Here is a 72,089-nt window from a genome sequence, read left to right as displayed (position 1 = left end):
TTTATCGATATTAGTGGTGATAATTTAGGCCTTAGTCTAACTAGCTAGAGGAATTGCCTGGACAGTTATGGAAATCCCGGTCATATTTAGAGAATATCCGGCAATGATTTTTGTAAATCCAAGTTATAGTTGTTAAACTTCAAAATTTTAGGTGTCTTAGATGTTTTTGATGGTGCTAAATCCATTTCCACCATCAAAAACACGATTCAAACATTGTCTCTACAAGATTTTTTGAACTGCCTCTACAAGATTTTTTGAAGTTTTTTTACCCAGATTCCAGCCATTTTTTATCTTTTATGATAAGGAAACATGTATGTATGTATTGGTACATTACCAAAAACTCATATACCAATAGATGGAAAAATGGATTATGGTTTTTGACAAACATTTTTACAATTATAGGGGAGTGCAATTATAATTTCTAAGGGGGACTTACAAATGGAAAAATCAAACCCTAGTTTAGAGTAAGGGGAAGAAAAAAATTAGTTTTCAAAACCCTAGCACATTATTTAGGATAGTGTATACAATACCTTGCAAAGATTTCGTAGAAAGATTTGCAATAAGACTAGCACATAAAAGCCTTAACAATAACCAGTTCATGCAATAACCATAAAAAGATATTCAAAATATAGAATACGTAAAGTAAATGCATGAACCAATCCTCTATTATCCCGATATGATGTCTCCAAAACAGGAGAATGTGTCCATGAGAAAAAAATATCCACAATATATCACATCTCCACAAATATCCAAGACTATTTCAGCTAGGCTGAAATCCTCTAAGGAAGTTAAGTTTCCACAAGTGATGATAAATATAATTGAGGTGAGCTCTACTTATATGAGGTCTGCCTCAACAAATTTTAACTAATGAAATCCCCTAAAACATATTTAACATAAATTAGACATTGGATTACAAGCCATCCCACTACCTCGATGCTAAAATAAACCATAAATACCCACACATGTGAGCCATAGCCTCAAAATAATTGGCATCAAGCCCTTTTAGGGTTATAAATTCCATGCCAAGGTGTGATGAGGTCTAGAAATGTGTCATAGTGTTAGGATCATACAAAATTTGCATAGTGTCCCTCAAATCCACCTCAAATCATCCTTCAGGGTCCCAAATCTAGTTGGGGTGTCACCCTGTCATCTCTATGGGTCCCCAACTATCAAAATAAGGTCTCCTCTCTTCAAAATTAGGGATTATACAAGTACAAAAATCCCTACCTTGTCTCTCAATGGAATACCATACTCATCTAGGCTTTGAATTAAGCCTTTCACATTATGTTGTGTCTAGGCTAGCCCAGGATCATACTGAGTCCAAAAGTGAAATCATCAAAAATCCTCTATGTTGGGTAAAAATAGGCCACTATTGTGGGTCCTGAGGGTACTCTCATACATTTAACATCTTCTTAAGTCATCATGAGGTCCAACTCTCTCAAGGATACATTTGTTAAGCCATTTATATCTCTTAAAAGGCCTGCATACATGTGGAGTGGGTGTCCTCAAGGCTTGGGCTATTATGGACCACCTAAAAAGTCCAACATGAAATCAAGTGAGAACAACCATCCATTAGAGACTAAGATCATATGAGCAGCTAAATGGACCAAGCTTGGATGTTAAGGCCATATTAATACTTCAAACAAGGATCACCTTTCAATATCTCACTATACCAAGTCCCATAAAGGTATTCCTTCCCTCACTAGAGTTGGGTAATGGTCAAACCTATTAGGTGATTCCCACCATCAAGGGGAATTGGCATTTCCAAGGTCAACCCCTCAATCAATAGGAGTTAGTGAAAATATATGGAAATGGAGGGGAATACTTCATGCCCAAGTGCCATGGTCAAGGAGATCAACTGATGGGGCATCCACATCTTGAGTGTATGAATGTAAGGAGGGACCAATAGTGCAAGCATGAGTTTCCCTACTCGGCATGTTTTTTCCACCCCTCTAGTGCACCTTTTTCTTTTTTCTTGATAATGATTTGTATTATGGCGCATAGCTCAAGGGTTAGTGATTTCTCTTTATGAAGTATCATTTTGTGTTAACACTTAAGATGAGGTCGTTTATCGCTCATCATGGTTGGTGCATGCAAAGGTTCATTTTGATGTAATGGAGAACAATTTTCTCTAATGAGTAGGGTAGAGCTCATGTCATGCTTCTATTCACGTGCTAACTTATGTCCCAACCATATTTTGCACTTTTCTTTTGTTGTGGTCATGATATTATTTTCCATTCATTTAGCTACATCAACCTCCAAGGAAATGTTTTCTAGCCCTACTTAAGGAGTGTGGACATGTGGGTGCCAAATAAAAACAAACCAATGACAATCTAGGCTCAAAGAATTGATGTGGTATATGGGGTTTGTAATGGGGCACTGAAAGTGTGAAGTATAATTAATATGTTATCTCAATCTGAGTTTTCCACGTAGTTCCCCTCCTATGACCCTAAGGACTCAAATGAGGTACCACTGGAATAGGGATTAAAATTAACCCCCATGGTAAGGTGAGAGAATATATTTACAGTCAAGATCAATTAATCTTCCATCTCACCCCTTTATCCATGCTAAATTCCGAAAACAAACAAGTATAACCACCTAATTGCAAAATTATCAAAGTACCTTTTGAATAATAGCCCACCTTCATCTAATTAAAATTGTTGGGTGGTGAGAGATATTTCATTGATATAGATGGAAGAGGCACGTGGCATATCATTATTGAATAATGAATAACAAGGGATATTTCCTGGTTCGATATTCAATTGGCTGTCAAATGTAGGAATTTGTTTTTCTCTTATGGGGTTACCCATTTTGGTGGGTAAGATTTGGCTACCAGCGCGGGGACAGAAGCTCACTGTAGAGCACATGATCCATAAGCTTGAATCTGAAGTTCATGAGAACAATCCCTAGGCTTTGTAGACCTTTTACCTACACATCCAAGTCAACTAGTTTGGGAGCATGTGTACCAGTTTTTGATTATCACCCTAGTTTTATACGGTGATAACTGTCCATACTGAAAATAAAATATATCTAAATAAAATCTAATCTACAATGAAAATAAACAATATTAGAATGTGACGATTGACAATTTTCACACAATATGCAACGCAACTAATTATATGAATAATTAAATTAGTTTCGATCAAATAAAGTTGGCCACCCCTTAGTGTCGAAGGGAAAATTTTACAATCTAGTCTTCAGATGTAAAAGTATCTAATCCCTAATTTTTCATTTACGCTAACTGGGGTAGGATCCTTATCTGCCAAAATGAGATCACCTAATTTGTATTCTCTTCTCATTTTTTGGACGCACTATGTGTTGTCAAGCATCTATTTCTTATTGATGTTTTTTATGTGATAAATGTTCTGAGAAGGATTGAGTTTAAGTATGGGGGTTTACGCAGTGCATTATATTAGATATCATTTTGGGATTCAACTGCGTTAAGTAAGTTATTCATGTATGACCATTTCCATGAGAGGTAGTCGTAACTGACTAATTTCTCATGATTTTTGAATAGTTCACTTAGCACTCGTTGCATCGGGTGATGCTCACAGGGGTGAAGAAGTGGGATTGAAACTAGTGAAATGAATCACATAGCATCAATCATCACTTCCAGGGCTTGCACCCGGTAACCAGGACTTCCCAGCAGGTCACCCATCCCAGATCTCCTCTGGCTCAAGCGCGCTTAACTGTGGAGTTTTCCCCACAATCAAGCCCACTTAGCTTGCTACCCCATTTGCAAAACCTTAGCAAGTATTGTGCCTCATGAACCATTCAAGTAGAGATCCCTTGACTCTTTTTGAATTTAAGTATGGGGGTTTACGCAGTGCATTATATTAGATATCATTTTGGGATTCAACTGCGTTAAGTAAGTCATTCACGTATGACCATTTCCATGAGAGGTAGTCGTAACTGACTAATTTCTCATGATTTTTGAATAGTTCACTTAGCACTCATTGCATCGGGTGATGCTCACAGGGGTGAAGAAGTGGGATTGAAACTAGTGAAATGAATCACATAGCATCAATCATCACTTCCGGGGCTTGCACCCAGTAACCAGGACTTCCAAGGAGGTCACCCATCCCAGATCTCCTCTGGCTCAAGCTCGCTTAACTGTGGAGTTTTCCCCACAATCAAGCCCACTTAGCTTGCAACCCCATTTGCAAAACCTTAGCAAGTATTGTGCCTCATGAAGGATTGAGTTCTTTTAACTTTGGAGCCCCCTTGGATTTATTTTGATCTACACCATTATAATCATTGGTAACCCTTAGCTTTTCAATAGGCTTGGGGAATGGGAAAGGATTTATATCTTCTACATCAGAAGGAATTTGTAGTTTCCTATACAAGAGAAATGGCATTCGATCAAAGGTGGACATGGTTTCATATGACAAATCAATTTTTAATTTTCCTCCAATTGAGCCACACCATGTCCTTAATAATAACATTCCCTAAGAATCATGCACAACTATGACTACAATATCCATCAACACTGATATATATTTATTGGTCGTCGAGGACACCTTAACATCTTATATAAGGTTGTATACATGTATAAATTCTAAATCAAAGCCACATCCATTTTTATCAGGCTTGGTGTTATCCATTTCTAATTGATGCAACACTCTCAAATGTTGTACATTTGTAGAACCACTAGAATCAATCGTGCAATTATGTAGAATGAGATTATTTATCACCCAAGATAATAAAAATCGTTCATGACCCCATCCTTTTTATAAATATACATGTCTTGCAAAATGACCAAAGGATCATCCTCAAACTCTTCTTCAAATTTGAAATACTTTCTAACTTTCCCACTTTTGCACCCAGGTTTAGCTATCTCCAAAAGAGGAACCTGTAGATTCACCTTAGACATAAAATTAGTTAAATCAATGTCTAAAGCAACATCATAATTTCGAGGTTTCTTCTTGTGTACATTCCTAGATTGAGCATGAGGTTTATCATTATTTTGGGAGGTAATGTCAAATATTGAGCTTGCTTGTCCTTGGCTAGCATTCCTTTCTAGAGTATTGCAATCCCTTGAACCTTCCATTGTTTTCCATAGCCATGATCTACTCATATTGATCATTTGTATCATCACCATAGATTTCATTAGGCTCTAGATGTAAGTAAGTGTCACCAATCAATATATTAAGGGATTTGTTATGCAGAATTTATGATTGTGGACATAAATATCTCCCCTAGGTCTAGTGGAATGACATAAAACAAAAGAAAGACAAAGGACCCAATGTTTTCCTTAAAGTAAGTAGATGAAGGGATGAAACATACTTGGAATATGTTGTATCTTTCACTCCTTGTTTGGCTTGAATGCTCCAATCCTAGCTCCAACTGCCAAAATAAAAACTTGCACACCCAAACAACACAAGCCAAGAAACTACAAGATCTATGTAGCATCATCTATTTACTTTATTGAACATATCAACATGGTATTTAAATACATGAAATAACAACATCACATACAGGAAAACAAAGAAATAATTGTATTTGTATAAATGGAGTGAGTTACAACCATAAATAATTGTTGACCTTGTAAAAGAGATCCTCCAAGTTGTTGACTTGTCCTTCCTTTGTCCCAAAGTGCACCTCTAATCAACCTAAATTCATGAAATTATTACTTTCACAACAACAACATAAGGGTAGAATCACTGTCCAAAAACCAACCCCTTGCATATGGAAGGTTGTAAATATATAGAGGAGTGGGGTAAGTTGGGAGTTCTTATCCAATTACCAATCTAAGGTTTTAGATCCACATTTGATGGGGTTATGTGATAAAAGGATAAGGGATGGAAACTCCAAGGTAGGATAAGATAGGATTTGGATGTTTTATCTGAGCTAAATGGTTACAATAGATCCTGGAAGATTATGGAAATGGAGGCTTCAATATTCTCTCTCTTTTTCTTGAATTTCTAGAACAAACGTAGGTGCAAAGGGGAGAAAATTGTAGGTGATCAATGCAGGCCACAATGGAGAAAAATGTAGTTGAACACAGTCTAGCAAGAGGCCAGGAAGTGTTGGTCCTAAAACTAGCTCAAATGATGTAGTTTAGGGCAGGAACTTTAGGGAATGAGAGAGTCATGCATAGGGATTTGTGTAATGATGATGTAAAAGGGGAATATGATGTTGATTGATCCGATTAAGAGACCTATTGATTAGATGTGAAAAAATGGACTACAATAGAGTTCCCCCTAAAATGAAAAGTCAAAGTTGACGACTAATGACTGAAGTCCTTTACCTTGTGACATGTCAGGGTGAAGAACAACCGGCAAGATCATCTTCTGTCACAATAAATTTACATCATGATATCATTTTTCTGAGGGAGGCATACCCATACCTAGCACATATGCTAACATAAAATGTACACTAATCAAAAGGCATGTCCACTTATGATTGATGGTGGAACCATGATTGGATGATTATCAATATGATCATGGCGATCATGATGGAAACTAGATCTCAGGTCTTCTATCTCGTTCACACGACCAACCAACTTATGAGTCTAACCATGTGAATCAACGAGGTGAGCGGGAACATGGTAGACACCATCTGATTACTGGCCAATGACGTAAGTTGTTAACATATGTGAGGGAAACAACAGATGATGTTAATGGCTGTCAAGGTACTCAAGTACAATCTGTATGGTGTGAATAAATCAGTTTGTTTCGAACACCACACATAATATTTCAGTTGAAGGCCAATGATGTAAACCTGTCATTGAGAGCATGTACACTTGCCATTGATGTATGCAAGAACCAAGGTACACATGGGTTTGTTTCTAAGTCAACTTCCTAGATAATATGCTGATGTCAACGGGAAGTGACCCATCACAAGAGGTCTTTGATGTATCCCCCATCAATGACACTAAATGGGTATGATTATTGAGAAAGAATGATCACGATGATGCTAATATGGAACTAGATTAAGAAAGGAAAACATGGAATGAAGGCTTAAGAGTATTGCAAAAAATATAATCTGAATGACTTATCTTGAACACACCGACAACACTGAATGGAGCTAGCTGAATTGACCCAAAATAGAAATGGAGGTTCTGGAAATGGTGTGATAACAAAAATACAATCAAATTACCCAACCCAATAGCCATGGAGATGAAGTGCAAGAGTGTCGCGTTTAAGAGCGACTCGCTGCCATTAACAAATGCAATACCATGTTTTCCCAATTTTTCCCAACCATACTGGTTAGTACCTCTTTATTTTTTAACAAGCTTTAGGATGATAACATATGCTTGATCTATAAGTTCATCCTTCAGATGATTCCCTCTCAAAATATTTAACGAACATAGAGAAGGAGTCATTCGGCCCTGTCATGTTCGATACGTCCATCGTTGTTTGATGTTTTAACGAGTGCAACGAAGGTAAAACTCAACATATTTTTAATATTTAGAGAGTTTGGAAACGAGGCGAAAAATAAAACTCTAGATGTCCCTTCTCGTAGATACTCTATTAATTCCGAAAATGTAGAAAACAATAATCAAGAGATCCTCTTATTCATGTTTGACTAAGGTATTACTTTTTCATAAATAGTCTATCTCAGTCTGGAAAAGGGGTAAAATTATACTGAGTAGATGTCTTTTCATTTAATTTTATGAGTTCGAAAAGACAATTTATCAACAATATTTTCATGTTTTGGGAGTTTGAAATGAGCTAAAAGAGGACTCCACCTAAAGGAATAAGTGGTATAAAAGGTAGGAACTGGTTTCGGTAATGTTGGAACTGCTCAAAACACACAAAGGTCAAGAGGCTGGCTAATAAGCCCACTCATCGCAGTGGTTCCTTAGGAAAGGGTAAAACAACCAAGTGAAAGCATATGATTGGACAAGGAGATGGTGACGATGGAATGAAAAAGCCAAGGCTCATTTGGATTAAACAGTCTAATAAAAAAATGGAAATCATGAGGGATAAGATGGGAATGGTTTCATTTTTATAGAAGCTTGAAACACAGGAAACTATGATTGAAAATGGTTTCATTTTTACACAATCTTGAAACAGAGGAAAAATTATGCTTGAAATAAGTTTGCATGCCCCCAACATAATGACTCAATTTGAGGTACATGCTCCCAAAGCTTCATATCATGCACCTTAGTAGACTATTGGGTTCTAATAGGTGGATGGAATTAAGGATCATTTACGAGATCAAGTGAATGACTCGACTGGGAATTTACGAGATCTAATCGACTCTAACTAAAAGAGGATCTGTTTCACTTTTTAATGAGCTTAACATAGGAAAAGAACTCTGCTCATAGGAACCTATTTCATTTTTTCGCTACGTTGACATAGTAAAAGAACTATCCTCATAAGAGCTTGTTTCATTTTTTAATGAGCTTGACATATGAAAAGGAACTCTACTCTCATACCTTGTTTCATTTTTTAATGAGCTTCACACAAGAAAAAGACCTTTGCTTAATACCTTGGTAATGACCACCAAGAGGCCATGGTTTCCAAGAGGTTCTCATTAGATGGGACAACAATGTTCTGGAAAGGATACATATCAAGTGATCCAATGGAAATATTAGGATCCAATCCCCCTAGTAAATGATTCACCATATCACCTACTGGATCTAGGTCGAAAGAAGTTGAGCAGACATTGAAATTCTCCTCTTCAGCAGTAAGTACATGAATGGGAGAGGTTGCCACATAATTAATCTTTATTGGGGGAGATACCTCTTGCATGTAAGGACCATTTAAGGAAGATGGATGATTTAGAGTCAAATTAGGACCAATGAACGAAAGTTGGTCAATAGTCACGATTCTTCCTTCATGCGAGAAACAAATCACATGAAAGAGTGAAGAGACAAGAGCTCCCATGACATAAACATAGTTATGCCTAAGGAGTAAATTAAAATCCAAAGGGCCTTGGACTACCATCACATTGATATAGACAGTTCTTTCTCCCAAAGTAGTAGGAAACTTAGGAAGGATCCCTAACCGTTGACTGGTTCCTTTGTTAAAAGCCAACATATTCTGGGTAATGAGCACAATTCAATGACAACCTAAATATTTTGAAACAATTGACGACGAAATACTAAAAAATGCACCTTCATCTATGATTTTTCTAGGTATGACCACATTATAAGCCTGTACTATGATATGGAAGGGAACGTAAGAAGGAAGACGATATCCTACCAGTCGACTCCAATGAAAGGTAGTGACCATCCTACTTCGAGGGAGTGTCATGGGAATGGGAGAACCACTCCCTTGTGCTATGGGAATAGGAGAAAATTTCCCCTGTACTGTGGGAATGGGAGGATTTCCCCTCTATCCCATGGGAATGGGAGAACTATCCCCTAGTTCATTGGAACCTGAAGAAATAAGAAGAGCATGAGAAGTATGAAGTTCACTCTCTGCAGGAAAGGTGCGATAAAATGAAGGTGGAATCGAATCAAACATTTTCTCAACCAACGGTTGTTCAGGAACAGACTCATAGTATTCACTTCCAGAGAGAGTGGGATTGATTGGAGATGGATTCCGATCAATCAGTTCATCAACTAGTGGAGCACTGGGAGAAATATTTCGGTAACCAACCAGAAGTCTTGGTTAAGAATTTGTAAGGTTTTCCAACACTTTCGAAGCTTCACCCATATAAGGAAAAAGGTGAATATGATTATTCCTTTCACATAACTTACAGGGAAATTTGACTTTACCTTTTCTCCCATGGACCTTACTATCACTAGTTGAGGGTTTGTCACCAGCATGATATCCAAAATCTAATGACAAAGGTTGATGTGTGCCCATGGAACACACTTCTAATACCTTGTGAATACCAGGAAAATATCTAAGAAGGTGGTCACCCTTACATAACATACAAGGGAATTTAACTTTACGGGGTTGATTGGAATATTTTTCCATACTAGTTGCATCTGTAGGAATGGTTGCTTGGTTTCCCCCCTACTTATTTTTCTTCTTCTTCATCGTCCTTTTCTTCTTCTTCTTAGTTTCCTGGGTACTATTATAAATACTTTCACTAGGCGAAGAGGAAGAAAGGGATGAAGAAATAATAGGTGAAGAAGGAAAAGGGTTAGTTTTAGGATCAATATGATGTTGATGTTGTTCAGGTGGAGGAGAACTGAACTGAGAAGCAGTTTGGACATTTATAACCATATGGGTAAAAAATAACCAAACTAGAAAACCAATGGTAAATCCTGGAAGGGACAATGTTGCCATATAAGGAGCATCAATATTTCCAAAAGAAGGAAAAGGACCAGGATTCTCGTCAAAGGGGTTCCCTTGATTGGTAGACTCCAAAACTGTTTCCATTAGTCTGAACCTATGATCCACTAAGGAGTTGTTCCATAGGGAGGATGTTGTTCCATGGTCAATTAATTGATTTTAGAAATTAAAGACACAAAGAAAACAAACGGATAACTAGGCATAGAGGTTTACCAAGCAACCGTGAAATGTAATATACATCTTGGCGAACCAAGGAATTAATGTACATGCGGTCAATATCTCTGAATGTTTTGTTCGGTGTATCACAATATACAAGGAAACCGACTCGGTTACCTATGGATGGATAAAAACCTATAGGGGACACTGAAAATATACTCAATGATACATGGGAGTGCAATCTGTAGTAATGTTTTCTAATGTGTAACCATTTGATGAGAGCGTTCCCATATACACAAAGTACAATCCTATACACTTACGTATGTGGAACATGATATCACCCCCATGATGCAATGCTAGAAAAAAACGATAGATCCTATGATTAACGATGATGGAACATGTATCTAGCCTAGACCACAATGTGTTTGTGTTAATGTTACAAATGCTCGTTATGTTGATTCAGTAAATTTTAAGTTGATCCTGAATAAAATTTTAGTTTTATGGCTCACCATGAATTCACCTGAATTCCCTAAAATGCAATTCTAGCATGAGGAAACATAATCTTTCTCTTCAATGAAAATCTAGATAAGGAAGGGAAGATACAAACAATATGAAACATAGAAAATGTAGCAATCAAGATGCACAATGCAATTCCCTTTTCATGCCACTGTTCATAAATCAATGTAGATGCAAAAACCCTAAATGCCAATGAAAAAAAAATCTTTTCACCACACATAATTTTTGAAAATGAGGAAAATTAAGATGTAAAGTATAAACATTGATTCAAATGCACTTTTCATAATCTGGACAACAATCAAACAAAACAAGTTTGCAATTGACCTAATGATAAGAACAAAGAAAAAACGAAACCAATTCTTACCAAAGGTAATCACACAAAAATAAAAACCAAATGGAGGCTTTAGAGAGACCACAAGACACTCAAGACTCAGGGAATGTCAACTGAAAGTAGGATGATCAAAGAGACACTCAAAACAAGAGAAAGTTTAGTGCAAAACTAGGGGCCAACTTTGGTGCAAAAGAGGCACTAGTGCTTTGCAACGTAGGCACAGAGAGGGCCCATGTGGGGTGCAACGCTCTGTCAGAGGAACATAGAGTGCGATGGTCTAGGAATAGATGATTCCCTCACAAAAATTGCAAAAGAGACTAAATGAAATGGCTTCCCAGGTCTATTCTTGGTCGGGTAAAGAAACAAAGGTATATCAAGGAGGTAATAAAACACAAAGGATAAATGAAACACCAAGGGAATACATTGTTGCCCAGTGGAGTCACCAATTTGTTATGCAGGATTTATGTCTGCAGACACAAATATCTCCCCTAGGTCTAGTGGATTGACCTAAAATAGCAAAAATACAAAGGACCCAATGTTTTCCTTAAAGTAAGTACATGAAGGGATGAAACCTACTTGGAATATTTCGTATGTTTCACTCCTTGTTTGGCTTGAATGATCCAATCCTAGCTCCAACATCCAAAATTAGAATCTTCACAACCAAACAACACAAGCAAGGAAACTACAAGATATATGTAGCATCATCTATTTACTTTGTTCTACGAATCAACATGGTAGTGAAATACATGAAATAACGACATCACATATAGGAAAACAAAGAACTCTTTGTATTTGATATAAATGGAGTGAGTTACAAACATAAATAGGTGTTGATCTTGTAGAAGAGTTCTTCCAAGTTGTTGACTTGTCCTTCCTTGTCACAAAGTGCAGCTCCAATCACCCTAAATGCATGAAAATATTACTTTCACAATAGGATCATAAGGGTAGAATCACTCTCCAAAAGAAAACCCCTTGCATATGGAAGGCTATAAATATATAGCAAAGTGGGGTAAGTTGGGAGTTCTTATCCAATTAACAATCTAAGGTTTTAGATCCACCTTTGATGGGAGGATGGGATCAAAGGATAAGGGATGGAAACTCCAAGGTAGGATAGGATAGGATCTCGATGTTTTATCTGAGGTAAATTCTTACAACAGATCTTGGAAGCTTCTCGAAATGGAGGCTTCGAGATTCTCTCTCTTTTTTGCAAATTTCTAGAACCAATGCAGGTGCAAAGGGGAGAAACCTGTAGGTGATCAACGCAGGCCATAGTGGAGCAACTTGTAGGTGAACGTAGTCTAGCAAGAGGTCAGGAAGTGTTGGTCCTAAAATTGACTCAAATGATGAAATTTAGGGCAGAAACGGTAGGGAATGAGAGATTCATGCATAGGGATTTTTGCAATGATGATGTAAAAGGGGAATGATTGTATGGACATTTTTCCTAGGTATGATAGTGATCACAAGGTTGATACTATGAAGACTCCTCATGTCCACCAATGTAATTGAAGCAAGGTATTAGGAAAATTTTGTTCAGTAGCATGGTCTCCTATAAGGTCCTTCTTCTTGAAAGGTCTTTCCTTATTAAATTGTACACTAGGAGGGGTGTTTTGGAAATATTGCCTTTTTCTTTCCAACATAGCCAACTTGTTTAACATTTCCGTTTTCCCTTTCATCAACTCATTAGTAACCTTATCAAATTTTTGGGAAAATTATTAAAAGGTAGGATCCACCAGGGCAGTAGCCTTAGATTTAGGTAAAATTGAAGCCTTACAATAGGTGGACAAGTCAATCTAATGCATTCAAATTTTGTTCTATTTGAGTAGACAATACTTTCGATTCATCCAAAAATTGAATCTTTTTGTCTCTAAGAGCATATGTTAGGTGCCCAAGGAAAAAAAACGTAAAATTTGAAACGGGAACTATAAACTCAAAACGGGAACTCTGGCCAAAAAACCCCGAAAAAACATCAAAAGCATTGCTAAAAATTAAAAGTGTGTATACTGGAACGATGATTTTATTTTTTAGGGGTCAATTTTGAACATTTTTTAAAAATGGCAGTGACTACGAAATTTACTATGAAATTTTCATGCAAAATATAGCTTCAAAACAAAAGTGGTGATACTGGAAGAATGATTTTTTTTTTAGGGTCAATTTTCAAACTTCTTAAAAAATGCTAGTAAAACCAATTTTTTATGTGCCAAACAAAGTTGTTTATGAGGAAAAAAACACATTAATGTTTTTGGTAGGATATCTTTTTTCTTTCCTAAGTATAAATTCAACATGTTTTCAACCATAACATGCTAGATACAAAAGAAATTGAAATTTTTTCAACTAAAAAATTAAAAAACCATGACATTATGAACAAATTACATCACTAAATGAATTCAAAAGTCATTATTTGTATATTGAATAAAACATAGATTATATCTCTAATTTTATATTGCATTGTAGATATTTTAAACAATAAAAATTATCATAATTAAGACATATAATCCAACAACATAAAAATGCCTCATAACTTCTCCTTTAACACCATATGGAAATCATTAATTTTATTTCAACATACGATGCATACATCAGTTATATAAACTGTCTTAAACAATTATTCAAAATCACTCATATTTTCTTGCACACCATTAGAATTCATATCTTCAGATGAGTGACTGGATGTTGACGAAGATGTTCCATATTCTTCTCTTTCATCAACTAGTGCCCCATCTAAGTACACATGCATGCCTAACATTTCAGGTTTCAAAATTCTTCTAGATCTACAACTAGTTTCAGCAGACTCCCATCTAAACACTATTCCTTCTGGTAACAACCTTTTTAGAACCTCTATCATCTTGAAGTGAAGAGTTCCTCTCTTTGTTAAATTGAATTCATAAACAAGTATGTCAACATCCTCCAATTTTAATATGTCTGTGCGGCGGCGATTTATATTTGTACCCTTTCTTTTTCTCTTTCTGCCATTTTTTTTGTCAACTACCATCTCTGGCTTATACACACCATTGAATGGGTGTGTATTTATGGCATACCAATGTACTTCAACAATTGTAACATCCTCATTTTCTGTAAAGAGATTTATAACTTTAGCAACCTAGAATTGATAGCCATTGGGATCTCCATCTGCTAGCACTACAATCATGCAACCCTCGTTAATATCCTGTACTAAACCCCTGTAAAGGTCTTCCATGGCTTCACGTTGTGCAAAAGATCTTCTAGAACCAATATACATCTCTCTTTCCTCTGCCTGTGAAGAATTAATAAACCTTGAAATTGTTGCTGTTCAACAATGTTTATTTCCTCATGTTAATTCGACACATTTTGTGGCTAAATAAATGGATTTTTCAAAGGTATATCTTCATTTGTTGTGGTTGAAATGATATCACTTTGAGTATTGAAAAATGACTCCCACCAAACTGAATCAGCAATGTCAAATTACTCATATGTATATTTAATACATTTTTTATTTTCTTCCAGGCAATCAGAATAATTTATATCTCTATTTTGTCTACGTGCATTCTGAACTTCACCAACTGATTGTAATAATAATATTTTTGATGAAAATATTGGATGATCTGGAATGAACTTCAAAAATTGCAAACCTGATGATGGTGCCCATTATGCAGTATTTGAATACTTCTTGCCCCATATTAGTGTTTTCCCATCAATTTTTTTGATACGAAATTGATGTTGGAAGCTAATGTCATTAAGTTGTTCTATGTATCTCCCCTCACCATATGATCCTAGAATAAACCTTCGCATGTCAACAGTTTCTTCCAACACATCAAAAGTAGGCTCTGACATGTATGATTTCTTAATACATTCAATTAGTGATGGCAAGCTCCCAACTTCCTTCCTCCTCAATGTGACTGAAAAACGACTGAACATATGATCAATATGGTCATGAGTGTGCCCAACAAGAAGGAAACCAACCTTTACCTTTTGAAAAATTCTTAATTCAACAAGCATGTTTAGATATCCAAAAACAACCTGATTTTTGTTTTCACCGAAAATGTTGTCCAATTGTAGATACAAAACTTTAGGAAGATTACCATACCAATGAGAAATCACATCATGAATTATGGTTATGGTCAAATTTGCATCATTATGAATATTTGGAGCTGTGAAGTACACCCTTGCCAACATTTTCCCATTGAAGACCATACAACCGACCAAGTGAAACTGAATAAAATTTCCCCCCTGTAAATTTTTCGGTGTGCGAACAAAATGTGGTAAAAGTTTTTTCTTCTGGTCCATACCATCAATTATCAAACCCAAATATTTATTCGGATTATCATAACACTTCTTTCGATGTTTGTACAACTTCTTCCTTTCATTTGTTTGTTGTTCGCGATGCTCCTGAAGTTCATTGACAATTAAATCTACACAACATAAAAGAAATTCATTAAGAAATATGTTTTCATAGTTGATGACTATACAATTTTAAAAGTTAAAGTTATGAATGCTTACCTCTTTCTGACCCTTCACATTTGTCCCTTTTTTATTTAAGAGAAGCAAATGTACTGCAAATCCCCATCCTTGTCTTCTTAGGAATACAGACATTGTTGAAGTCTTTCTTCCATACCTTCACAAAATATTGATATGTAATAAACCGGCCATGTCCCTCAGCACCTTTTGCATATTCTTTGTATAAGTTGTAGATTTCTCGTCTTGAAAAATTATCTTGAATATGTATTGTCTCTCTATTTGGCATACACTCTCCATGCTTTGAAAAGAAATCTTTCATCCATGACATTGCAGTATTTGATAATGGCCCAAACTATCTTTTATGACGTACTTCTGAATAAAATGTGGGATCCTTTTCAAAATTTTCTTGAATTCTCAGGAGACGAAAATTCCCAATCGAATGAAACATTTTGAAAGCTTTTCTATAGATAAATAAAGTCCTAATATGATAATCATAACCTGACAATGTAGATTGCATGCACCAACCTAAATATGAATTTTTCATGCTTTTATTCATTGACAAATATCTCTTCCTACTTTCTAATGCAAATTTGAAATCCATATGTTTCAAGCAATCTTTTTGGAAACATTCACTTGAAATGAGAGCGCTGATAGAACTTCTTCTCGTCAAATATTTTGCTCTACCCCTTGTATAACTAGAACAACTTGCATTGATACGAAAAGGTCTGCTCCTACTCCTCGATACAATATTTCTTGGCAACATCTCCATCATTGGATCGTCATTTGTATAAGGATTTTCATCATCATTAAGAGGAATGTTATCCACACTATTATTAGCTCTGCTTTTCAAATATTGACTTGGAGGATATTCTTCATCTTCCCCTTCTTCAGAGATACTGTCATAGTCCTTAGAATTCGAACTGAATGGAAACTTTGACTCGATGTTTAATGGATATTCTTCCTCACGTGCATTGTCAGTGCTACTCCCATAGTCCATCGAATTAGGACTACGTTGAAAATGTGACTGTTTACTTATTGAAGATGCTACATCCTGTCCTTTGTCACTGCTACCTTTATACTCATTAGAATTAGGACTAAGTGCATCAGCCTGTCCTTCATCACTGCTGCTCTCATAGTCCTTAGAATTAGGACTAAGAGGACACTATGACACTCCATTCTTTTGAAATTCAACATCACGATATTCATAACTGTTGCTCTCATGATCCTTAGAATTAGGACTAAGTGGACATCGTGACACTCCAATCTTTTGAAATTCATTATCTCGCTCTTCATAACTGCTACTCTCATAGTCCTTAGAATTAGGACTAACTGGACACCGTGACACTCCATACTTTTGAAATTCATCATCATGCTCTTCATCACTACTGCTCTCATAGTCCTTAGAATTAGGACTAAGTGGACAATTTGACATTCCATTCTTTTGAAATTTGTTATCACGCTCTTCATCACTGCTGCTCTCATAGTCCTTAGAATTACAACTAAGTGGACACTGTGACACTCCATTCTTTTGAAATTTTCCATCATGCTCTTCAAAATTGCTACTCTCATAGTCCTCAGAATTAGGACTAAGAAGACACTGTGACACTCCATTCTTTTGAACTTCACCATCATGCTCCTCAAAACTGTTGCTCTCATAGTCCTCAAAATTAGGACTAAGTGGACACCATGACACTCCATTCTTTTGAACTTCACCATCATGCTCTTCATCACTATTTCTCTCATAGTCCTTAGAATTAGGACTAAGTGGACACCGTGACAATCCATTCTTTTGAAATTTGTCATCAAGCTCATCATCATTGTTGCTTTCATAGTCCTTAGTATTAAGACTAAGTGCAACCTGTAACTCTCTATTTATTTGAAATTCTCCATCCCGTCTTTCATCAGTGCTGCTCTCATAGTCCTTAGAATCAGGACTAAGTGGAAGAATTGACTCTCTATTCATAGTGGAAGAATTCCCACTATATTCATCAATATGAATAGAGTTGTTACGCGATGAAGATGTTGATGGTGTATAAATCGAAACTTCACTATCAGAACAATCCATCCCTTTCAAATAGAAGATGTTGAATGATACAAATGGAGAGTCTCCTAAAGATATTATATAGCTTAGAGAATGAAATTTTCCCTCCAAAAAATTTCGCAAAAATATTTCCCTCCAAAAAGTTTGTTAGATTTATTTACCTTTATTATTTTATTCTACAATTTATTAAAAAATGTAAACTAAATTTTTTTATGAAATAAATCATTAAAATTAAAATTGTGAACTACAACTTCTACATTAATTGTTTTAATAGTTAAAGTATATAATATTTACTAAATAATTGAATATATATATATGTTATTTTTTATTTTTTATTTTTTTTTAATATATTCTAAAACAAATTAATCCCACATTCAACCCGTTGTAAAACAATTCTACAATATTCGCTTTAAAATATTTTAAAACAAATTATCCCACATTAACCGTACGGTAAAACATCTCCGTAATTTCACTTATATACTAAATTTCATTATCACTATTACTCACATCACATCCTGGTTTTCTGAAGTTCATTGAAAGACTTGTGAATTTGTGGAGCTGCTACATTGTTATCAACAACATATTCAACGAAGAATTCTCGCAATTGAAAGGTAAGTTAATTTTTTTCTACGGAAAATTTTCGTATTAAATTAGTTTAATTAAGAAGATTTTTTTTTTTAATTAATATTTTTTTTGAGCCAAAATAATAGTTAAGTCCATCACGAGCATTGTGGGCCTGACCAAACTCAATCGCCCAACAGCCGTCGGTGGGCCACCGTGGTGTCGCGGGGTGGGCGAGAAAGGCGGGTGGGCAGGCGAGGTGTGAAGGCGCTTGTGGGGCGGTAGGGGTGTGTGGGGTGGGGGTGGGCGGCGGGTGGGCCGGCAGCCCCTCCACCTGCTACGGATGTTGGGCAATACTCAGAATCGCCCAACCCCCGTGGCAGACGGGGGCCGTCGGGCCACCCGCACCCCCCTAGACCCTCACCCCCTCACACTCATTGCCCCCCCACATGCACCCTCCCCCCCGGTCTCGCCTCGCCACCCCCCCCCCCACCCCCCCACACACGCACCCCCCTTCACTCGGCCGCCCCACTCTCACACAACCCCCATCACATGCACCCTCCCCTCTTGCGCACCCTCCCCTACCCCTCACATGCACCGTCCCCTCCCCCCTCTCGCCCACCCCCTCACACACGCACTCCCCCTCCATACCCACCCTCACCCCCCCCCCCCCCCATCTCGCCCACCCCCTGACTCACCCTCTCCCTCACACACCCCCCCCTCCTCACCCACCCTTGCCCGCCCCCTCTCTCCCTCACCTACCCTTGCCCTCACCCGCCCCCTCACCCCCTCACCTACCCTCGCCCACGCCTGCCCCACCCCCTCACCCGGCCCCTCACCCCCCCTCGCCCACACCCACGCCTGCCCCACCCCCTCACCCGCCCTCGCCCACCACTCCCCCTCACCCGCCCTCGCCCACGCCCGCCCCACCCCTCACCCGCCCACGCCCACGCCTGGGGCATGCCACCCCGACTGCCCACCCGCCTGCCTCGCTAGTGGCTGGGCGATTCTAAGAATTGCCCAACCACCAGCCCAACAGGTGAGCGGGCCACTGGGGTGGTGCGCCCTAGGCGTGGGCGAGTGAGGTGGCGGGTGAGGGGGTGGGGCGGGCGTGGGCGTGGGCGAGGGTGGGTGAGGGGGTGGGGCAGGCGAGGGTCAGTGAGGATGTGGGCGAGGGCATGTGAGGGGGTAGGCGAGGGTGGCTGAGGGGGTGGGCGAGGGGATGGGGTGGGCGAGGGTGAGTGAGGGGTGGGGCGGGCATGGGCGTGGGCGAGGGCGGGTGAGGGACCAGGTGAGGGGGTGGGTGAGGAGGTGAGGGGGCGGATGAGGGTGAGGGCGGGTGAGGGGGTGCGGCAGGCGTGGGCAGGTGAGGGGGCGGGTGATTGGTTGGGGTGGGCATGGGAGAGGGCGGGTGAGGGGGTGAGGGGGTGAGGGGACGAGCGAAGGGGTGAGGGGGCAGGCGAAAGGGTGAGGGGGCGGGCGAGGCCGAGGTTGGGCGAGGGGTTGGGTGGGTGTGTGAAGGGGTGGGCGAGAGCGCGGGTGTGCAGGGGTGAGGGGGTGGAGTGGGTGTGGGTGAGGGGGCAGGCGAGGGCGGCTGAGGGTGAGGGGGTGAGGGGGGCGGGCAAGGGCGAGTGCGGGTGAGGGTGTGAGCGGGCGGGCGAGGGCGAGGGCGAGGGCGGGTGAGGGGGTGGGTGGGTGTGTGAGGGGGTGGGCGAGAGGCTGGGTGGGTGTGTGAGGGGGTGGACGAGAAGGGGGGGCATGGTGGGTGCGTGTGAAGGGGGAGAGGGAGGGCAAGGGTGGAGCGTGCGTGTGAAGGGGGAGAGGGAGGGCGAGGGCGGAGGGTGCATGTGAAGGGGGAGAGGGAGGGGAGGGGGCGACAGGGGGGAGGCAGAGGGTGGGCGAGAGCAAGGGGGGCGAGGGAGGGGGGTGCGTATGGGGGTGGTGAGAGTGAGGGGGTGGGCGAGAAGTGGGGGTCTAGGGTGGGTGGGGGCGGAGGGTGGAGTGAGGGGGGTGCGTGTGGGGGGGGAAGGGTCCATTTGGTGGCGGCCCCCTCACCTGCCGCGACGGTTGGGCGATTCTGTGAGGGGGGTGTGTGTGTGGGGGGGGGGGGGGGGGGTGCGTGTGAGGGGGGAGGAGGTCAGGGTGATGGTGTGGGGAGGGGGGTTGGAAGGGCAGGCGGCCACCCCACCCGCCGCGGGTGTTGGGTGATTCTCAAGTGTGGGGAGGGGGGGCCAGTGGGCTGGCGGCCCACCTGCCCTCTGTCGGGGTTGGGCGATTCTCAGAATCGCCCAACCCCCGAGGCGGGTGGGGGTGCTACCGGCCCACCCGCCCCCCCACCCCCCCCCCCCCCCCACCACACCCCATAATCGCGCAACCCCCGAGGCGGGCGGGGGTGCTACCGCCGCCCCCCCCTACCACCCCACCTGTGGCGTCACATCCTGCCCGCCCCCCCGCCTTCCCCGCCCACCCCGCGACACCACGGTGGCCCGCGCACGCCCGCCCACGGTCGCCCACCCACCTGCTTTCGCCCTCGTCTTCCCACCCACAAATAAAAAATTTATGATATATTTTCATTGTTAATTTAAGTTAATATGTTTTTGTTATTTACTAATTTATGTGTTTCTATTTTTCAGGAAAATGGCATCAATGAAGATTTCTGTGAATTTTTCTAGACCAAAGACTCTTAAAGGTGCATCTTCAAGAAACATTGGTGAACGAACTCCACCTGATCTCATGGCTACAAATCTTCAAGTGCCTCAAGTGATAAGAAGAAGATTTCAGATTGGAAGAATTCAAAAGAGATGAAATTTCCATCAAGAATCTGGTATGTGAAAGAAAAAGAAAACGCAAATGTCAATATATATCTATATATTGATATACCGAATGATAATGGAATTTTTGAAGTGATGGGAAGAGTCATAGATATGTGTTCGGTACCGGACATTGAAGTTGTTTACATACTTACAAAAGCTACCAAGTCACATGAAAGGATTAAATACCGACTATCATATTCATTGTATGACATGAGAGAGGTATCTACAAAGTTGTGTAAACAAATCGTAAATGAGATGACACAAAACATCATAAGTATTGTTATTTATATTTGTATTTTGCGTTCTTGAAAGTGTCTCACTATATTTTTTTAACTTTGTATTTTATTGACATATGATATTTTGTTTGGCAGAATTTTGTTGAAAGTTGTTCAATTAGGTTGGGAGGCATTCATTTCATAGAGCATGATATCATGAAAGTTGTGAGCAGTTTTTACTCAGTGTCATAAGAAGATATGGAAAACAAGCAAAATGTAGTAATTGATGATGCTACAAAACTACATCCAAAGAATCAGAAAAAAAGGCCTCTGGTGGATAAATCTAGCAAGGGTAAGCAAGTTACTTTTGAGGATGATGAAGTTGAAACTGACAGTGAATCATATGTTGCCATTATTGAAGATGACATTGGAACTGAGAAGAGCCATAAAAGACCAAAAGTAACAATGCCCAAGAATAAATCTGTTGGGAATGTTATGACGAAGAAAAGTAAAGTTGAAGATTTTGAAGTAGTCATTACCAGCAGTCAAGAACCTAGTTAAACTTCAAAAGAAAGGAGAGAAATCGTTACACCAGGAGCTGATTTAGAGGATGGGATTATTAAAACAAAACAAAATGCCATTCGATAGAATTTGACAAAGAGAAACTTAATTGATGGTGGTCGTACATTTCAGCTTAATGTCAAGCAAACCTATAAGGCAAGTGAAGGACAATGTCAATATCAAGTTAGAAAGCCACATCATCTGCATGTTCACAACTTGAAGACATTGATGAGGTACAATCCATATGCTCATGTGGTTAGTTATGTGCTTCCTGTTGATCCACTTCAAGTTCCCAACAAAGAAGCATTTGATAAGTCAAAATGTTTTGAATACAATTATTATGTGCCTGGGGGGAACCATTCTATAGAAGCTCAAAGACAATTAATGGAGTAATATCCTAATAACCCACATTTTGACAAAATGAAATGTATCATTTACGCTGGTTTATTATATACATAAGCAAAGTTAGTGTCATGGGATCATAATTCAGATAATGAATATAGGATGTCTATGACTTTCATCCAAAGGGTTAGATTTATTCATAGTGAATTTCAAGAAAAATGTGGTGGGGATAGGATAAATATTACTGCAGATTTCCAAAAGGAATGTTGTATGGAAATAGGCTATCAAATTGAAGAGAAAACCAATTCAAAAGGTGTAAAAGGAAACAAAAATAGTGATCTATTCAGAAGTGTTGATAACATTTTCCAATTGGCATTTAGAACTGGAGATGTTTGGAAGTTGATTGATGAGATTTTTAGCATGTGGGAAGACATTGCCATTAAAAACCAGAGGGTCAAAAAGTCTAAGCCATTGATATGTAGCAACAGTAAACCAGCTCCTGAAATGAAGCAGCTTCCTGATAATATGACTATCACACCTTGGAGGGCGATGCAAGGAGTGAAAGATGAAAAAATTGTCAAAACAATATTATCTTGTGTGAGGTCAGGGGAATTATGATTGGAGGAAATGTCTGAAGAATTTAAAAAATAAATTTGTTGAATTATTTTTATTTATTTCTAGATTATAATTATATTTTAAATAAAGCATGTTTTTCTTGGTAGTATTTCTTATACATATCATTATATTAACTTTTTGTTACTTTATCTATGTAGTCACAAAGTTTATATGAAAATTCAAGAACATTTGGTTAGATTGTTGAATGAAGATAGTTGGGATGATGTTATACGCAACTATCCAGATTCAAGTTCTACATCAACATCAAAAGATTTTTATCTTGCATTTAAAAAGGTATCTTGATTTATACATTCATTTTTATTCACTTGTGTACTATTTTTAATTTATAACTTACACATATATTTGTTTATTTTATAAAAGATGAGGAAGGATGATAATTGAGCGCCAGATAGTTTCAAAACCTTTATTGAAAAAATAAAGATCGAAAGACTAAGGAAGCAACATATTAAGAATTTTGAACTTGATCCAACTCTTAATCATTTCATTTGGAATGGGCTATACACTATTCAATATCAAGTAATACAAGGCGACTGTGAAGACATTGCTAAACTCATACCTAAAAGGGATTATGCCCTAGTCATTGCAGATATTCCCCATGGTTTCAATATTCCAAACATTGAATATGATAGTGACCCTTATACTTATCAAGCTCTTAGTAAAGTGGTTACGGGATTTGTAGAAGTCACGTCATCACCATTATGGTGATTTGTGACATTTCATTCAGACACACAATTGGCAATGATATTATCAAGCTTCAAGGGGAAAACAAATTCAAGGATGCAGCTTACATGGTAAGACATTTAAAATGTATATTTGATTAATGTTGAAAAATTCATTTATGTACAAGTTAATTGAACTTTTACTATTTCATGTTATAGGCAAAAGTCAAATCTTCTTAACAATGAAGATCAACAATCTATAAATGATTGTGAGTTCATTCATATTGATAGTTGGGCAAAAGATGATAGCCATATGTCTATGATTTTTAAGCGGGTAGACAGAAAGAGTCATATCCAAATACTGACTTATGATGCTGTTGTGAGAAAACTAACATATGAAGACAAAGAAGCAAAAAGAGAGATAGTTAAGATTTATCAAAAACCACAATTATTGATTAACTATCTTATAGACATATGTTCAAATGAAGGAGATTGGGTTCTGGATTTATTTTCTGGCTCAGGTAAGTTTTATTATATGGAATTGAATTTCAATATGTTATTTTTTAATTAATATGTCATTGTACTAATTTAGTTCATTATTTCTTTTGTGATTGATAATTAGGTACAACACTAACATGTTGCCTTTGAAAAGGAAGAAATTGCATTGCAATTGAAAAAGATCCGTATAGTGAAATTTCATTCAGCAAAGAATTAATGCTCTTCAATTTCTTCCAGATGCAATGCAAGAAATTGGGTTGAAGAAAGGGGACTTTAGTGAATCACGTGTTGCAAAAAAGGCAAAGGAACCCCAACCACCATTACATGGAATGTTGGGAAAGACATACATTGGGAGATTTGTAGACATCGAAGATCCATCAGAAGAGGATAATGAGCAAAAGGAAGCAGAAGATATTGTGGAAGAAGAAAATGATGAAACTCTAGAGGACGAAGAGTTTGGATTACATGACATTGTTGATTAAATTTAAGTTATGCTTGGAAACCAAGCATTGCAATATTTTGACTTTGACATTTTATGAGAAGAATAAACACTCAATTAATGTTTTTATGCGTTTAATATTTGTAATATGTGATTTTCGCATTGATTTTTAAGTTAATCATTATTTTTTGAAAAAAAAGTGATAATTATTTTTTTTTGACATGAAATTCATAAAAAAAAACTATTATTTAACCATTTTTAGTTAAATTTTTCGTATAAAAATTGTGATTTTGACATGTCAATTCTAGCAAAACATTATCAAAACGTGTAGTTTTTTAGTTATATTTATGTTAAAAATGGTTATTTTTATGTCCATTGTTAAAAAATATTTTTTTTTAGAAACAATTATTTTATGTGGATTGAAAAATTAATTAAGAATATATGAATATGTAGAATATCAAAAATTCAAAATATCGACCTTCTAATTTAAAAATGCAAAACAATAAAAACCTCACTACAAAAAAAATAAAATTAAAATAAAAAACAAGAAAATATGAAGAAAACGACCACTTAAAAAATGATCAAATTTACAAAATAATTATTTACGTTTCATACATTAGAAAATTTAAAGCCAAAAAATAGGTCTTTTAAAAAAAGGGTTTGATGCAGAATACCCACTTTTTTAAATCAACATGAAAATCATTACCATTCTAAAACGTAATGTACATAAAAAAAATAAAAGTGCCAAAAACTGTGCTCTAAAAAAAACATGTGTGTTCTGCATCACCCTTTTTCAAAATCAGGTCACTTTTTTGCTATCTCTACGAAACAGGTAACAGTATCAGTTCCCGTTTCAAAGTTTACATTGTTGAAAGCTCACACATACTTATCGAGGATAGTATCATCAATTGGCCTATAAAAATTAGGTACTTTCTTGAGTATATTTTTGAAACATTGAGTAAATTCCTTAACAATTTCATTTTTAGTCTTCTTAGTTTCAAGGAATTGCTTAAGGAGCATGCTGCCTTCCTTCACTACAACCCATATTTTGTCAAAGGCTTGGTGAATGGTATCCCAATATGTGATACTACCTTGGGTAAACTAAGGTTCCAATCAATTCCTTTCACTTTATTCTAAAGTGAAGGTTAAGAGCTTTGTGGCTACATCCTCATCCATGATCGATTTAACACTGACTACCTAATAAAACTCATGCACGTGTCTCTCTACAATGATGTCATTGGTACCATTGAACCTAGGTAACCACTCACAATACTTCTCTAGAGAGGGATGCAGAGCATCAAGGAATTTCCTAACATCCAATGGCCTAATTTTAGCTATGATCCATGGCCTATCCACGGTGTGATGGGTGGCATTTATCAACAAATAAAATTATAACCATGAGAATCTTTGGGATTACAGGTGATGTAACTATTTCAATATTTTTTCTAGTAGTCTTGTTTTTTCTGAGAGATATGGTATCATCCCACGAACTACCATGGGTTGCAAAAGGGTAATTTTTATGAGTCACTAGAAGAGAAGCTATTTTTTCATCTTAAATGTTCTCTTCAAAATGGAATGAAGCTTAATCTTCAAATAACGAGGAGTTTGTCTCAAATCATCCAGGGAAACAGTGCCAAAAGAATGTTTCCTCAAAATCCAATATTTCTTATGAGAGACCTCACAAGACAAGAGCTAAACCAAGGGACAACACTATGAGGTAGAGGCCCATTGTCACCACAAATCACCACCTCCATCTCTTGAGTAAACTTTCACCATAAGTGTGAGGATCCAACCTACAATCCTCTAACTAAAACTAAATTTATTTAATTTAAACACAATAAGGAGGGAAATAGCTTATTTATAACTCAACATGTATTTGATGATAATATACAACTAAAATTTATTTACAACATGTTAAAGAAGTAAGAATTTAATTTTAACAATTTACATAAGTAATCAATAAATAGAACAATACTTGTTCCAATAGCTTGGTTGAGCTTCTCTTGACTCTATTGGGATGCTCCTCTTGGCCACTCGACTGAATTTACCTCCCAACCAACTAGGAAGGATTTCCTAGCCCAAGGAACCTCCATAGGTTCCCTAGCCCTCCGATCCAAAGTCCAACTAGTTGTAGTGTGTCCAAGTTAAACCAACACTCTCCACTAGATCCAAGTTTGAATTCTCTTATTTATCTCTCCATTCTCTCCCTTCTCTTTCTCCATATTCCTCCCAAAACAAAATCCTCCAAAACCAAAACCAAAACCCAAAACCAAGACCAAAGATCTTCGCCCTCTCCTCTCATCATCCTTATCATTTTATGTCTCTTCCTCCCATCCACCTCAACCACCTATCATTAATGTCATGACTACCCCCTCATCCTTTCACTCTAGTATCCTTGACTGTTCTTACCGTATCTTATTCAAAGTAGATTTGAGAAGACATTTTGGGAATAAAATATGGATATTTAATTTAGAATTAAATTGGAGAAGGCCATATCTTCTCACAAGTAGATTTGAGAATACACCTTGGGATATGAATATTTGATTTGGAAATTAGTTGGAGAAGACCATATCTTCTCAAAACTAGATTTGAAAAGACAAATTGAGATATGGATATTTAATTTGGAAATAAATTGGAGAAGATCATATCTTCTGAAAAGTAGATTTGAGAAGACACCTTGGGATCTAGATATTTAATTTGGAAATTAATGAGAGAAGACCATATCTTCTCAAAACTAGATTTGAAAATACACCTTGGGTTATGGATATTTAATATGGAAATAAATTAGAGGAGACCATATCCTATCCAAAATTAAATTTGAGAAGACAACTTGGGAATTGAATACTAACAATAATAAAAGTAATATCAATAAAATAAAGTTATAGCTTCACAAATGTAGGTATATACCAATATTTCTTAATAGTTATAAGTCAATATTTTTAGGTTAATTAAAGAATAATAAAAATTAGCATGATAGGGTCAAGTAGGGAATTACATACACACCTCCTTCAGAAAACTTTGTCTTGAAGTTAGAGTGAAAAAAATACAAGGAGTTCAAAAGAAGTTTGACAATAAAGCATAAAAAATAGAGAGAGATTTATAGTAGAAAAATTAAGAAAGTCATGAAATGATACCACTTCCCATCAAGTGTCTCCAACTAATCTATATCCTCCTATCCTTCCTAACCTACTTTGGCTCCCACCCTATCCATCCTATGCTTCTATATACTATGGCATCCACTATACCGATCTAACCACTGATAAAACCAATATTGCGGAAGCGTCAACTATATTGACCTAACTTACCCAATAGGGAACTGGAAATCGTCATCACACGTCTAGGGGAGCGTGTCCATCACTACCCTCCCACGATTCCAGGTTTGGAGGTTACATGGTGGGAAATACCTCCACCCCTACTCATAACTAGGGTCAACACCCTAATATGGACCACACTACAGCGTCGGTTGAATACTTGTCATCGAATAATCAACTCAGGTAGTCTTGTAACCTGCCATTTACATTTTACCCATGTCATAAGAGTGCATATCAAGTAGATACAAAATGTAATAGAGCAATGTACATCTCACCATTCCTCATTGGATGTCTCAGCATTCCCCATCAGAAGAGTAGATCTTGGTTATCATGTAGTTCTTTCCAATCTGCAAGTTAGTTCTCATTCATGCATATATATAACAACAACAAAAAATATATATAGATAAGTGATTTTAAACATCATGTTATTAAGTCTAGTATCCATGTGTCAATTTTGTACTTCATATTGGAAATAAATCTTCCATTAGATAAATCATAATTTTTCTAAGTCATTCGTTAGATAAATCATAACCACTTAAGCCATACATGAAATAACAATAACTTTTATAAGTCATACACTAGATAAATCGTAACCAGGTAATTCATACATTATTGCATACATCAAATATTTCAATAAAATATTCCTAATCCATCTATATATATATATATATATATATATATATATATATATATATATATATATATATATATATAAGTAGTTTCACCTGTCCAACTAAATGCATCAATATTACATAGCGTTCATAAATAAATAACATGGAACTACAAATAAAGCCTTAGCATAGGTAGCTATTTAAGTCAAAATGGGCATCACAGATGCTCAAAAAGTGAGGGGTAGTCATGAAATATAGTCTCTACATCCTCCGAGGTAGCAGATCCTGGGCTATACTTGTTCCACTAGACCTTAACCTGGTCCACCATGTGACATCTGAGTTGTCGAACCCTAAGGTCCAATATACATAATGGTTCAATCATTATGGTTCCCACATCCGAGACCTGCAATTCCCTCCAATCCAGTTTATTTGATTCATCAAAAACATAATTTCGTAAAACAGATACATGAAAAACATCATGAGTTTTATGCAAATGGGGTGTAAGTACAAGATAATAGGAAACTGGTCCAATCTTCTCCTTGATCCTAAAAGTTCCTATAGACCGAGGTGACAACTTCATCCCTTTCCCAAACTGAATGGTGCTTTTTCTGGGTCAGATACAAATAAAAACTAGGTCTCCTACTTCATAACTTCGATCAGTCCTATGTGAATCAACATAACTCTTTTGTCTATCTTGTGCTTCCTTTAACATTTGTCAAATTTGTCTTACCTGTTCCTCCATTTCTTGAACTAATTCCGGCCCGACTATTACTCGGTCCTCCAACTTTTCCCAACTCAATGGCGTCCTACATGGCCTCCCATATAGAACTTGATAAGGAGCCATATTGATTGAACTGTGGTAACTGTTATTATAGGACAACTCTACGAATGATAAGTGCCTTTCCCACTGTGTCTGATTATCCATGACATACATTCTAAGCATGTCTTCCATAACCTGATTTACTCTTTCAGTCTGCCCATCTGTTTCTGGATGATATGAAGTGCTCAGGTTCAACTGAGTCCCTAGTGCTGACTGTAAACTTGTACAAAACGTAGATCTAAATCAGGAGTCGTTATCAGAAATTATCTTTGTGGGTAACCCATGTAGTCGAATGACTTCACTTATAAAAACTTGTGCCACATCAGTAACATCGTAGGTGTCTATCACTGGGATGAAATGGGAACATTTGGTCACTTTATCAACTACAACCAATATAGCATTGTGCCACATACATGCCACATACTCATGGGAAGACCATGGTTTTTTCATAGAAAATTCCAACATAATGGCCAAGAGAATACATATGATTTTAGGAATGATGCACAATGGTAAAAACTCACCCCAATGCCCGCAAATATAGTTGTAACAATAGGAAGTTGTGGAACTGGTAGCATGTGTAACACCAAGATCATGTTGTGTTCAAATAAGGATTTTGTACATGAGGAATGAGAGATGAAATTGTGTTTATCAATGATTACAAAGGGTATGCCATAGGAAGTGAAATTAGAAGTCATGATGCCAAAAATTAAATTCAAGATATTATTTGAATTCAAGGATATTGTTTCTAACGAATTGCCAAAAGGACTACTTTCTGTGAGAAATATTTCTCAGCGAATTGACTTGATTCTTAGCTCAATATTACCAAATAAAGAACCTTATAGGATGAATCCACTAGAGAATGAAGAGCTAAATAAGCAGTTATAGGACTTGATTGATAGAGGAATGATAAGAAAAAGTTTGATTCCATGTGTTGTACCAACAACATTAACTCCAAAGGAGACGGATGAGTGGAGAATGCACACGGATTCTCAAGCCATTAATAGGATAACTATAAAGTATTGATTTAACTTTCCAAGGATGGAGGATATTATGGACTCTTTGAGTGGAGCTGCATATTTCACAAAGATAGACTTGAAGAGTAGTTACGATCAAATACGAATTAGGGAAGTTGATAAGTGGAAGAATTCTTTTAAGATGAAGGATGGATTTTTTGAATTGTTGGTTATGCCATTTGGGATGAATAATTCCGATAGAACATTCATGAGGTTCATGAATAAGGTCTTGAAACTATTCATCGAGAAATTTTTTGTAGTGTACTTGCATGAAATTTTAATTTTCAACAAAAACAAAGAGGAACACTTGGAACACATAAGGAAACTGTTGCAGCGGTTGAAGGAAGAGAAGTTGTTTCTCAAGTTGAACAAATGTACATTGATATAGGATGAGTTACTCTACTTGGGATTTTTTATTTCAAAGGAAGGTTTGAAGATAGATTTTCAAAAGGTGAGGGATATTTTGGAATGGCTAACACCTCAGTCTACTTTTGAGGTGAAGATCTTTCATGGATTGGAAAGCTTCTACCAAAAATTCATTAGAAATTTAAGCATGATTTGTGCACCTATCACTGAGTGCATGAACAAGGGGAATTTTAAAGGGATAGTAGATGTAGGGAAAATATTTGTAGATAGGATAGGAAGGTGACAAAGAAACTTTTTTTGTCGCTTCCAAACTTTGATAAAGTATTCCAAGTTGACTGTGATGCAAGTAGGATAATAATTGGATTAATTTTGAGTCAAGAAGAAAGACCAATAACATTCTTCAATGAGAAGTTGAATGATACTAAAAATAAGTATTTCGTATATGATCAGTAATTTTATGCTATTATTTAGGATTTTTAGAAGTGGAGACACTATTTGATGACCAAGGATTTTAACTTGTTTACTGATCACAAGGCATTACAATATATCAACAATCAAGGTAAGTTGAAGCAAGGACATTCTAAATGGGTTGAATTCTTGCAAAGTAATTAGAGAAATTTTGAGGTCTATAATGGTCATCCTAAGGAATATTATAAAATAATAGTGGAAATAATAAAATAAGATTAGATATCATCAAATTTTAGAGGGAAAAAAGAAAAAAATACTTTTTCAACTCGTATGTTGAACTTATCTCCCTACGGTTTTACTCAAATTTTGAGTAGAAGCACTCATTGGATACATAATTTAATTTCTCATTCAAGGAGTATCCATGTTTCATACTTCTAATAGACCCCACTACGTGAAAAATGAGAAATACATGAAAAACATGATTGCAATAATGTTTTTTCATGTATTTCTCATTTTTCGTGTAGTGGAGTCCATCAAAAGTATACAACATGGGTACTCTTTGGATGAGGAATTAAATTATTCATCCAATAGGTTCTCCCATTCGAAATTTCAGTAAAAACATAGGGAGAAAAGTTGAAAATACAAGTTCAAAAAGTAGTTTTTTATTGTTTAATCCTTTTACCCTTTTACTCAAAAAATGGTGAATCATCCCCCATGGTTGACATTATCATCTTCAATCCTATTGGTCCTTATAAAGTTGATTTTGGTTGTACATTTTTGTTTTGAGGCCCATTTGAGACCTAGAAATTTCTCTAATGTATTCATTTGTTTTGAAGCATCTCTCTAGAAAGTCAAAGAAAGTTGCACATTCCTTGAGTAGGAGAGTTTTGTTACTCAAAACATTGTCAGTATAAGTGGTATGTTTAGAGGTCATGAAGGAGTTGTATGCAAAAGATGTCAATTTAGAATAATCTTGGACAAATTGTAAAACATCTTGGCATGTGGACAAAACCATGTTCATGGATAACCATATCCAAGAAGGGTTTTTTATTTAAAAATCAACAATTATGCATTCCTCAAAGGTCAATGAGGATGAATATTATAAAGGACCTAAACAGTGGAGGCCTAGGTGGACATTTTGACATGAATAAGATCACAAAAGAGAGGTATTTTTAACCTAGAATCAACAAGGATGTTAGAAATTTTTTTAACTGTTGTAGAGTTTACCAACCCTACAAGGAAAATGATTTCTAACATAGGTTTTTTCGAGAGCACCCATAAAAATAGCGCAAAAAGCTGTTTCAAATGGAGGTCACTAGCGGAGTTGGGCAGGTAGATGTTTTAGCAGATGTTTTTCTAATGATGCATCTATAAAATAAAAATGCACCGATGCTTTACTATACATATAAGCATCGGTTCCTAGTAGAACATGATGCATCATGGAAGATTTATTTATTTCTAAATATAAAAAAAAGACGCGCTAAATAAAAAAAAACAGATCAATGCATATACTAATCGATGGCAATGGAAAAGGGTTAAATTTACAAAAATGTAGGCCATAAAATTCATTTCTCCCAGACTGATGCTATCCTATGACGACGCCCTAGTGCTAAACCAATGCCATAATGCCATGTTGTGTACTTTATTGATAGCACTGGAACAAGGTTAAATTTGAAAAATCTCGGTCTTAAAATTATTTTCACCGTATCGGTGTTGTATCCGCTAGAAGCACCAGCATTGTTCTTGTATTGAAACACTCGGGTGTGTACTTAAAAAAAGAACTTATTTTGTGTTTTTAATTTTAAAAAATGTGGTACGATATTGCCATGAAGCACTGGTGTGGTTAATGGATTAGAATGCCCTGGCGCGTCCTATCAAGAGCACCAATGTGGGTTTTTTATTTTTTTTTTAAATATGGTGCTATATTCCCACAAAGCACTAGTGTTGTTCATGTATAAAAATCCCATGTGCATCCTATAACTAACACCACTAGGGGGGTGTTCATTTTAAAATAATGCAGTGTTGTATTTCCACGAACCACCGATGTGGTTCACATACTGAAACGCTCCAGTGCATATTAACAAGAGCACCACTATAGGGTTTTTAATTAAAAAAAGAAGTAGAGGTGATCATGGAGATAGGGCGCACTGGTGTTGTCGTAATAACGCACTGAAATATGGTTAAATAAAAAATACCTACTGGACCTAAATTCCATTTTTACCATTTGCAGTGATGTAGATCTCTGAAGCACCAATGCCACGCTTACCCCACATAAGTGCCCTGATGTCGGTGCTTCCCTTTATCACTATCCTTCTGTACCGCGTTGAGTGTGTGGCTTTACAATTTTCTCAAACAATGGTGAAATTTGTTTTTCTCATTTATGTGTCAATTATGCCTTCCAAACTTCCAAATCTTCAGGTAGTGTCTATGATTCTTTCTAATTTAATTTTGTAGCAGATTAGAATTGTAAAATAGCTCCAAAAATCCATTGTTTTTTAATTTTGTTTGTTTTCTCTTGCGTAATGTGTTCAACAAGTTCGGCTCGCACCGATAGTGGTGCACCCTATAAATTTATAGGGTGCACCGTTGTTAGGTGCATGAACCTACCACATTGCATTGTTTTCAATGTACATTTTAAATTAAAATGCATCGAGAAAAGCTAGAAATTGTACATTGGTGTGTACATTTGTAAGTTACTTTGGGTGTGTTTATATTTACCAAACACACCACAAACATAATATTAAAAAAATATAGCTCGATGCACTCTATAACTTGAATGTTCCATATCGGTGTGAAACGATTATACGTATGCATTGGTGTGTAAGGTTGTCGATGAAATTCATTATAAATGTATTTATGCCGACCAAAACTAGTGCGTCATATGTATGTAAGCACTATTTGGAGTTTTCTTTTGTTTGGTTTTGCACAGAAGCCATTGCATTACTATTTTTTGGGCGCACTGGGGATGAATTTTTTACTTTTTAATTCAAAGTTATGTGTCCATATTTATCAATACATGTTACATTTAATAAAAAAAATGTGTTTTCTGTATGAGGCTAATGTATTTTATATGTCAATCATGTAGAAGATATGTCAACATAGGGAGCAACAACAGGAGCAAGAGAAAATGGCGAATGCATACAATGTCATAAGACCATGTGAGGAATAATAGAGGGAGAGGGAATTATACCCTTCACCTCTTAACGCATCGACCCAAGCACTCTTAAGAAATTTAGGCCTCCTTAAGTACTATGAGGAGGCTAAATCCCTGAAGGTGCATTATAGCTTGCTAGAACAGCTGGTCCATCAGTGGTATGTACATTAATAGTATTTCTATGTTGGTCCGAAAACGTAGTATAGGCCCTATGATGAGGATGTATATTTTTATCATTGGCCTATCCAGGAGAGGGGTGGATTTTCCCAAGTTCCCTGATGTCCCCCATGGGATTGCAGCAAAGATTCATCTTGTGTACTCTTAGAGATATGTTTGGGGTCATGTATTTTTTCCAACAGATTTTTAGGTGTGGGGGACAACTATGCATTACTTCTTTTGCTGCAAAGGAGGTTAAGTGCTCGTCATGATTAGTGACCGCCATTGCACACTATAGTAGCGATGGGAAACACATTAGTTTCCCTCTTTTGTTTTATGTCAATTCTTTGAAGCAGGCACCATGATGTAGCAGGTGGTATGCCATTTTTTTTAGCCAATTTTGTAGGGATTTAGATATATTTCATGCGATGATACATGGGAGGACGAAATTCCCTTTCACTTTAGTGATTTATGTTTATGTTTTCAGAGGCTTCTAGAGACGAGGCATACATTTGACCGTCACTCTCCTAGGTCAATGACTGAGGTGTAGATGTGCATGTAGGGCTAGATGATTACCAAGAGGGGTCTACCAAAGTATTCAGCTCAGATTTCCCCCCAAAAACTGCCACTACTAGCTAGTGAGGATGGCCACACATTTATATTTTTATCATTTTCGAACATAGTTATGGATTGGAGACAATATCCCAACATCCTCTTCACACCGGATGAGCCTGCAGATGATAGAGGTAATATTAGTGGTTTCTTTAAATTAGTCTAGTTTCATTTTATTGTCATAGTTAATCAGAATAAAATTTATTCTAACATTTTCTTTATCTTATTTTACTAAATTGTTTAATGAAATTCTCTAATTATTGTTGTGTACTATATATTTTGTAAACATCAACACATGGGACATGAATCCTCCTCCACTGGAGGGAGCATATGAGCAGATGGGTGAGGCCCAAGAGGGTTAGGCACATCCCCAGATACAGAGGGGCGTGGGATCTGGGACCATAGGGGTGGTCTCAAATTTAGGATGGACTACTGCGATTGATTTTCTAGAGTTTTGGTTGAGGAGTGAGTCTACCATGCGAGGGCTCGAGACATCAACACAAATATTAGGTTCATGGATCTCTTGAGGGATTTTCCATGTGATATGATGAGTCTAATGCTTTATATCGTCAGAGCTAGTAGGCTACTAGAAGCGAGGAGGGATGCAGGGCATGTGGCGCAAAATACGTCACATGAGTCTTCACGCAATGCTACCTCATCAGATCACAATGATGGGGGTGGTGATCATGATTTTTGTCATACCACCCCATCATTTCATGGTCAATATGTCGATGATCCTTATGGTAGTACTACCCATCAGATCATGTTCAGGGTGTCGGTGATACTTCTGGTAGTACACCTCCCCATCATACGCTTGATGATCACATCCAAGAGCTAGAGGAGGTGCCTCACGTTTATCCTGAGAGAGTAGACCAACCACCTTCTCCTTTGCCTCATAGTTTGACAGTTACGGTAGTACTTGACCATATATCGTATTTTGTTGCAGACTAAGCTGGCACTACTATATCTATTGTATCATATATTTGGTAGTAGTTATTTGACTTGTTTGTATATATATATATATATATATATATATATATGGCACATTTTGTTTGTTCATCTTTATGTACTTAATTTATATGTTGGTGTTGATGTGTATATTGTTAGGTCATGTTAGGTATGGTCATTTAATATGCTTGTAGATAGATGTGTATGTCATAGCAGTTATTTGGCATGAGATGTATATTAATTTGAGGATGTGTGTGGTGATGATGTTATGTACAATGCTTGTGTTTTGTTAGATGTGATCACAATGATGATGCCCTATAGATTATTAGATTTGAGTGCTAGCTAATGACGTTTATATGTGCTAGAGGTGTATATAATTAGATGATGGTAGTGATTTGAATGTGTACCTTAGATGACTTTTATGTTTGTTAGATGGTTATCATCATGATGTTTATTTTTGTGAAATAATTTTTATTATAGATTATGTATTGGTGAACTTATATCACAATTTTATATAAGAAATTGCATGCAAAACGACTTAATAAAATGAAAAGAAAAAAACAGATATTTTTATAAATTACAAAGTTTAGTATGGTTGAAACTATGATTGTAAAATTATGATAAATAATTTTCTATTTATTAGATAGTTCATTCATATTCATTCTAACCAAATTAGTAAAGTACTTCAATACTTAGAAGGAAAAAATAATTTAGTTGGCTATTAATAAGACAAAAATGTGTAACTCATTCAATTTTTAATATAAAATTATTATTAATAATAAATTATTCAAAAATACAATTTAAACAATGAAAAATTACACTATCGTCTATCTATATAGAGAGATACAAAACCAGTACTATAGATCCATCTTAATCACAAAAGAATTTTTTTTTTTGACATGTACATCTAGTTTAAAGTTTTAGATTCTAAAAATAGATTTCCATATAATGAGATTCGATCCCTCTCGACTGCTGGTAGATACATTGTTAAGTTGGATCAACATTGGTTTATAAAATTCAATCTATTGCTAAATTTAAAAACCTTAAGTCAAATTTTTTTATAATTAATTTATATTTAATATAACTTAATACATTATATTTTAATAAAATTTAATTTATCACTAAAGTTATGAGATTTTCAAGCAATTTAAATTTAAAATTTATAGCAACTCTTACCAATTTAAATTAGAAATTTCTCTCTCTAAATATGAGGATCAAGAAATGTATAATAAGTCTTGTGAAGTTACTTGTAGCTGGGGATTGATTTTCTCTATTTTAAGTTTTCCCTTAAAGTGGCAAGTGAACTTTTTTCTAGTAATAAATATATAACATTTTGATGCTATTTCGGCTCTTTATTTGCTGTTGTATTGGCTTAAATTAGACTTTTTTAATAGTAAATATGAGTTAAGTAATACAAAAATCACTCTATATTAATTTTAACTTTTTGGGAAATAATATATTTGATTATTTCCTTATAAACAACTCAAGGAATATTATTTTTTCCACATACTTATGACACGATAGTCACTAGAATTCATGTTTTCACATTTCTCCTAGCTAATATTACATCATCTTCACAATGATAAAAACATGTCTAATTTAAATGATTGTTAGCCTCATACTCATAATCAATAAGTCAAAAATAATAAAATTATGAAACTTGGAAAATAAAATTCCTACCTGTCTTTGATGTGCTCATCAATTCTAGAATGAGTATGTTCCTAATAGTTGGGAGTTTGTTGAGGTCTAGTTGGTTGAGAGATTCTCTCCAACTAGTTAGCCTCCTAGATTAGTGTGTGGTTGAGATATTCACTCAACCAAGAGATTGCATGTCAAATATAGACTAACTATCTTGAGACATAGCTTGATGTATTTATATGGTATCATTGTCATTATTTGGAAATATACTTGATACATTCAGGCTTAGAAGCCTTTTCCGCCAAAGTTTTTGTGTCTCTGATATTATTTTATTTTTATTAATTATCTCCAATGATTTACTTATAAATACATAAAATTATATATTTATTTTACATAATCTAAATAGGAGAAAAAAATGCATCACCAATTATATTAGAAAGTAAAACAAATGCCTCTTAATCACCATTACATTATTTATCATTTAATTCTTAGCCATAAAATATTTGTTATTTCAACTTTTATTTATAATTACCATTGAAAAGAAAAGTCAAAACTCTTCCATTATCCATGAACAAAAAAAGCAAAAACTCTCATACATCCATGTCATCTGATTTGTTTATCTTCTGATCATTAAAAAGATGTAATCAACATTTTATACATGCATAAGACCTTCTTTTAATTTACATAATGTTGCAAGAACTGGAATTTAAATATAGTAAACATGAATTTACCTCTCATGTCAAGAACTTAATATTACATATTAATACACAAATTTTTATATGTTACAAAGTCCTCAAAGATTTATCACTACATCATTTATATTGATTTTGAAATAAACCTGAAGATAAAAAAAAAATATGAATTATTTTCTATCACTTTGTGAGTTATTTAATTAGATTGATATCGTAGTAAAATATAGTTATAAATTGGTAACTAATTCGTAGAATTGCAATTTTCTTATCCATATTGATGTATATCAAGGGCCTATAAAATAATTCTATTGTAAATTAGATTTAAACACATTTAAAAAAATGTTAAAATTTTAATTTTTAAGTTATAAATTACACAATTGGAAATTCTTAGTTTTAAGTGTAAAAATGTTTCCACTGAAGAAAAGAAACGTGTAATTTTTTTTTGAATCTTACCAATTCTAGAAAATTCCAACAAGAAAAAAGACAATATAATTAGCAAAATAAAGAAAACAAAAATATACAACAATAGTATAAATAATGAAATAACACAAGTACATATCAATCTCTATTGTTATTACCCTAATTATCTTCCTCGCTTGGCATGATAACATTGTTGCTTTCAAAAATATATTTTGATCTAGGGTCATACCTTAATATGAACCACCAATCCCTATCCAACAAGTCTAGGTAAAAAAACACACCGTTGTAGTGTTTGGGGAAAACTTAAGGGTCCTTAGCTTCACGCCACATATTTCTAGAGTTGATAAATATAACCCACTATCATGATTTTCCTTTACATTATTATGGTCAAATGTGTCCCACCACTTGCACCTAAAAAAAATACATGGGAACAAAGAGAAGTCCACTTGAATGATCTCTTCTATATTTCCGACGTAACTTAACATCCCCTATATTAGTTTTTGATCGCGGTGGATAGCATGAATATATTGGACAAAATAAAATTCCATTCCACAGTCTTGTGTCATGCATCCATCATTGGCTTCCTCTGTGCGGAAATGATGTCCATATGCCCACATATATGGGAACAAATGCACCCATAAAAAGTGAAAAAATCACAGTGTCATTTGTCTAATAACCCGAACATAATTAAAAATATAAAATATAAATGTTACAATTCAAAGGTGCACTATGAAGTTAAAAATGTACAGAAAGAGAATATTATCGAGTTGTTGCACCCAATCCCTATGTTTATTGCATCCTGTTTAGCACACACATAATGCCCAGATGCACAATATTTATCTTTGACTTATTCAACAACCCAAATGTTAGGGCATGTCATTGGCATATTTTATTTTACATGATCAGGATAAGGCACACTTCTATCATTCAATTGTTATAATTCTTTCCCATCGCTATCCCATTTCCTCCTCTTTTTCTCGTACAATGCGATGCACAGTTGTGTCGCTTCCATATTCTAAATAATGAATTTGTTGAGGGCTTCAATTTCTGAATTTGTTAATGAAACCAAACCAACATATATAATACGTATGAGATCAAAATATGAATTAATATGAATATCAAGGCACATTTGCGATCATGAATATCAAAACAAGTACAATGAATTAAATTAATATGTGAAACAATATTGTTACATGTATAAACAAATCAATAAAAATGTAATTTACGAGAGAAAACTCCTAAGCCTAGTTAATCACATATGGCATAAGCACATATTCCATAAACCGTAAAATTCATCTTTATTGCCATGGGTCTTGATACATCATACACATGTATCCCTTCCTATAATTCCTTAAATCCACCTACTAATGGTTGTAAGTAGACATCCATATTCTTCACTTCTCTTCTATCAAGGGCTATGAGAGCCAACATAAGATGTTAAAATTTATAGATGACCATGGGAGGATATTGTTACGATCACTACTACATGCCAAAAGTAGTAGTTGGTGTTTTGGAGGGAATATGGGTTGACACCATCCATGGCTATGTTAAGTCATAGACTTCATATGTCAGCCTTGAATTTTTTCAACTGTGTAACCTCTATATGCTTCATGACTATTGAATCTGTTGGTATTCACATAACTCCAGATGCACTTCTATGTGAGGCATTCCATCCCTGAAATATAGCCAATTATTTGCAATAAAAAATACTTTAAATCCTTGGGATTATAGGCATGTGCCTCAATATCTTATTAGGAGGACCATGTGAGGACCATGTGATTTATGCATCAATTTTTATTTCATACCCACATTTCAAACATATCTCTTTGTATGCGTATTCCCCTCTATATAGAATACAATCATTTAGACATGCCTGATATGCTATGTAATCAGCACCCAACATTTTCAACAACTACTTTGCCTATTTGCAGCTACCCGGTAAGACAATATCATTTGGAAGAACCTTATCTTTGAATAACTTGTATTTGGTGGGAAATATAATTATACAATGTCACTATTTAACGTTCATAAACTTGACCTTTTTTAATGTTGATTTTGTGACAAAATACAAGGAACTTTAACGATCATGGAAGCCAACTAGCTCAATATTGACGAGAAACATGAATTCGACATGCTAATGTTTGATTTCAAGTTGTACAATAACATTAGTGTCCCCAACTAAGTAGACTTTGACTTGCCGCCAGGTCCAAAGAGATGGGTGGTGGAAGCATATTCCGGGCTTTTGAATAAGGTATTAATGATATGAGCATCATCCCCTAGCTCACTGTTCTAGAATGCATCTAACAACATTGTATCAATGGAAATCGTATCACGTAAGCAATCATCCATACCAACCTCTATTTGATTTCCTCCATTGGAAACTTGTGATGAAGAACTACTATTGATGTAGTCATTCCTAATTAGTGAATCTGGACATAGAGGGAATTAAATATGTGGTTGATTCAACCAGTCTTTATATTATTCCTCTAAGAGTCTAGCTCTTAATGCAACCTTCTCTTGATATGACGTTGTAGTGGGGTGCACTGGAATAACGTAGGTGGGTCACTCATCATCACTAGAATCTGCATTTCAAAAAATGTTGAACATTAGTACATCAATGATATTAGTAAGAATTTCAATGCAATTGGTTTGTTGAAATTACTTTATACCAAACAATTATTACCGTTGTTGGTATAGGATTGTGGTTGGTGTCAGGCAGTATAAATGCAATATTTACACCAACATTTAATTTCTCAATCCAGGTAAGTAAACTTAGAGGAGTAGCACAATATATGATAGAGTAAGACCTCAGGGATCTGTCAAATAAAAACCAATCTCTTGCAATAAATTCAAAAATACATCATTCAGGAAAAAGGAACAAGACTCTTCAAAGCAAACATAATGGGAATCTACTTCTGGCTACTCTTCTAGGTTGAGTTGACTCCTGCAGAAAGTCTTCCTCAGTTGTCTAGGGGACAAGGGAATGTAGGCCCCATTCAAATTGACAAACCATTTAGGAAATAAATAATGTGATTCAAGGAATAAAGAATTCAAAAACCTCTTAAAAATTATTGCTATGTTGCAAAGATGAAAAGCATGAAATTAAACTAGCAACTTCATTCCAACTACTTTGAATGCTTTTAAGAGAATATAGACTGTATATGCACTACTTCTCTAAAGACAAATCAATATTTCAACTGTAAGGAAAGTGTGCAATAGAAGCGAATAAGATAAAGACATTTATGTTGTTCACCCTGATCTTATAAAATCATTAAATACTTTCTCTGCAACACCAAAATATTCTCTATAATATGTGTAGCATTCAATTATAATGAAGGAATTCTGTGAGTTCTCGCACTTTGCCAATAGAATATAAGGTTGTATTTTCTCCTCAAGTTGATCCTGGAATTTAATTATTAAAATGTCAAGAATGGATGTTTCTCTTCATAGTGCAGGAATCAGTCTCGCATCTCAAATAGTTTTAATGCAGTCATGAGTTTAACCAAACAGAATTCTTAGTAAACCATAATATCCTTGTTATGCAGCAAATAAGATCAGGGTAAGTGTCACACTAAATAACAGATGCAGTTAAAAACATTCACTACATGTACTCTGTCTACCTCGGTTCAATCTTCATGAAAATACATTCCAAGAGAGCAGCGATATCATTGAACTTAAATAACCAGAACAACGAAAAATAAATTATGGATGAAATCAAAAATCAAATGATAAAAGCATGAAGCAAAATTGTGAAATAAAATTTCAAATATATATGAAATCACACCCACACACTACGCAGAAAATAAAATGCAGCAAAAGAAATCCTAAGTTTGGGGCAATGGACTGGTTGGTGAGCCCAACCACCTAGCTCATTGCCCTTGCAGCAATTAAATCACAATCTCAACACATTCATAAGAAACAAAAACACAGAATCGAATGCAAATTTAAATTGAGGATGAATCTTGTTACATCATGACTGAACAAGCAACGTTGTGCTCTAGTGGTCCCCTCCAGGGATCATCCCACTAGTCATTCAGGCTCCTCCTTCCCTGCATAATCAAAATTGGTCATCCTCTTCTGCAAAAAATTCGATATACCAAATACAATGTCGGATCTCCACTACATTATACAGTCTTCACATTTATAACAACGTTGCCTCCCAGTGATTCAGATCCACAGTTACATAGCGCATATAATTTTAGAATCACCAACTAATATTGAACCAAAAATAGGGAGACTCGATTGCTGAGTCGATTCAAGTTGATCTAGGGTTTACCAAACAACAATGCCTCCCAGTTATTCGGATCGAAAGTTATCAACCCATATAACTTTAGAAATATGCCACTTTATGTGAAAATGAAATTTTGATAGCTTTTAAACCCTACAGATTCTCTTATCTAGACTAACTACACCGATGCATTTCAATGGAACCATACCAGGGAACTCAGATAATAACCACACCAGTTTTTAGCATTTCGAAAAAAAAATTATATCATATCTGTCCTCTTGTAAAAAACAACACGGATGTGTTTACATAAAAACAACACTGATCCACACTTGTTTCTGATATTTGAAAAATAAAAATGAATTCTACCATGATGGTGCTCTTATAACAATTACGACACCATTACATTTAAATATAAACCACACCATTGCGTTAAAATACTAACCACACCATTTTGGGATTTCAAAAAAAATAAAAATTTTATATCATGTTGGTCCGTTTAGAAAATTTGGCACCTGGGCAATTTCAGTGCACTTTCCTTGTAAACGCATTAGTGCCCTTTACTATCGAATGCATCAATGTTTAAATTAAGTGAAAAAAATTGGGGTTTTTTTTCTTTTCTTTTTTAAATTGAAAATTGAGTGACAAATTATTTTTTGAAATCTAATTTCATAAAGTATTTTAAATAGTAAAAATATATTCATTATTTCATTTTTCTTCCTGTTCTTCCTCTGAGATGATAATGGTCAATTAATCATGCAAGAGCATCTAAGATATTTGTTTTAGGGGTTTAAGTTCTGGTTTTTTATGGAGGACCAATACATAGACAAATTGTAAGAATGATGTATTAACTCTTTTAGATAGTACTAATAGATAATCAAAGGGTTGCTTTTTAATTTCACACAGTGATTTGAATTTATAAAGTGTCTAGAAAGAATTGTAAGGAGATATGATTAATTTAGATTTCAGACAGAAAGATAAATATTCATAAGTGGAAAACCTTTGTCCAATGTTCAAAAGTTAAACAAACTATGTTTAAGATGACATAAGATGCTGACAATTTTATGATTTAGAGGGAGCCTTTTAGATAGGCAGTCCAATATCTCAGTCTCTTTATGATAATAACTTCGGAAAGGAATTTTAAGAATAACTGTTACACATTTATTCTCACCTGAAACCTCTGTAAAATTTAAGCACATGAAGAAGAAACAAAATGAATGAAACACATGAAAAACTTACAGAAGAAAACGAAATTGTATGAGCCCAAATTTAGAATCCTTTTCTTTATTATCAGTGATATATAAGCAACTTGTACATCAATGCTTTTACAAAATTTCTTATGAAAGGTACCACCTTTGATAACTCGTAGAAGAGAGTTATTTATACAAGTTGAGTGTTAAGAAAATATCTTAAACAAATTTACAAAAATAGCTTAATACAAAATCGAGAGAAATGAACTGATAGTCGATCTATCATTATTTCGTTGTTGAACTGTTGATGATTGTTCCTAAAAATATTGAATGTTATTGACCTGTTGATGACTGTTCCTCAAAATGCTAAATGTTGTTGATCTGTTTTTCAGTCAAGTAAATCAATTAAATTTTCCCAACATTTATTATCTGGGATAGATAAATTAGTTACCCTTCTATAAACCTCATCCATTTCTGTATATTTAGTAAAAGTAGGTTTTACTAAAAATATGTGTTTTATTTCATTAATGATGAAAAAGGTATCTCGGAGGGCATTCAACACAAGCCTTGGTGTTACTGTACCCTTTATGTTTGAAACTGTAGCTGCACTGGTCTTGACCTCTATAAGCTTGCGGACATAGTCTTCAATAGGCATTAATTTATCATTTATCAGAAATATGGAGGGAAAACACTTGTTGGTCAAGGGTTCTAGCCTAGTGAAAAAATGTTGGACTATGACATTAACATTGTTGCAGTTTTCCTCCAACTGAAGAATGAGATTTTTCTTTGTAATAACGTTCTTTACTTTCAGTATGGTCGTTGTCTTGTCATCAATACCCAATTCTTGAAGCTCATAGTTGTCTTGAGATTTCAGAAGCTTGATTATATCAGTGGTTATTTCTGGCTTGTCCTCAAGTTGATTTGAGATAGTTTCAATAGCTTCTTGAACTTTTTCCAACAAGTCTTTTTGATAAAAAACTATTCAGATATAAGGCCATATATCTTTGATTGATTCAATGATCTCTTCCCATATAATCTCCTTTACTAAACCTAGTGTATTTCCGAGGTAATATTCTTTGACTTCTTTTTGCAATACCTCAATTTGATCTCTTGCCCTTTGTAACTCAGCTGCATGTGAGTTGTTTTCAACTGCTTTCATGTGTTGTAGTGTCTTCAGCTGATCCTACAATTTCTTGATTTCTCTGTCTGAATAGAGAGGTTGTGAATAACTTCAACAAGATGTTCAACTCCTTCTTCTGTACCTGTGGTTGCTGTTATGCCTGAGGTAGAAACTGTAGTTATAGAGACTACTCTAAGAGGAACTACATCCACTGGAATATTAGCCCTTTTCACAGCTTCCTTTTTCTCTTTGAAAAGTTTTTCCATTTGTTCCTCCATCTGTTTTACTTGCAGATTTTGTTCCATGATGAGCTTCATCATGTCAGATTTCTGAGTCTCAGTTTCTTCAATTTCTTTCGTCATTGGGTCCTCTGAAGCTGGAAATTTGAGTTGCATCCTTAATGCTGAAATATCAATATTTTTCTTCTTGATAATTTCTTCTATAACCTTTATGTCAGAGGGATCGTGTCCCATCCTCAGCACGAGATCTTCCAAAGCTTTGATCTTGGTGTCTTTTACTAATGAGGAAACTCTCTCAAGCTTGAGTTGTGACTATGTATTAGCCAAGGTAACCTGCATCTTTGAGAGACTCATGGCAGTGTTAGTTAAAGTGGAAGCAATCATTTGGCTAGTATGTTTGTGCATCTCAATTTGGTCAATTGGATGTACATCTTGAACATTGAATTCAAAGGAAGTTTTCTTTTGGTAATGTGTAGCCTTTCTGGGTTGTGGAATTTGAGCTCGTAAGAAAGCCATCTGCATCTTACGCTTTCAGAGTCAAAGGCTGAAAGAAGTCTGGCTTGAGAGCTAGAAGAATGTTTCTAGGATTTAGTATAAGTGTTTAACTTTAATTCCTCATTCTTCTTCTTAATTTCACTGAAAACATGAAAAATAGCATCTTCTTTATCCTTCTGACTGCCTTCACTGATCTGAATCACCTCCTGTTCATGAGATGTGGTGGAATGAGTGGCAGACTGAGTAGACTATCCATGAGACTGTGTGAAAAGAGATGTCTCTCCAAGTCCATCAAATGTTGTTTTCTAAGACTCATTAGTTGCACTGACCTTCAAGGAGATCATAGTACTATTCTTTTTGTGCATAATTCTAAAGCCTTTACTTGATGCTTCTTCTGTAGGGGATGACTGTTCTTCCCTTCCTCATTTGGCTGTATTTTCTTGTGCAAGTGGAGTATGTATACTTGAAGTAGATTGCCTCTTCTTCAACTTCTTGAAGGGTGTTTTACTTCCATTCTAACAGATTTTTGTATTGTTCAATCTTAGGCCTAGCCGTGTGATGATATGGAGTAAATTTATTTTCTACTATGAGTTTTGAAATCACTCCCATTGGGACATAATACCACATAAAGTTGAGGCCAAACTTCATCTCTTCCAATAACCTATCTGCTTCTTCTCCTATTGCTCTAGTGTTACAGATGAATGGACTGACCTGAGCTTTCAGTTTAAACTGTGATTTCTTCTTTGCAGCCACAAAATGCACTTCATCTGCATTGAGCCTCTACCTAATATATTCTAATGTAAAAATTCTCATAGGGAGGTACTTAAGTAGCTTGTAAGGTGGAAGCTCACAACCAAAGACTCTGATCTCTGTATAATTTTGGTAAATATACCAATCTCCTGTTGTGTCTTGATCAACTAGCTGGAAGACTTTTACAATTTCATCACTAATCCTTGGTTCTAGAGTATCACTCAGAAGTTTAATGGTTGGATGAACAAACAATTCTATGAACTAGTTATATGAAAATTCTTCTTTCTCCTTCATTCCCATAGAAGTCCAAAATATAACTGATTGTTGGTTCCCTTCTTCATCTAGCTTTTGCAAGGTTAATGGAAACTTGTCTCCCTGAAAATAGATAAAAATATATACAAGTACTGAAGCATACTTGAATACTTCTTCAGTATTGAACTAGAAAAATTGTTCATGAATGGCCTCAGCTAGAAATTTACTAAAGTTAAAAAGCACAGCGGGTTTGGAACCAACAGAAAATATAGACAAGAAACCAATGATGGCTTCATCTACATATTGATCAGAATAGTAACTAAGGATATAAGAGAGAATGGTGGTAATTTTCTTGGCTTTGTCTGGAAATATAGATGAATCATACGGAGGGTTTCTTTTAGGCAAAGGGCTATCTACAATTAGGAAAAGTTCTAGGTTTTGAGCTCTTTTAGTGAAATCTAACTTCTAATAGGCTTCTATTAGGTTTTCATGAGAAAAAGGATGGGTTGGTGCAATACTTGGGGCCTGTAACATCTGGTCAATGGACTAGGCATTGATGGAGCATGGGATTTCTCTTGTAGGTGAGATAATAGCTCTTTCACTGGGCTCATAAGCTGCATGGCATTTTCTGAAAAATTTAGGTGCTTTGTGGATCTGAGGGAAGATTTAATGAGGAAGATGGGAGTCCTAAAGTCCAATTTCATCTTTTTTATCAACGAATTGGTCCTCCATCCAACAGTAGATCTCAAACAAGTCAAATTCGGACAAGGAATCATGGATTTTACAGTCTCTTTCAACCAAGGGAAGATGATGGAAATCAACTTGAGGAGGAATGAGAGGATTTTAGGTTTCTGCTACTTCCTTTCCTTTAGGAGGCATTCTGTTGATTGAATAACAAACTGAAAGTGATAGAAATGGGTAGGGTTTTGCTGAAACACAGTGATAACATAAAAACAATGTCATTGAAATCTGATTGAGTGAACCTAGATGCTAGTTTTCTTGTGAACAGGATAGAAAATTGGCTTGAAAGATGAACTTGTCATTTTGAGTGCAAGCTGCAAGTATCCAGTGATCAATTGAGTTACGGGAATGCACTGTGTAACGGTTTTTATAAAAGAAGAGGTTTTATAAGGCATAAAATGGAGCGGGTTCATTAATGAAGGGCTATATTTGTATTAATTCTCCAGCGATATTGAGAAACGATTTGATGGAATATTCATTTGCAGTGTGGTGAATTAAATGGATAATGAGCATATAGGCGAAAGATTGGTCCATGTAGGATGATGGGATAGAGGAAGTGACGGGGTGTTGTCGTAGACGATGACGTGAGAGAGGCAGTGATGGAGGAGATCGAAAACCACATTCTAGACTGAGTTTGGATGGTAAGATGTTTGGGATTTTAAGTCCCGAATAACTAGGAGTGGGGGTTGGCAGTTTCGGAGGGCGGTTTCTAAAACTGTCGACTTCGCACCACCCCCCGCTGACAACATTTAGATGGCAAGGGAGGGCCGAGGAATCAATGTAGGCTGTTAGATTGGAGGGAGATGTGAGGGATGAACAAAAATGAAAGGGCTTTAATGAAGTGAGGTGGAAGATTATGGTGGGGTCGAAATAAATTTAATGGATGTGACAGGTGTGGGGTCCAAAATAAATCAATAGATAAAGCTGGCGAATAATATTGGGATTTAGAACATTATGGTTAATTAAAACCATTGGTTACATGCACATATATCCTGTTATCTCTCAAAATTCTGTTTCCAAAAATTGCTCAGATTAGCTTAAAGACAAAGTGTTTTCGCAGCGCATGAATCCTTTAGCAGTTTCGCAGCGCAACATGTTTTAGTGATTTCGTAGCGTGCTACGAAATTGGGGATTTGTTCGAATCCATAGTAGCTGTCATGCAAAATAGTTCTGGGGTGGATGCATTTTACAGGTGGCATGTTCTCAAGCTCCTGCATGTATGCTTGTCATTAAGTTTGGTCAGTGTGAGTTTCTTAGAGAGGGTGCAATAATTGGTTCATTGATGGATGCATGACCAATGCCTATCATACAGCCATTTGGGCAGCAATCTTTGTTCAATAAATATGTAGACAGCTATTACAATGATGCTAATGGATCTGTTGGTTCTTCATATCATACAAAGACACTATTAGTGAGTTTAAAGTGATGGTTTCAACTCTACATAAAGAGATGGGTATGATGCAAGCACATTTAACTAAATTTAAGGAGACAGCCTTTGAAGTTCATTCATTGCGGGCAGAGGCCCATTCCCTCACAACTATACTTAACAGAAAGTCAAATGAATACAAAAAACTGTCAGATAAATGTGCAGACCATGCAGCTAAAATAAAATCCTTGCAGGCTTTGGTTACGGATCTAAGAGAGACTAAACAAGAGCTAAAGTTAATTCTGGAGATGTATGGACGGGAAACCACAGATTCTAGGGATGTCATGGAAGCAAGGCAGGCAGAATGCAAAGCTTGGGCACAAGTGCATAAGCTAAAGTCTGCCCTTGATGAGCACAGTTTGGAATTGCGGGTCAAAGCAGCCAATGAAGCTGAGGCAGTCTGCCAACAGAGACTTGTTGTTGCTAAAGCTGAGATAGCTGACACAAGGCAAAAGCTTGATGCTGCAGAGAGGGACATATTGGAGTTCACTGAGGCTTGAAAGCTAAAAATGAAGAAGGAGAAGTGTATATAGCTGAAATTGAGACTATTGGGCAAGCATACGAAGATATGCAAACTCAAAATCAACGATTACTTCAGCAGATAACAGAGAGAGATTTTTACGATATCAAGCTTGTATCGGAGAGTGTGAAGGCAAAGCAGGTTCAAAATTCTCTTCTTATGGAGAAAAAGGATATGGCAAAGCAATTGCAGCAGGCTGGTGCTTCAGCAGAGATGTATAAACAGAAGATTATGCGTCTTGAAGAACAGGTGAGGGTTCACTTGGATCAAATTGGAAAGGTTACTGAAGATGGTCAGCAATATGCACTTACTCTGGATAGTATAACACGAAAATTGGAGCTGATAGATTCAAATTTCCTGATCTTATATTCCACCCGCCCCTACTTCAAACACTGCCTCATATGGAAAAGCTTGATAACTTAGGGCATTCACTTCGCGGGTTTCCCCAGATGGTTATCGAGAGTATAAATAAGTGTGACGTGGATATACGGCGAGAATTGTTTAGCATTATTCTGCTTGCTGGTGGCACGGCATCAATGCAAATCGCAGATGAAGAGAACCGACTTCGATTTTAAAAAAGGAAAAGGATAAGAATGAGGCTGAGGTCTATACAAATGGGCCGGTGGAGATTTCTTTCCGCTGTGAGTGAAACCAATTATTGGCAGGTGGCAAATTCATGGAATAGCATCTATGTCTTGGGCGCAAGTGTTTGATGAAGTGCCAGAGAGAGATGTAGTTCATTATCTTCGTGGCCTAGCTCCACAAGAGTTCTTTTTCCACGCAAACGGGTGGCAGAGAAGGTTTTGTCAATGGCATGCTGAATGTTTTATCTTATGATCATGTTTTTCCTGACGCAAACAACCCAAACAGCCAGGCAATGACTATGTCCAAAAGTATTCGAGATAAATTGGTGAATGGATGGTTGGAAGCTTTTTATGCTCCATGGCCATGCTCAAGAAACTGGATTGACCTCTTCGATGCCATTTTTGTCAAGGTTTGTTTCATCGGAAATGTTCGGTATCTTCCCATTTCTTAAGGCTTGTCTTGAGGCTGTGCAAAAGGAGGCTGAACAGTGCAAACGCAGAAATACTGATCTGCAAGTGGAGTTGAAGAATGAGAGGTTCGGGAAAAAGAGAATTGAGGAAGAACTGGTGTAAATACCATCCATCCTTCAAAGTAAAATCATGGAATTGTAGGTGCAATGTCTTTCGGGTTTCAACATTAGAGTTGTTGGGGTGGATTTGCTTGCTCTGTGTATTATGTCTGTAACTGACTGCATATTTAACAAATCAATCAAACCAGTTCACGAGATTAAGATAAAATATTGGTCAGGCCATTGCTTATATGAGAGTGGTGCCTTATCCCAAAGGTGTCAGTCATGCCCCTTGGAGGCTTCAAGGGAATCTCATCTGGAGTTCTTATAATTTCAGAAAAAATGGTGTATACTTTATGATATAATGGTGACTTGTGAGAAGAAAGTATGGAGTTTGTCATGTTGTTGCAGAGAATGGCAGTGTTACAGACACACATCTTATGCTGCACTCTTGAAAGTTGGGTCACAGAATTTGGGGAAAAAATGAACAAAATGGTGGAGCTTGTAGTCAATTGCAGTTACCGGGGATCCTAGAAAACTTTTGTAGCGGCTGTAAGAGAACGTTGAAAGAGCAGCGAAACTCGAGCACATGTCATTGATATCATCAGTATTGTACCATATTATAATTTCATGCAATCTTCTTTGCGCAGAGTCATCTTGATCTTTAGACTGATAATATGTTGTGGAAGAGAGCGCAAGGCAGGGTTTTGCTATATGAGAAATTAGCACCTAATATTTCTTTACAGAATGGTGACTGCAAACCTTGTGCTGCCCTGTTACATCTGTTGCTATATCTGCATCGTGGTTTGCAAGATGACAAATAACTCTGGAGGCTTGCAAGTGATCTTTTGTAAGAGTGGTAACTGTACAGATTATGGAGATTTAGTCCACGCTGATTAGTACCTGCAATGCTTCCTGTGCTTGCAATTTCAACTTTTATGCATCGCCAACTTCTCCTCATACAATATTTTATTTCTGAGTTGACCCATGGCAGCATACATCCTAATACATCTAGCAGATCACACTCTTTTCTATATGAGAAATTAGGCTTTCAATAAGTCTACAGAACTTGTTTTGTTGTGATTCTAATTGTCTTCTGTTGCGACTATCGAACTGTGAATTGTGAAAGAGATCCCAGGTTAGATGGGGAACTTGATACTAGTTGATGTCATAACATATTGAAGGCTTCATTCTATACCAACAGAAGGATCAAGGCATTATTATTCACCTTCTGTGGATGGTCCAGTGCTCAGTAAGTCACCCTACATGGATATTGTGGGAGGCTCTAAGAGTTTTTTTAACAAAGGAGACAAGGTCACTTTAACCATCTCTTGATCGCTTTCAAAGATATTCAGTATTTTTAAGAGAAACTTCAGGAGAGAGTCATCAAACTATGGTTGATGTGAGGTCACAATATCATTGCAGCTTTTCCGCAGGAGAAATATCTGTTGCAAGCAAACCTTTTCAAAACAATCAAGGGAGTAAGGTGCTTAAGCTATGAACACTGGTGATCATTTAGTTATAAAAGGAAGACTGTGCTTTGAAATTACACAGCAGTTTCGTAGCGCGCTACGAAACTGCTGTAGGTGATGTTTTCAATGCAGAATAAACAGTGTGACCGGGAATTTTAAAAGAGAGACACATGTCCATCAATACAGCCTACAGCTCATCTGGAGACATGGTGTGTGGTAGCAGCATTCCATACCTGGGGTTATTAAAGAGCTGGGAACATGCTGCTACATTTTCGAGGAGTGGTGGAAGACAAGGACCAGGAAAACAGGGGTTCTATCCTAATATTATTGAACCATCAACGCATCCAGCATCCAATGCTAACCTGGAACATTGAATCCTCATCTCATGCTATCACAGCCGCTTCCAGAAAGAGAGCATATGTCAAAGAATGAAGTTCATTGTAATTAAAGCCATCCAAGCTACCGCTATAGTAATCCACTTGGCAGAGGAGGAATCTTAATTGTAATAAATGCTATATCCAGCATGATGTAGAATTAGGATCTTATTTGCTTTAGGATTCCATCGTTGTAAATTAGTGGTCAGCTGTAATTATTAGGTAGTTAAAAGTTAGTAGGTGTCGTCATAGGTAATTATTGAGCTCCTCTCACGCTAGAGGAGGGAGCTCGAATCAGGTAGAGTAAGCATTCTATATAGAGCTGAAAGATGAATGTAAAAAGGGTTGGATACTTTGATAGAGAAGAAGTCTATTTTGGTTTATGTAAAGCATGTTTCAGGAATACAAATGACTGTTGTTTTTGCCTCAGGATCCTCAATAGATCTCATTGTTCAAATGTATGGTGGCTTGTTATTTTAGTGTTCTTTTACAGTTCTGTTATTGCATAATCACTCAGAACTCATGCCCACATGCTCTGACTTCCTGTATGTTATGGCAGACTGTGTTTTATGTTAGTTATGTTTGAGCATAGATGTAAAGAGCCCTGACTTCCATGAAAAATAGTATTTTGGTTTGCTGAAATGTGTGAGACTCCATAAGCCCAATGGGAATCAATCTGATATCTGTCCAGCCAACTTATTTTCATGTGTTTGTTAAAGAGTTAGCCATCTTTCCATGTTAGTGATCAACATTCATAATCTGTGAGAGAGCCCTCTCAGACTAAGGAGGCTAGAGCCCTCTCAGACTAAGGAGGCTAAGCCTTAGTCCAAAGCTAGGTTTGAAATAGTTACACATTATCTTACTGATAGGCAGCCTTCAGTACCTGATTTTGTGATAACATTTTGGTGCGTCTGCCGGGAGCCTGAAGATTATTCTTTCCCGAAATTATGAAGCTGAACTTCTGAAGGTAGCAGGAGCTCAGAAGGTTTTTGAGGCTGCAAATCTACCTTGGCAACTCCATTGTTGAAGAATTCAAAATTCATACATTCATGGTGATTCCACTGGAGTTATGAAAGACCCAGAAGCTACCATTCTTAGTTCAAGGTATGCATGCATAGATTTTTCAGGAATTCATGGTTTCCCAAATCATTTTCCCAAGGATGCATATTTTCTAAGGAATGGTCCCAAATTTAATGGAGAAGATTTGAGTTCAACTCTGAAGCATATCTCAGATTTCTGCCATTTTGCTGAGCTTCTTAGAGTCAAACATGAGGATGTTTGCATTATGTTATTTTATGATTCACTTCAAGGGAAATGCAAACAATGGATTGAAAGTTTTCCTATCAAATCCGTTAAGTCATTTCAAGACTTATGGCTTATGTTTTTGGAGGAATGGATAGATAGGTCAGAGGTGGTGGTAAACTCTCTTTCAGTTGAGGGTTTCAAACAATGGAATGATGATCATATTAATGAAGAAATAGGTGAAAATTTTTCTTTGTCCTTGTCCTCGTATCTAAAGTCATTTGACTGTAAAGCAGAGGATAAGATGAGATTTTTGGATGAAGTTGCTGAGGACATTGAGAAAGAAATTGAAGGTTTAGAAGGTCAAATTCAGGCATACAGTTTTCCTAATCATGATCATTATTTTCAGAAGTTTTCTATGGCAGAACGCAAGGAGAAAATGCTGGTTCCTTTCTCTTTCACGATTGAGGAACTGAAAACTGTTGTTGAAGATCAGTTTGCACAACCAAAAAGTTACAAGAAAAATCAAGCTGATCATGTATTCTGGGATCCTGTAGCTGACTACATGGAAGAGTTTTACTCTCAAGTTTTTCAGTTTTTCTATAAAGATCAGAGACAATTTCAGTGGCAGCGGTCATCACACTATCAGATTGGCTCTGAACTCTAATGCAGTCAAAGAAATCAAATATCAGATAAAATAGAGGATTGGCTACATTGGAAATTTCATATTGATTGAGCAGAAAGAAGTTGAAATTGTTAGGGTAGGTAGGTAGGTAAATGCAAATAAGCTCAAGGTTAACTGGGCATTTTTCAGTAGATGTAGTTTTCTTTCTCCTACAGTCATGCTTGTCAAGTAAATTTCTGTTTGTCATAAATGGATAGGGCACCGGAACTGCAGGTTCTTAGTGTACCACAAGGGCACACTATCCCAAGTGGAGCCACTGTTATCTCTCAAAATTCTGTTTCCAAAAATTGCTCAGATTAGCTTAAAGACAAAGTGTTTTCGCATCGCATGAATCCTTTAGCAGTTTCGCAGTGCAACATGTTTTAGTGATTTCGTAGCGTGCTACGAAATTGGGGATTTGTTCGAATCCATAGTAGTTGTCATGCAAAATAGTTCTGGGGTGGATGCATTTTACAGGTGGCATGTTCTCAAGCTCCTGCATGTATGCTTGTCATTAAGTTTGGTCAGTGTGAGTTTCTTAGAGAGGGTGCAATAATTGGTTAATTGATGGATGCATGACCAATGCCTATCATACAGCCATTTGGGCAGCAATCTTTGTTCAATAAATATGTAGACAGCTATTACAATGATGCTAATGGATCTGTTGGTTCTTCATATCATACAAAGACACTATTAGTGAGTTTAAAGTGATGGTTTCAACTCTACATAAAGAGATGGGTATGATGCAAGCACATTTAACTAAATTTAAGGAGACAGCCTTTGAAGTTCATTCATTGCGGGCAGAGGCCCATTCCCTCACAACTATACTTAACAGAAAGTCAAATGAATACAAAAAACTGTCAGATAAATGTGCAGACCATGCAGCTAAAATAAAATCCTTGCAGGCTTTGGTTACGGATCTAAGAGAGACTAAACAAGAGCTAAAGTTAATTCTGGATATGTATGGACGGGAAACCACAGATTCCAGGGATGTCATGGAAGCAAGGCAGGCAGAATGCAAAGCTTGGGCACAAGTGCATAAGCTAAAGTCTGCCCTTGATGAGCACAGTTTGGAATTGCAGGTCAAAGCAGCCAATGAAGCTGAGGCAGTCTGCCAACAGAGACTTGCTGTTGCTAAAGCTGAGATAGCTGACACAAGGCAAAAGCTTGATGCTGCAGAGAGGGACATATTGGAGTTCACTGAGGCTCTGAAAGCTAAAAATGAAGAAGGAGAAGTGTATATAGCTGAAATTGAGACTATTGGGCAAGCATACGAAGATATGCAAACTCAAAATCAATGATTACTTCAGCAGATAACAGAGAGAGATGATTACGATATCAAGCTTGTATCGGAGAGTGTGAAGGCAAAGCAGGTTCAAAATTCTCTTCTTATGGAGAAAAAGGATATGGCAAAGCAATTGCAGCAGGCTGGTGCTTCAGCAGAGATGTATAAATAGAAGATTATGCGTCTTGAAGAACAGGTGAGGGTTCACTTGGATCAAATTGGAAAGGTTACTGAAGATGGTCAGCAGTATGCACTTACTCTGGATAGTATAACACGAAAATTGGAGCTGATAGATTCAAATTTCCTGATCTTATATTCCACCCGCCCCTACTTCAAACACTGCCTCATATGGAAAAGCTTGATAACTTAGGGCATTCACTTCGCGGGTTTCCCCAGATGGTTATCGAGAGTATAAATAAGTGTGACGTGGATATACGGCGAGAATTGTTTAGCATTATTCTGCTTGCTGGTGGCACGGCATCAATGCAAATCGCAGATGAAGAGAACCGACTTCGATTTTAAAAAAGGAAAAGGATAAGAATGAGCTGAGGTCTATACAAATGGGCCGGTGGAGATTTCTTTCCGCTGTGAGTGAAACCAATTATTGGCAGGTGGCAAATTCATGGAATAGCATCTATGTCTTGGGCGCAAGTGTTTGATGAAGTGCCAGAGAGAGATGTAGTTCATTATCTTCGTGGCCTAGCTCCACAAGAGTTCTTTTTCCACGCAAACGGGTGGCAGAGAAGGTTTTGTCAATGGCATGCTGAATGGTTTATCTTATGATCATGTTTTTCCTGATGCAAACAACCCAAACAGCCAGGCAATGACTATGTCCCAAAGTATTCGAGATAAATTGGTGAATGGATGGTTGGAAGCTTTTTATGCTCCATGGCCACGCTCAAGAAACTGGATTGACCTCTTCGATGCCATTTTTGTCAAGGTTTGTTTCATCGGAAATGTTCGGTATCTTCCCATTTCTTAAGGCTTGTCTTGAGGCTGTGCAAAAGTAGGCTGAACAGTGCAAACGCAGAAATATTGATCTGCAAGTGGAGTTGAAGAATGAGAGGTTTGGGAAAAAGAGAATGGAGGAAGAACTGGTGTAAATACCATCCATCCTTCAAAGTAAAATCATGGAATTGTAGGTGCAATGTCTTTCGGGTTTCAACATTAGAGTTGTTGGTGTGGATTTGCTTGCTCTGTGTATTATGTCTGTAACTGACTGCATATTTAACAAATCAATCAAACCAGTTCACAAGATTAAGATAAAATATTGGTCAGGCCATTGCTTATATGAGAGTGGTGCCTTATCCCAAAGGTGTCAGTCATGCCCCTTGGAGGCTTCAAGGGAATCTCATCTGGAGTTCTTATAATTTCAGAAAAAATGGTGTATACTTTATGATATAATGGTGACTTGTGAGAAGAAAGTATGGAGTTTGTCATGTTGTTGCAGAGAATGGCAGTGTTACATACACACATCTTATGCTGCACTCTTGAAAGTTGGGTCACAGAGTTTGGGGAAAAAATGAACAAAATGGTGGAGCTTGCAGTCAATTGCAGTTACCGGGGATCCTAGAAAACTTTTGTAGCGGCTGTAAGAGAACGTTGAAAGAGCAGCGGAACTCGAGCACATGTCATTGATATCATCAGTATTGTACCATATTATAATTTCATGCAATCTTCTTTGCGCAGAGTCATCTTGATCTTTAGACTGATAATATGTTGTGGAAGAGAGCGCAAGGCAGGGTTTTGCTATATGAGAAATTAGCACCTAATATTTCTTTACAGAATGGTGACTGCAAACCTTGTGCTGCCCTGTTACATCTGTTGCTATATCTGCATCGTGGTTTGCAAGATGACAAATAACTCTGGAGGCTTGCAAGTGATCTTTTGTAAGAGTGGTAACTGTACAGATTATGGAGATTTGGTCCACGCTGATTAGTACCTGCAATGCTTCCTATGCTTGCAACTTCAACTTTCATGCATCGCCAACTTCTCCTCATACAATATTTTATTTCTGAGTTGACCCATGGCAGCATAGATCCTAATACATCTAGCAGATCACACTCTTTTCTATATGAGAAATTAGGCTTTCAATAAGTCTACAGAACTTGTTTTGTTGTGATTCTAATTGTCTTCTGTTGCGACTATCGAACTGTGAATTGTGAAAGAGATCCCAGGTTAGATGGGGAACTTGATACTAGTTACTGTCACAACATATCGAAGGCTTCATTCTATACCAACAGAAGGATCAAGGCATTATTATTCACCTTCTGTGGATGGTCCAGTGCTCAGTAAGTCACCCTACATGGATATTGTGGGAGGCTCTAAGAGTTTTTTTAACAGAGGAGACAAGGTCACTTTAACCATCTCTTGATCGCTTTCAAAGAGATTCAGTATTTTTAAGAGAAACTTCAGGAGAGAGTCATCAAACTATGGTTGATGTGAGGTCACGATATCATTGCAGCTTTTCCGCAGGAGAAATATCTGTTGCAAGCAAACCTTTTCAAAACAATCAAGGGAGTAAGGTGCTTAAGCTATGAACACTGGTGATCATTTAGTTATAAAAGGAAGACTGTGTTTTGAAATTACACAGCAGTTTCGTAGCGCGCTACGAAACTGCTGTAGGTGATGTTTTCAATGCAGAATAAATAGTGTGACCGGGAATTTTAAAAGAGAGACACCTGTCCATCAATACAGCCTACAGCTCATCTGGAGACATGGTGTGTGGTAGCAGCGTTCCATACCTGGGGTTATTAAAGAGCTGGGAACATGCTGCTACATTTTCGAGGAGCGGTGGAAGACAAGGACCGGGAAAACAGGGGTTCTATCCTAATATTATTAAACCATCAACGCATCCAGCATCCAATGCTAACCTGGAACATTGAATCCTCATCTCATGCTATCACAGCCGCTTCCAGAAAGAGAGCAGATGTCAAAGAATGAAGTTCATTGTAATTAAAGCCATCCAAGCTACCGCTATAGTAATCCACTTGGCAGAGGAGGAATCTTAATTGTAATAAATGCTATATCCAGCATGATGTAGAATTAGGATCTTATTTTCTTTAGGATTCCAGCGCTGTAAATTAGTGGTCAGCTGTAATTATTAGGTAGTTAAAAGTTAGTAGGTGTCGTCATAGGTAATTATTGAGCTCCTCTCACGCTGGAGGAGGGAGCTCGAATCAGGTAGAGTAAGCATTCTATATAGAGCTGAAAGATGAATGTAAAAAGGGTTGGATACTTTGATAGAGAAGAAGTCTATTTTGGTTTATGTAAAGCATGTTTCAGGAATACAAATGACTGTTGTTTTTGCCTCAGGATTCTCAATAGATCTCATTGTTCAAATGTATGGTGGCTTGTTATTTTAGTGTTCTTTTACAGTTCTGTTATTGCATAATCACTCAGAACTCATGCCCACATGCTCTGACTTCCTGTATGTTATGGCAGACTGTGTTTTATGTTAGTTATGTTTGAGCATAGATGTAAAGAGCCCTGACTTCCATGAAAAATAGTATTTTGGTTTGCTGAAATGTGTGAGACTCCATAAGCCCAATGGGAATCAATCTGATATCTGTCCAGCCAACTTATTTTCATGTGTTTGTTAAAGAGTTAGCCATCTTTCCATGTTAGTGATCAACATTCATAATCTGTGAGAGAACCCTCTCAGACTAAGGAGGCTAAGCCTTAGTCCAAAGCTAGGTTTGAAATAGTTACACATTATCTTACTGATAGGCAGCCTTCAGTACCTGATTTTGTGATAACATATCCAATGTTTTCAGCTTAGGATAAAAATCCTATCATAATCCAATTTTATTTCATTTCTATACTTACCCTTAACTCTCCTAACATTTTTGCAATCTTAGTCACCCGAGTGCATTTAAACTAGCAACTCAACATTTTCCTTTTAATGATTAATCTACTTCTATCGCTTATTGCTTCCATTGGCTCAGATTAAACTGTTGAGCCAATTTTATTTGCTACCTATTAACAAATAATTTAAATATAATCCAACCATGATTAAACTGTATGATTGAATTGTATGAACTAGTGTGTTATTTAAACAATCTGCACACAACTTTTATTTGCAAAAAATAAAATTGACTAAGAATAGCGGCATTTGGATGTGCAAAACTTTCAGAATTTATTATTTTTTCTTTTATTTCTAACCTAACATTTTATTTTTTGCCTTCCCTTTTTAGGGCATCTATTATAACATTTTATTTCATATGGACCTATTCATCAAAATATTCCTAACATTTTGTTTCTTTATTCTTTTTGTCCATATGCTAACTTAACATTTTTTAAAATATATTTTTAGTTTTTTGCTAACTTACCAAAATAAAAATAAAAATAAAAATAAATTTTACAACATTGGCTCCAACTGGGGACTACTTTCTCCTGTAGAATGCAGAGAACCTACAAAGCCATGTGCCTTCTCCTCGGTCTATGGAGTATTAGCTATGAAAAATCACACTGACAATTGGAAAAGTAAAATAAACCGGACTTTTTATAATGGTAGTATTGAAATCTACTTCAACTTCTCAGTACTGAATGTAATGCTTGAGAAATCTTCCATTAACAGGATATGTGGAATATTGACCCTCTAAATTTTGTAACACAAAAGTGTTGTTTCCTTTTACTTCAACAATAGCTAGGGGTCCAAACCATAGGTTGTCAAACTTTCCATGTTTTCCTTTGTCTTCTCTTCTAGAATCCCATCTTAAAACTAGATCACCCTCCTTGAAGTCCCTTTCTCTTGCTCTCCTGTCAAACATGCTCCTCATCTTATTCTAATACTTTTTCAATTTGTTTGAACTTCACCTCTGTTCTCATTTAGTTCAATGATTTGATTTATCCTCCTTGAAAAATCATCAAGTTCATTAGTTGAATGTTACAGAAACTTTAAAACAGGGAAGGCCAAGTTGGTAGGGAAAATTGCATCTTTTGCATAAACTAACTAAAAGGGAGATTTTCCAGTAGATCTCTTTGGAGTAATCCTGTTTTCCCAGACTACATAAATTAGATGAGTGTCCTAGCTCTTTTTATGATCTGCTAAGGTTTTTCTCATAACCTTTACCAGACTTTAATTGGATGATTCTGCAAGACCATTACCTTGAGGATAGTATGGATTTGAATGATGTAGCAGAATCTGATATTTCTGGCAAAATTCAATCATTTTAACACTGGAAAATGTTGTGGCATTATCAATAACTATCTGGGTTAGGCAACCAAACCTAGATAAGATATTTTCTTCAATGAATTTGATTACTACTGAATCAATAGAATTTCTTACTGGAATTGCTTCCACCCATTTAGTAAAGTAATATGGTGTAGTGAGGATCCATCTACGCTGATTACTTGAAGTAGGATGAATCTCTCCAATAAAATCTAATCACAATTGGAGAAAAGGCATTGAACTATTGTTGGGATGAGTGGGAAAGCTGCTATTTTTTGCTTACCAGCGAACATCTGACAAGGGACACAACTTCTAAACTTTGCTCCTACTTGAAAGAACAATGTTGGCCAATAAAATCCCGCCCTTAATATTTTATATGCTATTGCTCTCTAAGCATAATGTCCTCCACAAAATCTTGTATGAAATTGATCAATGATCCCTTCAGTCTCTGATTCTGTTAAACATAATAACAAGATATTTAGTGGGTCCTTCCAATATAGATTTGCATTTATGATACAGTACTTGACTGATTTCAATTGGAGATCTTTACATTGAATTTTGGAGAATGATGCAAGACACTCAAAATGAATCAAGAAATTTACGATATCTTGAGACCAATTTGATAAAAGACATTTCTCATTAATATGTACATAAATGGTCTGATCCGAAGGTAAATGTTCTTGTGGATTCTTTTCTTTAAGATGTTGGGAAGTTTCTTGTGGATTCTCCCCTTTTGCATAGACAAAAGGTTCTTGTGGATTCTTCTCATTTGGATTTTGGGAAGGTTCTTGTGGATTCTCCCCTGGTATTTCCATAACAGAGTTGATGCCTAACACTTTACAGTTGGATTCAACAAGAAGCTTAGCTAATCCTTGACCCTTTACTAGCTTTGTGGTTTTGATAGTTAGATCAAACTCCAAAATTTGAGTGATCCATCTACCTCTCCTCCCATCAGTATCCGGTTGGGTGAGAATAGTTTTAACAACATTGTTGGGGACATAGGCTATAATGGTTGAATGTAAAACATACATCCTAAAAGATTTCAAGGATTGGACTAGGGCATAAGCCTGCTTTTCAATTATATCATATTTTAGCTCAACATCCCTCATGACTTTGCTAAAAAAGGCTATAGTTTGGTCATGGGAATATTCATTCTTTTTTAATAAAACAACAAAAAGGGTTGTTTCAAAGGTAAAGGAAAAGATACTGAATGGTTTGGTATAATCAGGACTGGCCAAAGTTGGAGCTTCAGAGATGGATTTCTTGATTTGATCAAATGCATTTATGGAAGAGAGGGTCCATTTAAATTCATGACCCTTTTTAAGCATATCAGTTATATCTTTGACAATTTTAGCATAATTGGGTATGAACCTTCTTAAAAAGTTGATTTTACCAAGAAAATCTTGAACTTCCTTTTTATTTCTTGGTAATGATAATGTCTGGATGGCTGATACTCTGTTTGGATCAATAACTACTCCATCTTTGGAAATTATATGGCCAAGAAATTTACCTTCAGTGATAGAAAATAGAGACTTCTTTGGATTCAATGATATTCCAAATTTGCTGCATCTTTCAAAAGCCTTCATCAAGTTCTTTAAATGTTTTTTATCAAAATTAGAATAAACTGTAAGGTCATCAAGATAAATAACAAGAAATTTGTTTACCTGGCCCACAAAATCTATATCCATAGCTCTCTGGAATGTAGCTCTTGCATTTGTGAAACCAAAAGGCATCCTTGCATACATGAAAATACCCCAAGGTGTTGCAAAGGCAGTCTTTTCCCTACCCTCTTTGTTAACCGTAATCTGATTATAACTAGAGAAACCATCTAACATAGAAATTTTGTTAGCTCCAAAAACTTCTTGAGGTAAGTGATCCATCTTAGGTAATGGATAGTTATCATTTAGTGATGATTTATTCAAGTTTCTAAAATCAACACAGAGCCTGATTTCACCATTCTTTTTCCTGACAGGCACTAGGTTGGCAATCCAATTAGACTATCTCAGTGGAGGAATTATTTGTGCATCTAACATTTTCTTAAGTTCTTTCTCAATTTTTGGTAGAAGAATTGGGTTAATTCTTCTAAGTTTTTGCTGGTAGGGTTTGGCTACAGTCTTTAATGGGATCTTATGTTCAATGAGGGATGTGTCATAAGTTTTACGATTAGCATAAGACCAAGAAAAAATATCTTTGTACTTTCTACATAACTTAAGATATTCATCTTTAACTTCTAGGGCTAAAGACATAAAGATTTTTATGTTCTACACTTGTTCTTGGGTTCCAATATTGATTTCTTCAATGTCATCTTTAGGAGAAATGGATAGAGGATTTCGAAGGAAATCATTATAATCGAGTAATTTCTCTAAATGAATTAACCCTTTAGGAATGAATTTGTTTGATAATTGTATGATTTCATGATCTGCAATTTTAGGATTTAACTCTAAATCATCAACAACTTGAGGATTGAGCATATCAAGATTGTCTTCATCAATTTGTAGAAGAGAAAATTCACCTACAAGTTGAAGGAAAGACTTTAGTTGTTCATCATCCTCAAACACCTGCCAATGCTTTTGGTTATCTGGTATAGATGGCCTGTATTTAACTTGTATTTGGTATAACACTTGGGTTTGATCAAGAATCTTAAATGAGCTTGCAGAGACAGCTAAAGAGTCTGCATGTATGTTTTCATTTCTAGGGACATAAGTTATGTTGAAGGCATCAAAGAAATTTTCAATGGAGTCCCAAACCTCATTCCGATAAGATCTAAGCCTAGGATGCTTTGTTTGGCAAAGATTTCTAACTTGTTTTACAATGAGCTCTGAGTCAGTGAAAACACTCAGGTTGTGTACCTTTAAAATTTTGGCTAACTATAGTCCTAGAAGGAAAGCCTCATATTCTGCTACATTATTGTTAACTTCAAAATCAAGTTTACATGATTGTGTAATGTTTTCTTTTTCTAGTGAGATTAGTACTACCCTAGCCCCTGCTCCATCCTTTGTACAAGAACCATCAAAGAATAACTTCCATACATCAGTTTGATTCAATATAGGGTTTTCAATTACATCTTCATTTTTTACTTGAGATTCATGTATTTGGTTTGAAAAGAGTTGAAAACAACCAAAATCTTGATCAATATCATAGATGGGGTGGTTCTTTGGTTGATTAGTTTTGCATACAGTGTGCACAAACCTAACTTCTCTATACAACCTAAGTTGTTCTCCCCCGTAAATTGGAATAGTGGCATAAGACATGTCCATCTGAAGAATTCCCCCTAATTTGGCATAGTAAGACCTTGAGAGGAGCATTCCAAAATTGGGAGGGATATCAGTGACTACTATATCTAATACTATGCTCTTCGCTAGGATCTGGGCAAGAGTGACTACTAAATCCTTAATTAGTCCTAGACAAGTTACCCTTTTGGAATCAAAGGTGTACAAATCATGATAGGATCTAGTTATGTCAAGATCTAAATGATCCATGATAGTTTTTGGCATGAGATTATGTGATGCTCCAGAATCAAGCATACAATTGTATAGCATGGAATCATTTGTCTTTAATGTCACATACAACGGGGGTACTATTTCATCTATCATATCTGAGCTAGGGCCAAAGAAAATTGCTGGTTTTTAATCTCGAACGCTAATAACATCAATTTCAGCATCAACCGAGGTTTTTTGTATCCATTTAGAGACTTGATTTTTATATCCAGGGTTTTTGGAAAGTTCTAAAAGTGGTATGGGGATTTTAACTCTTTCTAACTCCTTTTCGACATTAAATGCAATTAAGACAGTTTTTTCAAATTGAGTTGTATCAGAAGACTGATTTAATTGTCGAATACTAGTTGTTTGAGTTTATACAGCTTTGGTATGAGGTTCAATTATTGGAGGTTCTTTAGGAGGTCTTCGAGGGCCATGTTTATGTCTAAGATCATATCTTTTGTTCAGCTCTACCATTAGAAATTCAGAGAAGGCATGGTGCTTGGAAACCTGCGAGGATTCTTGATTTTCTTGAACTTGCTCATGTTGTGAAAGAGGAATAATAGTGGTCTGACCAGAAGAAGTATCCATATTATTAATGTCTTTAGTGATAGTCATTGTATTGTCATCAGGTTGTTGATCATATATCAGTAAAGGAGTTGGAACTTGCTGATCATTACTAGGTCTTTGAAGAATTTGCAATTGTGGATTTATTTTGTATTGACCTTGATTTTGATTGTGAAGTCGAGTGACTGTCTATTGAACTGTTCTAGGTTGAGTCTCAATCTTGGAAATTCTATTGGATAGATTTCTAAGAAGTGAAGTGATCTCATCTATTTTAGAATCTTCAGTTTTAGTCTTTGAAGAAGTTGAGGCCTCTTGACTAGATTTAAGTTTTCTTTGGGCCTTTTCCTCTTTAGCTTTTAAAGTGGCTGAGGCAGCCCTATTTTCTTCCACCTCTATAGCATTAGTTTGCATGTCTTCAAGAGTCCTTGAATTTCTTTCTCTTATGATTATAGAAAAATCATCTTCAAAAGGCTTTTGAAAACATAGATTTTGCTGCTGCTACGGGGGGCATCTTACGATAAAGTTTGTTGAACCTTTTGATAAAATCAAAGACATGTTCACCAAAGTTTCTTTTAAGTTCTTCAAACTCATTCAAAAAGTAAAGAGAATATTTCTTCACACCCCATTCATTTTTAAATATGTTTGTTAGCTCCTCCCAAATTATAATGGAATTTTCAGGTAACTGCCTAAACTAGGTCCTCACATTTCCCTCAAGAGATTGGACAAACAACCTCATGTAAACATTTTCTTGTTCTATGTTCATGTTATCTGCGAAGTCTAAAAATGCTTGAAGATGGTCCTCAACTAAGGAACCAGTTTCTCCATTATACCTAGGAAGGTGGTTTAAATATCCAGGAGGGAATGCATCAAGGTTTTGAGGTAAGACTAAAGTTGCATATCTGGCATGTACAATGGGTTGGAATGCCATAGTAGAAGGTGGTGTATGAGGTGTTTGTTTAGATTAAGAAGAAGAAGATGAAGAAGATGGTCATAGAGAGGGTGTATAACTATGCGGAGGTGAAGAAGGAGGAGAGGTCTTGAATGACTTTAAGGGAGTATGAATAACTAACTTCTGGACCTGAGAATGAATATCCTTTTTTGTTTCAAAGAGTGGATTTGAATATATAGAAAATCTCCCTTTAGGTTGTTTAGAAGGAGGAGATTCATGTTGTTCAGAAGTGGAAGGGAATGAATAAGTAGTGGGGGGTATGAAGTCTGTAGGTTTGTATTCAGGTAAATGAACACCCAAGTCAGACTCATGTTTAGGTGATCCTACTGGTAGTGGGGATTCTTGACATGATTCAAGTGAATGAATAAGGAAAGCTGATTTGAAATCAACTCCCCTATCTAAAAGTTCAGCAACCCTAGGTGATAAATGAGTTGAATCTGGATTTGAGGGAATGTTACTATAGGGATGAAATTGTAATATATCTTCAGATTGCAAGGCTGAAGTAGAAGAAGATGGTTGATGTCTTCTTCTGGAACTGGCTTTTCTCACAAGTTTTTTTGGATCTGACAAAGGACTAACTGTGTCCAGATTCAGAATGGGATCTAGTGTGCTAAAAAGGTGCCATTTTTGCACAGTGGAGTCGCTAGGTGAAGGATTTTGACCTGTATAGACCTTTAGTCACCTTAAAGGAATAGGATTGATATCGTTGTCCCAGGAAAAATGATAAAATTTAGTTCCTCGGCAACAACGCCGGATTGATGTTGTTCCCCTGAGATGATAATGGTCAATTAATCATGCCAGAGCATCGAAGATATTTGTTTGAGGGGTTTTGGTTTTTGTTTTTTGTGGAGGACCAATACATAGACAAACTGTAAGAATGATGTATTAACTCTTTTAGATAGTACTAATAGATAATCAAAGGGCTACATTTTAACTTCACACAATGATTTGAATTTATAAAATGTATAGAAAGAATTGTAGGGAGATATGATTAATTTAGATTTCAAACAGAAAGATAAATAATCATTAGTGGAAAACCTTTGTCCAATGTTCAAAAGTTAAACAAAATATGTTTAAGATTACATAAGATATTGACAATTTTATGATTTAGAGGGAGGCTTTCAGATAGACAGTCCAATATCTCAGTCTCTTTATGATAATAACTTCAGAAATGAACTTTAAGAATAATTGTTACACATTTATTCTCGCATGATACCTCTGTAAAATTTAAACACATGAAGAATAAACAAAATGAATGAAACACATGAAAAACTTATAGAAAAATGCGAAATTGTATGAGACCAAATTTAGAATCCTTTTCTTTATTATCAATGATGTATAAATAGCTTGTACATCAATGCTTTTACAAAATTTCCTATGAAAGTTACAAACTTTGATAACTCGTAAAAGAGAGTTATTTATACAAGTTGAGTGTTAAGAAAATATCTTAAACAAATTTACAAAAATAGCTTAATACAGAATTAGGAAAAATGATCTAATAGTCGATCTCTCAATATTTTGTCATTGAACTGTTGATGATTGTTCCTCAAAATTCTGAGTGTTTTTGACCTGTTGATGACTGTTCCTCAAAATGTTGAATGCTGTTGATTTGTCTTTCAGTTAAGTAAATCAGTTAACTTTTCCAAACGTTTATTATCTGGGATAGATAACTTAGTTACCCTTCTATAAACCTCATCCATTTCTGTATATTTAGTAAAAGTAGGTTTTACTAAAAATATGTGTTTTATTTCATTGAGGATGAAAAAGGGGTATCTCAGAGGGCATTCAGGACAAGCCTTGTTGTTACTGTACCCTTTATGTTTGAAACTGTAATTGCACTAGTCTTGACCTCTGTAAGATTGCAGACATAGTCTTCAATAGGCATTAATTTATCATTTATCACAAATAGGGAGGGAAAACCCTTGCTCGTCAAGGGTTCTAGCCTGCTGAAAAAACGTTGGACTATGACATTAACATGTTACACTTTTACTCCAACTGAAGAATGAGATTTTTCTTTGCAATAACCTTCTTTACTTCTAGTGTGGCTATTGTCCTCTCATCGATACCCAATTCTTGAAGCTCATAGCTATCTTTAGAATTCAGAAACTTGATTATATTAGTGGCTATTTCTGGCTTGTCCTCAAGTTGATTTGAGATAATTTCAATAGCTTCTTGAGCTTTTTCCAAAAAGTCTTTTTGATCAAAAATTATTCTGATATAAGGCCAGATATCTTTGATTGATTCAATGATCTCTTCCCATATAATCTCCTTTACTAAACCTAGTGTATTTTCAAGGTAAGAGTCTTTGACTTCTTTCTGCAATACCTCAATTTGACCTCTTGCCCTCTGTAACTCAGTGTCATGTGAGTTGTTTGGAATTTCTTTCATGTGTTGTAGTGTCTTCAGCTAATTCTGCAATTTCTTGATTTCTTTTGTTTGAATAGATAGGTTCTAAACCAATTCAGTAAGTTGTTCAACTCCTTCTTCTATACATGTAGTTGTTGTTGTGCTTGAGGCAAAAACTGTAGTTATAGAGACTGTTGTAAGAGGAACTACATCCATTGGAATATTGGCCCTTTTCACAGCTTCCTCTTTCTCTTTGACAAGTTTTTCCATTTGTTCCTCCATTTATTTTATTTGCAGATTTTGTACCATGATGAGCTTCATCATGTCAGATTTATGAGTCTCAGTTTCTTCAATTTCTTTTGTCATTGGGTCTTTTGAAGTTGGAAATTTGAGTTGATTCCTTAATGTTGAGATCTCAGTATTTTTCTTCTTGACAATTTCGTTCGCAGCCTTTATGTCAGAGGGATCATATTCAGCACTAGATCTTCCAAAGCTTTGATCTTGGTGTCTTTTGCTAATGAGAAAACTTTCTCAAGCTCGAGTTGTGACTGTGTATTAGCCAAGGTAACCTACATCTTTGACAGACTCATGGCAGTGTTAGTTAAAGTGGAAGCAATCATTTGGCCAGTCTGTTTTTGTAGCTCAATTTGGTCAATTAGATGTACATCTGTAACATTGAATTCAAAGGAAGTTTGCTTTTGGTAATGTGCAACAGTTCTGGGTTGTGGAATCTAAGCTTATAAGAAAGCCATTTGCATCTTACCCTTTTTAGAGTAAAATACTAAAAGAAGTATGGCTTGAGAGATAGAATAATGTTTTAGAATTGACTATAAGTGTTTAACTTTAATTCCTCATTCTTCTTCTTAATTTCACTGAAAACATGAAAAATATCATCTTCTTTATCCTTCTCACTGCCTTCACTGATCTGAATCACCTGTTGTTCATGAGATGTGGTGGAATGAGTGGGAGGCTGAGTATACTATCCACCAGACTGTGTGAAAAGAGATGTCTCTCCAAGTCCATCAAATGTTGTTTTCTGAGACTCATTAGTTGCACTAACCTTCAAGGAGATCTTAGGCCTCTTCTTTCTGTGCACAATTCTAAATCCTTTACTTGATTCTTCTTCTGTAGGGGATGATTGTTCTTCCCTTCGTCATTTGGTTGTCTTTTCTTATGCAAGTGGAGTCTGTATATTTGAAGTAGAGACTGCCTGTTCTTCAGCTTCTTGAAGGGTGTTTTCCTTCCATTCTAACAGATTTTTGTATTCTTCAATCTCAAGCTTGGCTGTGTGATGATATGGAGTAAATTTATTTTCTACTCTGAGTTTTGAAATCACTCCCATTGGGTCATAAGATCAAGTAAAGTTGAGGCCAAACTTCATATCTTTCAATAACCTGTCTACTTCTTCTCCTGCTGCTCTAGTGTTATAAATGAATGGACCAACCTGAGCTTTCAGTTTAAACTATGATTTCTTCTTTGCAACCAAAAAATTCACTTCATCTGCATTAAGCCTTTGCCTAATATATTCTAATGAAAAAAATCTTATAGGAGGTACTTAGGCGGCTTGTAAGATGGAATCTCACAACCAAAGACTCTGATCTCTGTATAATTTTGGTAAAGATACCAATCTCCTATTGTGGCTTGATCAAGTAGCTGCAAGACTTTTACAATTTCATCACTAACCCTTGGTTTTGGAGTACTTCTCATAAGATAAATGGCTAGATGAACAAACAATTCTAAGAACTATTTATATGAAAATTATTCTTTCTCCTTCATTCCCATAGAAGTCCAAAATATAATTGATTGTTGGTTCCCTTCTTCATCTAGCTTCTGCAAGGTGAATGGAAACTTGTCTCCCTAAAAATAGATAAAAAAAAAATATACAAGTACTCAAGCATACTTAAATACTTCTTCAATATTGAACTGGACAAATTGTTCATGAATGGCCTCAGCTAGAAGTTGACTAAAGTTAAAAATCACAGTGGCTTTGGAACCAACATAAAAGATAGAAAAGAAACCAATGATGGCCTCATCTATATATTGATCAGAATAGTAACCAAGGAGATAAGAGAGAATGGTGGTAATTTGCTTGGTTCTGTCTGGAAATATAGATGAATCATAGGGAGGGTTCCTTTTAGGCAGAGGGCTATCTACAGCTAGGAAAAGTTCTAGGGTTTGAGCTCTTTTAGTGAAATCCAGTTTCTGATAGGCTTCTATTAGGCTTTCATGAGAAAAAGGATGGGTTGGTGCAATAGTTTGGGCCTGCAACATCTGGTCAATGGGCTAGGCATTGATGGAGTACATGAAGTCTCCTGTAAGTGAGATAATAGCTCTTTGACTAGGGTCATAAGCTGCATGGCATTTTCATACAAATTCAAGTGTTGTTTGGATCTGAGGGAAGATGTAATGAGGAAGATGGGAATCCCAAAGTCTAATTCCATCTGTTTGATCAATGAATTGGTCCTCTATCTAGCAATAGATCTCAAAAAGTCAAATTCGGACAAGGACTCATGGATTTTACAGTCTTTGTCAACCAAGGGAAGACGATGGAAATGAACTTGAGAAGGAATGAGAGGATTTTTGGTTTTTGCAACTCCATTCCCTTAGGAGGCATTCTGTTGATTGAATAACAAACTAAAAGTGACAAAAATGGGAAGGATTTTGCTAAAACACAGTGATAACAAAAAAACAGTGTAATTGAAATAAGATTGAATGAACCTGGATGTTGGTTTGCTTGTGAACATGACAGCAAATTGGCTTCAATGGTGAACTTGTTGTTTTTACTGCAAGCTACAAGTATCCAGTGATCAATTGAGTTATGAGAATGCACTGTGTAACGGTTTTTATGAAAGAACAGGGTTTATAAGGCATAAAATGGAGTGGGTTCATTAATCAACGGTTAAATTTGTATTAATTCTCCAACGGGACTGAGAAATGGTTTGATGGAATATTCATTTGCAGGTGTGGCGAATTAAATGGATAATGGGCAGATAGCTGGAAGATTGGTCCATGTAGGATGATGGGATAGAGGAAGTGACGGGGTGTTGTCGTAGACAATGACGTGGGAGCGGCGGTGATGGAGGAGGTCGAAAACCGTGTTCAGGAGTGAGTTTGGGCGGTGAGAGGTTTGGGATTTTAAGTCCTGAATAAATAGGAGTGGGGGTTGGTGGTTTCGGAGGGTGGTCTCTAAAACTTCCAACTTCGCGCACCCGCCCCCCTCCCTCCCCCACACACTAATAACGTTCGAACGACAAGGGATGGCCGAGGAATCAATGTAGGCCGTAAGATCGAACGGAAATGCGAGGGATGAACAAAAATTAAAGGGGTTTAATGAAGTGAGTCAGAAGATTATAGTGGGGTCGAAATAAATATAATGGATGTGACAAGTGTGGGCTCCAAAGTAAATCAATAGATAAAGCTAGCGAATAACATTGGGATTTAGAAAATTATTGTTAATTAAAACCATTAGTTACATGCACATATATCCAATGTTTTAAGCTTAGGATAAAAATCCTATCATACTCCAATTCTATTTCAATTCTCACCTACCCTTAATTCTCCTAACAGTTTTGCAATCTTAGTCACCCGAGTGCATTTAGACTAGCAACTCAACATTTTCCTTTTAATGATTAATCTACTTCTATCCCTTATTGCTTCCATTGGCTTAGATTAAACTGCTGAGCCAATTTTATTTGCTACCTATTAACAAACAATTTAAATATAATCCAATCATGATTAAAATGTATGAATGAATTGTATGAACTAGTGTGGCATTTAAACAATCTGCACACAACTTTTATTTGCAAAAAAAAAAAATGACTAAGAGTAGTGGCAATTAGATGTGCAACACTTTCAAAATTTATTATTTTTTCTTTTATTTCCCACCTAACATTTTATTTTTTTCCTTCCTTTTTTAGGGCATCTATTCTAACATTTTATTTGC

General features: G+C 36.4%; 1 protein-coding gene and 1 pseudogene across 1 annotated transcript; both read left to right on the top strand.

Annotated features, from left to right (window-relative positions):
* The first annotated feature begins 47,732 nt into the window (after nucleotides 1-47,732).
* Nucleotides 47,733-50,662, top strand: LOC149229268 (E3 ubiquitin-protein ligase BRE1-like 1 pseudogene; annotated as a pseudogene).
* A 4,377-nt stretch (nucleotides 50,663-55,039) lies between these two features.
* LOC149229267 (E3 ubiquitin-protein ligase BRE1-like 1) lies at nucleotides 55,040-55,875 on the top strand. Its single transcript, XM_089375803.1, has one exon. The coding sequence runs from the start codon at nucleotides 55,061-55,063 to the stop codon at nucleotides 55,649-55,651; it is 591 nt and encodes a 196-aa protein (XP_089231929.1). The 5' UTR covers nucleotides 55,040-55,060; the 3' UTR covers nucleotides 55,652-55,875.
* Nucleotides 55,876-72,089: the final 16,214 nt, after the last annotated feature.

The sequence above is a fragment of the Pinus tabuliformis genome, chromosome J (genome assembly GCF_031772625.1).
Source record: "Pinus tabuliformis cultivar Carrire ecotype Pingquan chromosome J, CPIR1, whole genome shotgun sequence".
In the NCBI taxonomy this organism is placed as follows: Eukaryota; Viridiplantae; Streptophyta; class Pinopsida; order Pinales; family Pinaceae; genus Pinus; species Pinus tabuliformis.
Note: the sequence above shows the minus strand (reverse complement) of the source record. Positions and strands in the feature narration are given on the sequence as shown.

Coding starts and splice junctions, on each gene's coding strand:
- LOC149229267 (XM_089375803.1), top strand. CDS start 55,061: ATGGTTTCAACTCTACATAAAGAGATGGGTATGATGCAAGCACATTTA.